Source organism: Mercurialis annua, linkage group LG4 (genome assembly GCF_937616625.2).
Source record: "Mercurialis annua linkage group LG4, ddMerAnnu1.2, whole genome shotgun sequence".
In the NCBI taxonomy this organism is placed as follows: Eukaryota; Viridiplantae; Streptophyta; class Magnoliopsida; order Malpighiales; family Euphorbiaceae; genus Mercurialis; species Mercurialis annua.
Window position 1 is genome coordinate 38,117,600 of NC_065573.1, and position 58,447 is coordinate 38,176,046.

At 32.8% G+C, this 58,447-nt stretch overlaps 5 protein-coding genes, 2 long non-coding RNA genes, 1 other non-coding gene and 1 pseudogene across 8 annotated transcripts; 3 read left to right on the top strand and 6 right to left on the bottom strand.

The window, feature by feature from the left end:
- Positions 1–6,780: 6,780 nt before the first annotated feature.
- Positions 6,781–14,052, bottom strand: LOC126676488 (pentatricopeptide repeat-containing protein At4g22760-like; annotated as a pseudogene).
- Positions 14,053–14,327: 275 nt separating this feature from the next.
- On the top strand, positions 14,328–15,184 carry LOC126676498 (uncharacterized). The gene is made up of 4 exons (XR_007640306.2): positions 14,328–14,420; positions 14,504–14,690; positions 14,771–14,806; positions 14,892–15,184. It is a non-coding gene; the product is annotated as an uncharacterized LOC126676498 (long non-coding RNA).
- A 7,008-nt stretch (positions 15,185–22,192) lies between these two features.
- Positions 22,193–22,276, bottom strand: LOC126679615 (small nucleolar RNA Z196/R39/R59 family). Its single transcript, XR_007640906.1, has one exon. It is a non-coding gene; the product is annotated as a small nucleolar RNA Z196/R39/R59 family (small nucleolar RNA).
- Positions 22,277–27,373: 5,097 nt separating this feature from the next.
- LOC126676494 (uncharacterized) lies at positions 27,374–30,117 on the bottom strand. Its single transcript, XM_050370711.2, has 4 exons — positions 29,749–30,117; positions 29,442–29,520; positions 28,718–28,786; positions 27,374–27,929 (listed from the first exon to the last, which is right to left on the bottom strand). Exons 1-4 carry the CDS (start codon positions 30,030–30,032, stop codon positions 27,822–27,824), a joined length of 540 nt encoding a protein of 179 aa, XP_050226668.1. The 5' UTR covers positions 30,033–30,117; the 3' UTR covers positions 27,374–27,821.
- A 96-nt stretch (positions 30,118–30,213) lies between these two features.
- On the bottom strand, positions 30,214–33,555 carry LOC126676491 (probable sodium/metabolite cotransporter BASS6, chloroplastic). The gene is made up of 9 exons (XM_050370708.2): positions 33,262–33,555; positions 33,114–33,161; positions 32,918–33,021; positions 32,377–32,504; positions 31,652–31,845; positions 31,328–31,580; positions 30,994–31,247; positions 30,836–30,918; positions 30,214–30,638 (listed from the first exon to the last, which is right to left on the bottom strand). The coding sequence occupies exons 1-9, from the start codon at positions 33,371–33,373 to the stop codon at positions 30,570–30,572; spliced, it is 1,245 nt and encodes a 414-aa protein (XP_050226665.1). The 5' UTR covers positions 33,374–33,555; the 3' UTR covers positions 30,214–30,569.
- Positions 33,556–34,684: 1,129 nt separating this feature from the next.
- Positions 34,685–37,676, top strand: LOC126676492 (uncharacterized). The gene is made up of 4 exons (XM_050370709.2): positions 34,685–35,226; positions 36,229–36,465; positions 36,557–36,774; positions 37,054–37,676. Exons 1-4 carry the CDS (start codon positions 34,921–34,923, stop codon positions 37,226–37,228), a joined length of 936 nt encoding a protein of 311 aa, XP_050226666.1. The 5' UTR covers positions 34,685–34,920; the 3' UTR covers positions 37,229–37,676.
- A 4,527-nt stretch (positions 37,677–42,203) lies between these two features.
- On the top strand, positions 42,204–45,765 carry LOC126676487 (probable LRR receptor-like serine/threonine-protein kinase At1g12460). The gene is made up of 2 exons (XM_056105448.1): positions 42,204–44,054; positions 44,145–45,765. Exons 1-2 carry the CDS (start codon positions 42,895–42,897, stop codon positions 45,628–45,630), a joined length of 2,646 nt encoding a protein of 881 aa, XP_055961423.1. The 5' UTR covers positions 42,204–42,894; the 3' UTR covers positions 45,631–45,765.
- A 150-nt stretch (positions 45,766–45,915) lies between these two features.
- On the bottom strand, positions 45,916–48,485 carry LOC126676489 (probable aminotransferase ACS10). Its single transcript, XM_050370707.1, has 4 exons — positions 47,786–48,485; positions 47,539–47,685; positions 46,994–47,154; positions 45,916–46,909 (listed from the first exon to the last, which is right to left on the bottom strand). The coding sequence occupies exons 1-4, from the start codon at positions 48,284–48,286 to the stop codon at positions 46,054–46,056; spliced, it is 1,665 nt and encodes a 554-aa protein (XP_050226664.1). The 5' UTR covers positions 48,287–48,485; the 3' UTR covers positions 45,916–46,053.
- Positions 48,486–54,891: 6,406 nt separating this feature from the next.
- LOC126679084 (uncharacterized) lies at positions 54,892–56,092 on the bottom strand. Its single transcript, XR_007640797.2, has 2 exons — positions 55,431–56,092; positions 54,892–55,329 (listed from the first exon to the last, which is right to left on the bottom strand). It is a non-coding gene; the product is annotated as an uncharacterized LOC126679084 (long non-coding RNA).
- Between the last annotated feature and the right edge of the window lie 2,355 nt (positions 56,093–58,447).

A 58,447-nucleotide genomic window follows, 5' to 3' on the forward strand; every position in this document is an offset into this window, starting at 1 on the left:
CCACCCTCACCCGTGCTTTTATATATAGTATAGATTTTTTAAAAATTAAAAATTCTAAAAACACCCGAAAATTAGGCTTAAAAAAATTTCACTTCATAAAAATAAGAGATTTTTAGACAAATACCCTTAAAATGGTAAAATAATCTCACACATACTGATTGACCAGATGTATTAAAAAAATACGGATTGACTGTTTTAAGTTGCAACATAAATTTTTAATTTATAAAAAATACGATTTATGCATTTAACCAAAAAAACTACTTCACTTGCCATTAAATCTATCACCACTGCTTTTGTTTTACCGTGGTTCTCAATTTCCAATTTTGATCTTCCAAAATTCAAAAATTGAGCTTGATTCAACCATATCATCTTAGTAACTCATTGTTGCAAAATTCGTTTTGTATTTCGACTAAGTATGATTAGTGTTAATTGAGATTAAAGCACTATAATTTTGTTTAATTAGGAAAGAAGCACAACTGGAAACAAGAAACGTACGTCATGGTCCAATTCGATAAAAAAAAAAATTAATCAAAATAATTTAAAAGTTTATCATAGTCTGTATATGTTTATTGGCTTAAATTTGATAGTTTGAATTAGGTTCAACTAAATTTTGAACAAAGGGTCAACGCGCCCTCTGAACTTGTGACATGGGGTCATCTAACCCAGTTTATATTTTTTTGAGCAACTAACCCCAACACTCTTCATTTTTGGATCAAATAACCCAATAATTTATATTTTTATTTCAAAAAAATGAATATAGAATAATTATATCGCAACAATTAGGGAAGTATCTAATTATATTTTTGTATCTCTCACTTCCGATTTGTATTTTACGCATTTTAAAAATACAATTATGGATTATTTGACCCAAAAATAAAGAGTTTTGGGGTTTATTGCTCAAAAAAGTATAAATTGGGTTAGATGACCCTGTGTCACAAGTTCAGGGGGTGCGTTGACCCTTTGTTTACATTCTAAAATACTATGTTTAAATTCGGAGAAATTTTTAGATATACTCAATCTACCATGCCATCTGTGTGGACTAAACCTATCTCATTATGACACGTCATTAAAATAACGGCTCTATCGTAATATTACTATTCAAAAGTGTAATAAAATAAAAAACAAAATTACGATAGTACCACTATTTTAATGACGTGAACATCGCATTCCCATGATGTTTTGCCATCTGACTAACAAAATTAAACAACAGTTTATTTTATGAAATTTTACTCATTTATTATTAACCAAATTAGACTTAGCTAAAAAACTTACTTAATTTAAAAATTAAATTAATTAATTAAATTAATCAATTAACCTAAATTATAAAATCAACGCTAATTAATTGCACTTATATATAATTAAATTTATCTTAAAAATGATTAAATTAACCTAAATTGTTTAACAAATTCACCAAATTTACCCCCAAATTATTTAATTACCCTAAACTAGTTATGTAAACAATTTAACAAAACTAATTATATAAACACTTTAACAAACCTAATTCAAATTATCTAAATTTACATAAACGGCATAAATTAACCTAAACTAGTTAACAATCTAATTTAACAACTAAATTATTTAATTTGTGAAAATTTGAATTTTAAAATGAATATAATAAAACTGAACATTGGAAAATAAAAAAAAATCACGATATTAAGAGTTTGTTAAAAAAAATCAAAGCTGGGCATTTTAAAAGACAATTAAAATTGGCGCCTAGAGAAGATCTGGTGTTAACCAGGTGCAAGTGATCCTACCGCTATTTCGATGATTTTGCTGAATCCAACGGTTATAAATTGAAGAAAACGGTTACTAACCGACTTTAACAATCTATAAATATACCCAGGCTTCGATCAACTCTGTGAAGCTTCTTCACAAAGCAAAAATCTCAGACGTGAAATTGAAAACCAGAGAAGCTTCAGTTTGGTCTTCGCAAAATATTAGTAATGGTAATTCTGATCGATTAAACTAGTAATTTTATTTTTATTTTGCATTGAATGTAATTGATTGAGTGTTTGATCAAGGAATCTTTTGGGCATTTCTGAGGAAGTATAAACGTACTAGTTTCTTGTTAGGAAGTATAAGACCGTACGAGTTTCTAGTTTTAATTCTTCATTTTTGATTGAGTATTTGAGCGAATCTTTTGAGGATTCTACGTGATTGAAAGTATCAAGATTCAAGAACGTGTCTTTTCCTGATAAATTTGGGATTTTATTATCGTTGATTGAATGAATCTTTAGGCATTTTCTGCGATTAAAGTATCAAGAACTGCTTCTCTTTTCGTGTTCTGATTTTGTATATAATGATCGTTAATTGGTTCTCTTTTCTAGGATAAGTATGTACTCTCTTGAGTCTTGATTGATTAACTAATTGCTTTCCAGTTAGATAATTAGTGGTGTTTTTTGATTTAGGAGGATGACGAGAACTCTAACGGTGTTAAGGAAGAGGACGTCGTGACCCAGCCGGATCACAGAGGGGATTTTGAGGTAAGTTCAATCAAATATTTTCTTTGAATATCTACTGGGTTTTGTGCAAATTGGTTTGTATTTAAAGATCGTTTATTAATTGCTTTCCAGTTAGATAATTAGTGGTGTTTTTTGATTTAGGAGGATGACGAGAACGCTAACGGTACTGTTGAGGAGGAGGACGCCATGAATCAGGAGGATCCCAGAGGGCATTATGAGGTAAGGCAAAAAAAAACTCTAAGCTTGTCTTTGAATGCATATTCGGTTTTGTGCAAAAAATTTATTGAGTTAAGTGGTTGGATATTAGATATATCGAAGGGCACCACTACCAGAAAACCTGCAAGGCAGGCCGGCGCGGCCGGGGAGGGAACTCGCGGGGAGATACACCGGTCCAGCAAACTTCATCTTCTACGTGTCATCTTTTGATACCACGCAGAACCGGTTCGATGATGCGCCACCCACTGTCACTGATACAAATCCCCGCCGCCATTTCACCATCGAGACTACCCCCGGTGACTTCCCGGTGTTCCGCACCAGACGGGCAAGAAAGGAATATTTCAGAAAGATTATCCGAAGCCATGTCCATTGAGGACACGTGGCAAAGCTGCAAGTGAACAAGAGACATAGATTTTGTTTTTGTCATGTAAATTTTAGTTTTCTTTTACTAAAAGCTGGATTTCTAATTTGGGGAGTGGAGACTGGGAATTGAGGATTGGAAACAGAGATACTTGAAATGGGTATGTGGGTTTAGTGAGCTGCAGGGTTTAAATGAGTTAGATATTAAGGATTTAGAGTTTACTTTTTGAAAATTAAGGGATTTTGTATTGATTTTGGGTTGTGTTTTCCATGGAAGATTGGTTTGGGAATGAGCTGCCATTTTTGAGAGAGCTGTTCCATTTTGTTTCTTGAATATGAAGTTACTGCGAAAATGTAGATTGGGAAAGATACGCAACGCTGTCGTTTGATAGTTCGTGGAACAAGATAGTGAAGATGGTTTTCGTTTTTTTGCAACAATTATAAGCGGGCCGTATAAGAGAGAATAATTAGGCTTTTGGTGGTGCTGGGCCTAATTTCCTCTAAAAATAAAGTTTAGTATTAATTAGGATAAGTTTTCCAAATCCTAAAAGAATTTTATAAACCAAAAGTTACCCTAAATAACTTATGCGTATATAAATATTTACACCAGCCGCTAGTTTCATACAGAAACATTGTCGCAGATGAGAATGGGTGATAATAATAGTTTTGAAGGTTGGAGAGAAGTGCCAGTCGCAATAGTTTGGTTGATAATGGAAAAATTACACTTGATCGACAATATTCGACTAGCCGCGGTCTGCAAGGATTTCAAACATGCTTTCACGAGTCTTCCCACCAAGCTCAACCACTGTAAGGACGTAGTACCCTGGGTTTTAATGATGAACAGAAGCGGCGATGATCATCTGGATTTTCTTCGAGTTTCGACTCAAACGACGATCAAGATGCGTATTGGTCGAAATCTATTCGATTACCAATCCCATGCCCCTTTATGCTCCAGGAATGGGTGGTTATTGGCTGCCACGGACTCTAATTTTGATGAGAAAACGAGGATGTTTTTGCTTAACCCGATTACCAGGGAGAAAATATGGATGCCCAAGACCGACACCTACATCGTCAAGTATGCTATTTCAGATTCAGTTGAGGATGGCAAGCCCGAGTTTGTAGTACTTGCTAATCTGCTCAAACTAGATGAAATTATAACAGTTGTTCTGCGTATAAGTCGTCCGGGAGATTCTACTTGGACAGACGTTGCCAAATTTGAAACCAGTCTCCTCTTCAGGGAACGTATCTCGTGTCTGTGCGTTGCCAGAGGAAAAATCTACTGCGTTGACGAAAGAAACTGGGTGATAATTTACGACGTGAAGATCCGTGAATGGAAAAAAAGGGCTATGGAAATACCATCCTATTCCTACGATGAAAGCATTGAGACAAAAATTGCAGAAAAGGGTGATGAGATTCGTCGAGTGGACATCGGCTATAAGTCTATGCGGAAGAACAAAAACAAACAAAGGTATAAATTTGACTTGACATCTTACAGATTAAACGAGGAGAAGATGGAGTGGGAGATACTGTCTGAAAGGGATATCAAGGATACATCATGGTTCGTAGGAAATGAGACTTCCTATTTGGCTAAAGGGAAACCTCGCATCTACCTTATATCCGGTGAAGGTTATTTAGTTCTTTCCGATATTAATAAGCCCGTTCAGAAGGGTACTGATTATCGACACTTATTCACTCGCCGCAACAACCCTATCCCTCATTATCCAGACAGAAACAAGCTCTTTTGGTTTGACATGGACTGATTTTGTATTAGTTTGACATGGACTGATTAAAAATAGAAACTATTTGATGCTTTTAATTTTTTTATTTTTTCTTTGGGGATTTCGTTGTAATGTGTGCATTAGTGAATTGAACGTCAATGAAATCAACTTTAGGCTATGCATTGTCCAGGTTGTTTGAATTACTCAGAATGTTCTATTATTTCCAGCGAAATCTTTCTCATTCTTATTTCGTATCAACCAAATTAGGTACCTCTGCTTGGTACTGTAAAATTGTCTAATACATTTTTGTGCTAAAGCTATCGCTTTTGTTCTGGCTTATCACTATTTCAATAGTAGTACATGTCTGTACATTATCTGCAATAATACTACTGCTTTGTGGCTGGTTGCCATCAAAAGAAACTAATTTGGCCCTGAATACTTATAATTGACCAAAAATTGAGCTTTTACTTTTGACATAGCTATACAGAGTGTTTTAGACTGATGGAACCTAATAGCAACCTGTTTTTTCGCTCACTTCGGTAAACAAACTTTTTCTGTTGATGTGCTTGCGTGCAGTCCACAGAGTGCACGAGGAATCTCCACCTTTTTGTAAATTTCATGCTACATAAAAGAAGTTCATACTTCAAGAAATACCTTTAAATTACCCTGAAACCTGATTAACATCAAAGGCACTTATTTTGTACTGTGCATAATTGCAAGTACAGTTGTGCTAGACTCTACGCTATTTCTTGGACCTTCCTAAATTTGACTCCGAAATCTCTAAAAATTTCATATTGAGTTGTAGGTATTAGTGGCTCTTCAAGCAGCACTGACGGTAGTTGGGAATGCCACCATGTGCATTGCTGCATTCCTATATACAAGTCCGAAGAATCTGTGAGTGTTTCCAAGTCTGCAAGCCATTTTATGAGGCTGAGTCTAAGCCTGTTTCTCTTATTGATAAATCAATTATGCGGTAAGGCTGCTGAAATATTGAATATTGACTTCTAACCTCTCTACTTGCTGAAATATTTAGATTAGTAACATGCAAGTAGTCAACAATTGAACTCCAGACCTTTCGAACTCTGAGGTTATAATTTCATATTGAATGAACCGCTAAATCCAAAAGTTTAAACTATCACGTAAGATTTCAACAATGATTATATCATCTCTAACAGAAAGACATCACCGCCACTGTCAACTAAGTCTCAAAGCTGATTTCTTTCAATATTATCATTTTACTAAAATGATTCATATTTGAGTATAATTGCTTCTTGAGTAGACCATATGAACCTGAAGCTTGCATGATTACTAAAAGATTGCGGCGGAGATTGTTCCGACTTGCCATTATGAGCTATTTTGACATAATAAAAAGGATGATTACTAAGGAAAACAAGAAAGAAGTAGCTATTAGGTTGTTACTGATTTGTAAACTTGGGAGGCTGAAAAAGGTGTAGTAGCATTATTAAATGTTAATCAAGTATAAATATGAACTTATTAAGCGTGCTGTATCTTTGAATACCATTCTATGGAGATAAATGTTGCTTAACGTTTTTGTTTCTTCTTGTGTTCTTTGCCTTTTCTGCTTTAAGATAATTTGATAATAGCAGTTGAAAACTGCATTAAACATTATCAAGGATACATCATGGTTCGTAGGAAATGACACTTCCTATTTGGCTAAAGGGAAACCTCACATCTACCTTATATCCGGTGAAGGTTATTTAGTTCTTTCCGATATTAATAAGCCCGTTCAGAAGGGTACTGATTATCGACACTTATTTACTCGCCGCAACAATCCTATCCCTAATTACCCAAACAAGAAGCTCTTCTGGTTTGACATGGACTGATTTTGTATTAGTTTGTCATAGTTGCATATCTTATGTCTTCGGGATATCTTATTTATTTTATATAACCAACGTTTAGTTTTTCTTTATCAATCGATCATTTGAACTTATTGAGCTCAAATTATGATGCGAATTTCAATAAGAATCAATCGGTGCAGACAGAGTGCCTCGTACAATTAAAGATGAAAAAAAGGCAACTTTTTTCATTTTTAAAAATCAACAGACAAATTCATTATTTTCATACAACAGGGATTTGAAACTCCGTGCCCTTTTGCTCATTCTCGAGCACATTGGCCTATCACCTATACAATTCTGCAGTATTATCACTACTAATCTACAAAACAAAGAATGAGGAAAATTACAGAAAGAAGGCGACCTAATGCTGCCGGGCGAGCTGGTTCACGGTCACCATCTCTGCCTTTGCGATCCCAAATGGGAGTGGTATCAAAAAGCTCGAGGGACAAGTCTTCTCTCCTGCTTAGTGAGCTATGCACTCTTAGCTTGGCAATCTCGGCCTCTTCTTCATGTGTTATCTCCCTCAATACTATTGTCGGACGACACTCGGTTTTACCATAACTCCAAATCTTCCCTTTGCACGCTAAGACACTCTTTTTAAACAATCCCTTTCCGACAATAGCCTCAGCTGCACAAAAAGAGGAAATTTAGGATAAGAAGTAGTTGCAATAAAGGTCGACAAAACTCTTTTTCGTCAACTCTAGCTGAATGGATAACCTGCGGGAGACACAAATTTTAATATTCTTAATTTTTAATTCGGGCCTCGATCAAACTGACAACAGCATACCAAGCTTTCTTATCAGAAGTTTACGAGAAGCTAACAACATCTGAGGGTTAGATATGATTCAAGAGATGGTAATTGTAATTTTGGATGAGCATGCCCCAAATAAAGCAAAAAGGGTTTTTACTACCCGACATGCATCAGGAAGCATAACTTAATCTTTGCAGTGGCTTTTCTTACTTGCATATAGGTTATCTAAGTTAGATGAATCTATCAAAATTAATGCCATAATTGGAGTGAATGACGAGATGCAAAAAAGATGTCTAACCTGGTAGACAGTTTTTGCAGCTCGCTTTATTGTCACTTACAGCTGCAACTACGAGTCTTCAACACACGTATCATGAATTAAAGCAGCAAGCAAATTGACCTTCTTAGGACTCTGAAAGCAGCAAGCTAAAACTAATCAAACAGTAAGGATACACCCTGTCCAAATGATTATCTTTAGTGTAGACATCTAATTCTCAATCAAAAGTATCACAATCCAATCACATTTTAAATTGAGAGATCAAAAAAGAAAACTTATCCAAGGTTATAAAGTCTTATATAAGAACCAGCAATAATGTTTTCACCCAAACAAACTGTTAGTGCATCCTTATATAAAATGTGAAGGTGATTTTTTGGAAACAAACAGTTTAGCCAAAAAAAATTGAGACATCTTGATCATAGTAAAAAAAGATTACTAAAATAAGAAAACACAATGAAATACATTGAAGGATGAGTTAACTGCTACCTTAACCACTTGAACAGAGTTGCAACTGCATCACCAAGTTCATTTTCATCTCGAATCTCGGCAAGACTATGTATTTAAGGAGTGCAACTAATTCAAATTTTGTCAACTATATTACATTGACAAACCCCTGGTAGCATTCTTCGAAGTAAAGTAATAGAGCAGCAAGATAGGTTCAAATCCTTTATGTGTCTAATAGCACTTAATCTTGTAGATATACAAAAGACAGTAAGATGCATGTCTGAATCACACTGATCATGAAGCTTCAATCAGGAACTGGAACAAATACAATGGCGAGGACCTTTTGGTTTGCGCTTGATTAGGTATGCATACAACAAATAGATTATAAACATGGAATGCACCAAAAATTAAGGTCGTGAACGTACACATATATCGGTCTCAACAATGCTAGACCTAAATACACCCCATAAACTAAGGCCATGACTGTGAAGACGCATCATCTTCAACAATATAATAATTTTATAGGCTAAGAAAACAAAGGATCTTCATAGAAGTTCAATTTTAAAAAGTGGAGCGTTCTATCACATATATAAGGTTGAAACAGCTTATCGTGATCAGCCAAAAACACTTCAAATGCTTAATTTGTTTTGGCAATAACTGCCATTAGTATAATGCACAACAATCACTCACTCACATTAGCACAAAAAGAGATTTAAAGAAAGCTAAACGGGAATATTATGATGCACAATAAAAATGCAGTTTTGCGTACTTGTATTAAATTTTAAATAATGCTTGAACTTTTTCCGCTTAGAGGCTGTCTTCTGTTGTTCAGCTTTTTCTCTGCTTAGTGGAGTTAATTGAGTCAAAGGTTATCGAACGGGAGTTTGCTCAGAAGAATCTGCTAGTAAATTTCCTTGAACTGGAGATGCCCTATAACCAAGAAAGAAAAAATAAATTATTTTTATGAAACTTTAATAGTGAGCATTGAAATATAAGCTCCAAGTCATTACATATTGCAACTCAATAGCCTAATTTCAGTGAGCAATTCCAGATAAAAAATAAAGAATAAGTTGTGCATCCCCAATCATGACTCGATACAAATAGCTATTTAAACGAGTCATCTCAATAAGCTATTGCAGAAAAAAAAATCAAAAAAATAGAACAAAAGGTAAAAACCATAACAAAAACAGCAAGAAAATCAGTGGAAACAAGAAAAATAAGCATATTAGATAGTAAACACAATAATATTTTTTTTTTTAAATATAATTGGAGTCGAGAAATCAGACGCACCCGAGCATCTCAACTAGGTTGACACCCACTTAGCGTATACATCAATTTTTTTTCGCTACCATAGATTAATAATCAAAAGAAAAAGTTCAATTACAAATCTGATAAAAAAAACAAAAAGCTTAGATAAGTCTAAGCAAAATAAACTACTGATTTACTACTAAATCAGCACAAAAGACCTTAGGCATGACAATTGCTTAAAATTGCCCTGACTTAAAGACCATCAATTCCAAACTTCAAAATACTCAATCCCTTAAAACTTCAGCAGCAAGAATCTCTACCTTCTTGAAGACCAACGACTCCAACTTGAGCAATGCAACCTCAGATATTTGCCCTCAATTCAGCTACACAAGTAATCACGAACAACCACAAGAACTTCAATGCAGCAGAAATAGAGATGTAACACAAACATAAATGCAGCAGAGACGCAGCAAAAAATCAGCAGCAGAGACGCAGCAAAAAATCAGCAGCAGAAATGCAGCAAAAAATCAGCAGCAGTAACAACATACGCGAAGAAGCAGACCGGAAAATCGCAGCAGCAAAAATGCAGAAACAACGACAACAAAGAAAGCTCAGGCAAACAAAATGCCAACAACTCATATCAACATCATAGTCGAACATAATAAAAAATCCAGCAGATTAACAAAATCCGAATTTTTCTTTAAATGAAAAATTCTCATAGAAACTGATGTTATAGAAATCTGGAAATTGATGCCACCAAGTGCGTCCATTATGCAAAGCTCCATGTCTAGCGAGAGAATCCGCAACGGCATTTCCTTCTCTGAAGATGTGAGAAACAACAAAATTGATACTCTTAATGAAATTCAAACAATTTATCCATTTTGTTCTAAGTCTCCAAGGAATTTGCATATGTTTTTGCTTAAAAAGATTGGCAACAAAAGTGAAATCACATTCGAGCCAAACATGAGAATAGTTAAGATCTTTCGCCTTAGAGATTGCAAATAACCCAGCTTCTAATTCAGCAAGAAATGCAAATGAGTTGCCTAAATGAAAAGCAAAACATCCACAACTGAAGCCCCTTGCATTTCTGAAAATCCCTCCTGCCCCCAAAGGACCTGGTTGACCCAAAGAAGAACCATCAGTGTTAATTTTAATCCACGGAGGAGGCGGCGGTTGCCAAATTACTGAAATACAATTCTGAATTTTCCTAGCAACCCCTTTAACATGAAGAGCATTTAAAATTTGCCAATCTGAAATTAAATTATAACATGGACCTAGCTTCAACAAATCACATTCCTTCACTAATCAAAAAATCTGTCTTAAAACAGCATGTAAATTTGGCTCTTGATGCTAAAAAATAACATGATTTCTATGTCTCCATAATGCCCAAGCTGCAGTAACAATAGCAACAGACCATAATGAGAAAACCAAAGCAGACAATTATCCAATTATTCATAATCACATAGACTAACCATGAATTGTAGATGAACCCACGCAGGAAGAAGAAGAAAGTTAAAATTTAGCTACCCAAAATGAACAGACCACCTCTCTAAGACCCTAACTTCTTCTATTCAGAAGCAATTTCATTTTCACAGTTTAAAACCTTAACCATTGTGTTTTTTTTTTTGAGGATCCCTAACCATTGTATTTGATATCTCCTTTATTAATATTATTTTTCCTTGACTCCAGTCTATATCCATTCTTCAGCCAAGAATCGTTTTTTTTTCGCTTTTCACTCTGTTTTCTATTTGTTGGTCCCCAACTACACATTCATGTTTTTAAATAATTAAGACAAAAGCTTTTAATTAAATAATTATTATTTAGAATTTTTTAAAATTTAATTATTTGTTAAATTACACTACTTAAATTTTCTAAAAGAATTACTTACCCATGATGACATGACGTCCGTCGTCAGGTACAGCAAAAAAACAAGGGAACAACGATATCGATATCCATTCGTACTGCGTGTTGTGGACTCTTAGACAGAACTAAACATGTTGATATGCTTGTGCAATACGAGCAAGGTCTGCCTGAGAAATAAAGAAAAAGCGTAGCACAAGGGCCAGCAACATGGTGCAGGGGACCGAAAAAAAATCCATTAGGCTTTCCTGTGGCATGAACTAAAAAGACATGACAACATGACACCATAGTCATCCATGATGAACCAATTTTGTCTGTGCATTGACAGAAAGGTTTCTGAGCTCTTGATTACTCCTGAAGCCCAGATATGAAAGGCTTCTAAGTTGATTCTGTCCAACTACAGCCTGGCAATTTGACCAGTTTCTTCTTTTTCACCGCCTTCCTCAGTCTCTTGGCATCATCCCACCTCCCCGCCTGAGGCATAAACATTGGCAAGAAGAGAATAATAGCCACTCGTAGCAGGTTACAACTCAAAGCAACGTCGAGCTGCAAGCTCTTCAAACTCGGCATTACTATGTACCTCACAGGCAAGCAGTAAAGCGCCCCAAACGTCAGCATGAGGCTGCATAGGCATACTTTTTATCAGCTCATATGCTTCTTGAAGTTTTCCTGCTCTACCTAAGAGATCAACCATGATTGCATAGTGATCGCTCAAAGGCACAAGTTGGTGGCTCCTCATGGATTAAAAGCATCAGTAGGCCTCTTCAATCAAACCAGCATGGTTATATGCAGTTAACAATCCGGTAAATGTGACTAAGTTTGGTTTTATGTGAGCATTCATCATTTCCCCAAACAATTTTACAGCATTGGCAACCTTCCCATTAATACCACATCCAAATATTATTGCACTATAAGCAACCACGTCCTTTTTCTTCAGGCAATGAAATAAGTCATACGCCTTGTCAATATTCCCATACTTTGCATGAAGGTCAGTAAAAGCAGTGACCAAATGATCGGCAAATTCTATCCCAGAATTCTTTTTATATGATTCAATCCATGATCCACGTCTCAAATCACCCAATTGTGAACAAGCTGATAAAATACTTACTATAGTCATTTTATCTGGTTGAACATCATTATCAGATTTACGCATCTCATTGAACAGCTTAAGGGCCTCGTTAGGCTGGTTATTTTGTGCAAAACAAGATATCATGGCATTATATGAGAGATGATCTTTCTTAAGCATCCGGTTATATAGTTTCCATGCAGACTCAACATCTCCGTATTTCGAGTACCCAGTAATCAAAGTAATCCAGGAAATGTTATTTCTTTGGGGTATTGCATCAAAGAGACTCTGTGCTGATTCTATGCTACCACAATCCACATACCCGCTAATCATTGCATTCCATGAAGCATAATTTCTCTCTGGCATCTGCTGAAATAAAAGGCAAGCCTGGTTCATATCTCCAATACTTGCATACAACGATACCATCGAATTCCATGATACAATATCTTTCATTGGTATTTGATCAAACAAGCTCTGAGCCTGCTCTAAATTCCTAGATTTTAAATATCCAGATAAAATTGAATTCCATGAAACCACATTTTTCTCCACTGTGTCATCAAAAACCTTCAATGCACTGTTCATATCGCCCACTTTTGAGTACAAATCAACAAGGGCAGTTTGCGCATAAACACAACCACAAAATCCAAACTTATAACACTGAGCATGAATTGAAATTCCTCCAATCTTGTATAGAATTCTAGCGCACGCCCTTAAAGAAGATGAGATAGCGTATGTGCTTGGACGAAGTCCTTGTCTAACCATCTCATTGTATAGAGATAAGGCTTTCTCGAATTGGCCCTGCTGAGAGAAATATCTAACTGTGCAACCCCATGAGAAGGTATCTGGATTCCGTAGATGGAAAAGAATATTCTCGACATACTGAGAAACACTTGTAGTGCAACAGCGAGAAGCGAGAAGGATTTGACGGACTAAGAGAGGCTCAAGTTTATTAAGACTGTTGACAACAAGCTGTACATGGATCTGTTTTGCCTGGTTAGTAGTTGGGCAGTTATTCAATATGGTTGTCAGTCTATCAAGTAACATTCCAAACAAAAGTTTGAAAGATTTAGACAATCTTTGCACTAAATCAAGGATGAATCCTCTTTTTATATATGTTAACATGCGTTCTATCCGAAAAGAACTTGAATTCATACCTTTTGCTCTCAATGAAACCACAATGATCCGAGTCGCTCCTCGATAGAAGTTGGAATGCAAGAATATAGCCAGAAAGATCAACGAGCATAATAATCCTGCAAAAGATTGATAAAATTAAAAGAAAATTATGATAAATAGAAGAAAAATGATGAAAAAAAACACACTTCTGGCAATTCACATTGTCACAGTTATACATAATTACTCAATGTAACTAAGTGAAAGCAATCAAGTGGCTAGTATAATTACAAACTGAAGCTCCATCATTAAGCCTTAATTAGCAGAACAAATCACACAGCAACCACTGAAACTAAGCCAGAATTCATAAGCTAAGTTCAATTAAACCCCAAGAATGATATACCCAATTAAGTTTTAACCCTAAACTCGTATGTAACTGAAAATTGAAAAAACAAGTAACCAAGAGAATCATTTGTGTAATCAATTCGAAATTTAAAATAGATTAATTAGAAACAGAATATGGGTTTTCAAGCAAAGGAAACAACATATCCACGTACGAGAAAAAGAACTCAGCTTTACAAAATCTAATGGCATACCTTAATCATTTCCTCCTTTATTACTTCATAAGCTTCCTGTCTCTTTATCATCATTTTAGAAGAAAAAGAACTAAAAGGTTTGGAAATTGTGGAAATTAGACCCAGCACCTCAAAAAGTATAAACATTCTCACAGCTACCACGATGCCCACCTTCTTCTTTTTTTACGATTCTCGTCTTCTGTTTTTCAGATTTCTTGTTTTTGTTTTCCTTTTTTTACGATTATCATGAAAGGCTATTGAAACATGTGTTCGGCGACTCATTAGAAAGCGACGTCGACAACGAACAGCAACAACTACCACCCTGCAATTCACAAGTAAACGGCGATGAATCTCATTCAACCATCAATCAAGCTACAAACGCTACATGGCAACCAATTAAGTAAATCAACGGCCTGTGGCTTTGCGGAGACTTTCTATCTTCCCAACAACAGTCTACTCTGCTTTCCCATATTCAAAACGGTTGAGTTTCACTTCATTTTCCCATTCTTCTTTCTTTTCCGTTCTTAAATTGTCAATTTTGAATTAATTTTTGGTACATACAGAGGGATGTTCACCAAGTCCACAAACAATCAGGTATAGCAGTAGTCAGTAAACAAACGTCAATCCAGCTACTCGAAGCACAGCAAGTTCCTTTTTCTTGTTCCTGTTCAGTCATGTTTCATGGAGACAATCAGAGTAACTTCGCTTCAGTTTTCACCTACTGTGACTATATTTAACGGAACTGACAAGGTAAGAAGAGAAATCTCGCGACTATACTATTTACGCTTACATTTTAGCTGATTATTTATGTGGTCTTTTTCTTTGGTCAGGGTTATTATCGGTATCAGAAGAAAGTACTCAAGAAGGTAAAAAAAAAGATCATTCTTCTCTTGTTCAGTATCAAATTAGTTTTTGTTTCTGATAAAAGTTCTGTGCTCTTAATTAATTCAGTTGAAAGAGGAAATGGAAAATGATGGCGGGCAGAACGGATACAATGTTCCTACGCAAGATCTCAAATCCGACTAGCTGCTGAACTGGGGAACTGTTGTTAAATCCAATGTGCTTAGGGGTACATCTCTCGGAAATTTTCAATTTGAAGCTGACATCAATATGTTATTAGCCTGGTTAATTTATAAATCTTAGTATGGGAGGTTAACTGTGATTTGTGTAGCATTAGCGTACGTAGATTTTTCTGTATTAAGTGTTGGGGGGTTTTGTTGAATTAATTTTAATATAAAAATATTAAAAATAATCAAATTTGGTTTTAACCGAACTGAACCAAAATTTTCGAATGAGTTTTCAATAGTTTGCGGTTTCCGAAATGAAAAACACAAAAATATTTATGTATCCGTACTTTCTAGACCGCAATTTATAGTTCCAAAGTAATACTTTTTGACAAATCAAATTTAAAATCGGAACTCAATAACTTGAAACAGACGTAACCAATAGTTACCGACAAATACTTAACTAAAATAATTTAAGAACTATATTATAATTAAGCTAAATCGGCACGCCAATCCAATATTTTAATAAATCGTAATTACCCAAGTAATTATACGAATATAGGTGAAAATATAATTATCGTTTTTCAATTAAATAATCAAAAATAATTTTAAATTATAATTGAATCAAAATTATTTTAATTTATGAAATAATAATAATAAATAGCAATTTAGAATTCAAAACGATATGAACAAAACCAAATGAACAAAACCAAATGAATAATTTTAAATGCCAAAATAATCCAGAAACAAAACAAATCAATGACCACACATTTGAACCATTTCAATTTCCCGCCAACCTTTAAGGAAATCAAAATCATGAAACCCATAAGAACAAAACCAAATGAATAGACCACGTGAAGGAAGCGTTTTCCAGTGGTTTATTTTGCCAGCGACATCGGCTGCATTTTTCAGCCCTATCGGCATCCTTATATGGCTACAATGTCAATCGACGTATAAAAGAGAACCTTTTGACAGTAGCACTAGGGCCTAATCACTCAAAAACCCCTCACCTTTAAATTTTTTTTCAATTCCACCCCGACGTTGAAAATTTGTCAATTTTACCCACTTTTGAATTTTCCGTTTTCAATTGTACCCCAATATTTTAATTTTTGTTAATTTTTTTACTTAAATGATGAAATCATTCAATTAATTTTTTTACTTTTGAATTTTCCGTTTTCAATAAGTCCTTTATTTTTAAAAACTAACTAAAAACCATAATTAAATTAACACTAATTTAAATTCTTAATTAATTTAACTAAATTTAAATAAATTTTAAAAAAATACAATTAATATATGCGAGACATGGAGAATGTTTTAAACAAACTTCCAAACGCAAAAGACGTTAATTTAATTTTTCAGGGTACAATTGAAACACAAAAATGCAAAATAGGGTAAAATTGACAAATTTTCAACGTCAGGGTATGATTGAAAAATGGCTAAAAGGTCGGTGTTTTTTAAGACATTAGGCCTAACACTAGAATCGATGTTTTCTTATGAACTTTTGGCAGCATTTTCTGGCCAACTTTTCCTGGACAATTCCTAGGCACTAGCATCATATCAGTGTCTTTTGGAGTAGGATTTTTATAACAATAGATTTGTTCATTTACTTATGAATTTTTGGTTTGTTAAGGTTTGCAGGAACACTATCGGTTCCTCTATATACTCTTTCTTCGGCTATATTGAAACAACAGTCAACAACTGTTATCTATTCTTGGTATCATAATTGGTGTTTCGTCAACGACTACAAATAATGTTGATAACCAGTAAAGAGTGCTAGATATAGAAGAGCACGTCCATTACATTTTGAAATTGTGCGAGAAATTTGGATATAACAGGTTAGTGATTTTTCATTGTGAATTTGATAATTTCTTTTTCCAAATTGAATCACTTATTGGCACTTCTCCTATAAAAGGATGAAGGTTATGTATATTTTGGCTACGGCATTGTGTTCTTGAATTCTTTTAACCATGGCGAGTTCTTCCTCAATGAACCGATCTCCAATACACAATCTACTACAACACTAGCGTTAGAAGATGGTGATTTTTTGATAACCGCTGAACAAGTCAGTTATATTTTTTTCAATCTGCAATGGCAACAACATGGTGTGTTGTTTCTCTGTTTAGGATTGCCTCAATGGTCTGAGTTTTATTTTTCAGTTTTGTAAATTGTATTAATCTTTGATTGCTTGTTAATGTGTTTGCTTCAGAAATTAAAATTCTAACACATGCTAAACAGGAGTTGATATTATTGTTGGATTTAATATTAAACAACCTAATTTGTAAACTTTTAGCTATATATTTCTAGTTGGCTCTTTTGAATACCATTTTGACTCATAATTTTACAAGTTCCTATGCTAAATAGCACAAACGTTACGTGCACAAAAAATATTTTTCAATTGCCATGACTCATGGCCAGTAGCCAATTCTGTTTACAAAGTTTTTCACGACTTCTCCTATGGTTACTTTGTTTATTCTATTTTATCAATTTTATTATTGGATGAATTATAATAATTCATCCAATAATAATAAGTGGATAATATATGAATTTTAAAAATAAAGTTTTCATAGCTTTGTTCTTGATGGCAAAATATTTTAACTTAATTTGGTAGGATTTGGCTTTTTCAACTACGTCGGTGACACCGAAAATTTAGGTTTGTACAAAAGTGTTATTCAAGCAAATCTCCATTTCATCCTTAAAAAAGACACTTTTCCTTTAGCCTAATTTTCAGAGTTGAAAATTTTAATTTTAATTTATACACTATAAGTGTATATGGTGATCCATGTAGTGGTCAAAAAATTCTAATAGATGACTCCTGACAGTATCATCATTATATCTTTAAACGATTGGCTCATTATTGATGAGAAATTGTTCATTTGTATATACTTATCTTCTCATACTTCACATATTAAAGTTTGCCTCTGACAAAAAAAAAGAATAGACCACGTGAAACCATAATCAAATCATGAAAACCGTATTAACAGAACCTAAAACCATTCTTAAATAACACATGAAATTTGAGTATGAATAGCCAACTGAGCAAACCAATTTCTCGAGTCACAAACTTGAGGAATGAACTCAGTATAACAACATTTAACACTGGAAATTTATCAAAACAGATTATGAATAGGAGCAGTGGTAGCCATGCTGGTTTCTGTCGACGGGACCGAATCACACAAGCATGAACAGCAAAAATAATCTCGACCTAATCGTAAATCAATAAACAAACAATCTCACATCTAATAATAGCCTTAGAAAAAGACAAATGACATAATCAAATATCAAAAGAATCGGCAGAAACATTAATAAGAACATTCGCAGCCAAGAATCAAGAAAAACGATGAATCGACGACGGCTTAAACAGATAGAATAACGTACCAATTCACGATCTCAAAGTTTAAAATTGAAGAGGATGATGTCTACTTCCGTTGTGACGAGACGCCCAATCCGATGCTGAAACAAAGAATAACGGATCAATGAACGGAAGTATTGATTTTTAAGCCAAAACTGAAAACAGCTTTAGCATCAAGAAAACGGTGAAACTTAAATCGAATTTATTAAACTTAAATCGAATTTAAGAGCCATTATTTTAATTACGTGTCATAACGTGATAGGTTTATTACATGGATGACGTGGTAGACTGAGTTTATCTAAAAAATTCTCCGAATTTAAACATAGTATTTTAGAATGTCAAATTTAGTTGAACCTAATTCGAACTATCAAATTTAAGCCAATAAACATATACGACTATGACGATTAGGGGTGTGCAAAATCAAATCGAAACCAAAAAACCGAACCAAACCGACAAATTCGGTTCGGTTGAAAAGTGTACATAAATTTCGGTTGGTCAGTACTGAACCGAAATAATCGAACCGAACTGAAATAACCGACCGTACCAACCGGTTCGGTTCCATTTGAAACATTTTCCTTCTCTAAAATTTTGGTTCAGTTTGATTTTTAAAAAACCAAAATTCGGTTCGGTTCGGTTCAAATCAAATACACACTTCTAGACTTTTAAATTATTTTGATTAAATTTTGTGAGTCATGCTCACAATATTCTGTTGTTTTTTTTATCGTGATTTGAGCGTTTAACACTTCTTTTACCGAATCATGATCACTTCAGTCATTTATGAAAATAAATTCTGTACAATTTAAAGTGAAAATTAGAGATTTTATTGTATAAATTTAGATAATATAATTTGGGGAGAGAGAAAAAAGAATTAATCGGTGATTGGGTAGTTGTTGTCTCTTCGAGACTAGAGGAAATTAGGCCCAACACCACCAAAAGCCTAATTATTCTCTCTTATACGGCCCGCTTATAATTGTTGCAAAAAAACGAAAACCATCTTCCCTCTTCTATATTTACGATTTCTATTGTGAATTTTACTTTTTCTTTTCCCATTAAAACTGTTCAATTTATGCGATAATTTAGATCTCTTTGCATGTGGTTTTCATTTTGAATTTCTTATCTCTCTTTCTTCAACCGCTCTATTTTCTATCTTAAAAGGATTCGAAGGGATTCTTGCCCTTCTTCGGCGGCGCTGTTTCCTCCGCTTCTGTCGCGGCAGCTCCCGCTGTTTCTTCGCCATTTAACTTCAGATAAAAGAGCATAGGCTAAGGCTTTTTTTGGTATTGCCAGTGCCATTTGCGGGGAATACACTATCGGCGGTAAAGAAATGGTTTGTCTTGGAACAAATCCAGCTGAAAAGGAAACAATCTCAAATTTGAAATGGGTTTTAGTAGATTTAGCTGGTTGTTGTGGTGGTTGTTTTTGTGATGGGGTGATTCTTACTTTCTAATGGTTGTGGCGGTGACGGTGGCTGTTTTGATGATAGCTTTTTTTCCAACAGATGGAGCTGGGAATTAAAAATGTTGTACTTGGGTTAATAACATCTTCAATAGTTTTAGTCTTACATTGCAGTGATTTCATCTATCCGCTGATTGAAAATGACCATATATTTGAATTGCTTGAACCAGGTGGATGTGCACTGTCTGTTTATTGTTTGTCTACTTTGGGTTTGGGTTCTACTTTCATTTTGTGGATTTGTTCTCTTTTTTATTATGTAATCATTTTTCAGTGAGTACGAGCAAAGAAGAAAAGCCACTCTTTTTTATTATAATGATTACTATTATTATTATTATTGTGTTATCTATTGGTAACCATTTGATAACTATTTCATAAGCTTTTGGTTACCATTTATGAATTCATTTTACTTTTTAAATCTTTTTAATTTTTAATAATAATAATATTGATAAACTTTTAGGTAAACTATTAAAATATTTGATTTTGGATAAAATAAGTTTTATTGGTCAAATTTAGATATGAATGTGTTTTTATTATTTGTGGATTATTTATTTAGTTACCAATGGGTGACCATTTAGTAAATTATAGTAAATCTATTATCAAATTTATTGTGAAAGTATATATAACCTATTGGTATATCATTAGTAACTCTTTAATATGTCATTAGTAAGCTTAGTGTCCTGAAATTCAATTATCAATACATGCTCATCTTGGTTAAATCAGGATAAATTGAAATAAAAAGGTTACTAGAGGTTTACTAAATATTTACTAATAGATTATCCAATGGTTAGTAAATTTCACGAATAAGTAATATAATATGTGTCATTATACTATTATTTCATATTTACTATTAAACTAATAAAAGTTTTTAAAAAAATTTACTAATAGATTTTTTAACATTCACCAATAGTAAAATCAAATTGTGTAAGAATATTTTTACTATTTTTTAAATAAATTTTTTAAGTATTTACTAACAAGTTATCAAGTGAAAACTAATATATATATCAAGATTCACCAATAATAACACTTTGTATCATTATATTATAAAAATATGTGTACTATTAAAATACCCAAGGTTTCCAAAAAAAGTTTACTAATAGGTTTCCTAATATTTACTGATAATAAAATAATTTAAATCTTGATAGTAATAATTTACATTTGTTAATAGATTACTAAAAGTTTACTAAATGGTGACCAAATACTTGTATTGATAGGTCACACTTTCAACTATTAGGTAACCCAAAAATAACCAATAAATATCCATAAAGTTTTCTAATAGATTTCTAAAAGTTAACCAATGAACTTTCTTAGTATATCGATAGTTAACTATTAGTAAACCGATTATTACATAATAATGAATTTTTTTTGTATATCGATAGTAAATTGATGGTTAATTATTGGTAAACTATTAGAATACCGATATAAACTAATAATGAACTTTTTTATAAACCGATAGTTATTCCCTCCTTCCCAAATTGATTGGCAGTTTAGGACAAATACAAGTATTAAGAAATTTAGTAAACCTATGCAAAATGAGTGATTCTATAAAAACATACCACACTTACCCCTATTTAATGCAATGTTGATTTTGTTTGTTAGTGGATTTTTCTCTTTTTATTGTAATTTATTACAATTAATGAAGGCATATATGCCATTTAAACATTTAAGCAATAAAATACTGCCTATAATTTGGGACAAAAAATTCAAAATACTGCCTATTTATTTCGGACGAAGGGAGTAATTATTAGTAAACTATTGGTAAAACAATACTAAACTATTAGCAAACTATTAGTAAACCGATTATAAACTGCAAGTGGGTGCCATAAAACACTTGCAAGTATACAACGCACAATTAAACTAATTTTTTTAAGTAAATTAGTAATAAACGGGTAATTAACCGAAACTAAACCGATATTGTTGGAATTATTTTTCTATAATGACAATTGTATTTATTTAATCTAATTGGAATTGAAGTTGCTCTTGAATTTAAGGAGTTTTATTAATTAATTAATAATTGCTTACTTGAAGTTCGCTTGTCGAAATAAACCGAAAGTAAATCAAATTTTGCACATGTTTATAATACTGGTAGTAAGCCGTTAGTAAACCAATAGTAGACTTATCTTCTAATGAACCGAGAGTAAAACTGATGTTGCATATATTTATAGTACTGAGTAAATTACTATTAAACTAGTAATAGACCTATCTTTTAGTAAACCGAAAAATAATCTAATTTTGTAACACATTCATCTAATGTGAAAAAATTTATATCACTGACAGTGAAACAAATTTTGCATATATTTATACTACTTTACTGTTAGTAAACTGATAGTAACTTTAAACTAATGTGATGAACACAATTAAAACCGGTGATAAACTAGTAGTACTAAACTGAAGCAAAAACATGTAAAATAACTGAAAAGAGTTAAAATAACACATTCATCAATATTTGCAATCTCAGCCGAAAGATGGTGATTAATTGTGTTCATTCACATTAAATCAAAACAAATTATTAGCTTGCATCACTGATTACAGTAAGAAAACTGACAATCAACCTATATATTTCTACAAAACTAAAACTAAGTTCAATTTTTAAATAAAAAAGGAATATAAACAATACTATAATAGAGATCAGATGCTATATGTATCTTCATAGGTTGAAGACAAGTTTGGCCATGCATACTTTATATCAGTTTGTAACAAATATGCGAGAAAGACGAAATTGCATTAAGTAATTAGTTTAGTGCTTTGAAATAGAAGATCAACACTAAAATCACAAAAGCCAATTCTCTGTTTCTGATTTTATTATACCTAGAAAGCTTATATAGACAATGAAAGCCAAAAACCTGTTCAAAATTGAAGTTTGGAACCCAAATGGGAAATACAGAGTTGTTAGCACTAAACCTATTCCCAGAAGTCGTTGGATTAATCTCTTAATCGAGCAAGATTGCAGGGTCAATTACAAAACATATATAAATAAAAATCTATTGATTGAAGCATATAAACAAACAATTTGAAAGCAATAAGTTTTATATCTAAAATTAATAAAACAAATCAATTACAAAACAGTTTATGACATATTAGCAAACAAAACCAAACAAGTAAGCAATCAACCACTTCAAGACATCGTCTCCGATCAAGTCGTCCAAAGAGGTATCCGTTCCAGAGGCGGGGAAAGAGCGGTAATGGTGACCCACTCCATCTGCGGTTCCCGAGTTCTCATCTTGGTTCAGGTCATTCTCGCATGTTTATTCATCGCCGACCTTTGAGTTTATTCGTCGCCCTCCTATTAGGAATCTCAGGTCGCGTTATGATTCAGATTTTGCAACAATGAGTTACTAAGATGATATGGTTGAATCAAGCTCAATTTTTGAATTTTGGAAGATCAAAATGAATCTGTCAATTTGGAAATTGAGAGCCACGGTAAAACAAAAGCAGTGGTGATAGATTTAATGGCAAGTGAAGTAGTTTTTTTGGTTAAATGCATAAATCGTATTTTTTATAAATTAAAAATTTATGTTGCAACTTAAAACAGTCAATCCATATTTTTTAATACATCTGGTCAATCAGTATGTGTGAGATTATTTTACCATTTTAAGGGTATTTGTCTAAAAATCTTTCGAGACTAAGCAGTATATGGACCTGGACTTGAACTAAATTGGGCCCAACTCTGTCACTATCTTGTTCCACGAACTATCAAACGACAGCGTTGCGTATCTTTCCCAATCTACATTTTCGCAGTAACTTCATATTCAAGAAACAAAATGGAACAGCTCTCTCAAAAATGGCAGCTCATTCCCAAACCAATCTTCCATGGAAAACACAACCCAAAATCAATACAAAATCCCTTAATTTTCAAAAAGTAAACTCTAAATCCTTAATATCTAACTCATTTAAACCCTGCAGCTCACTAAACCCACATACCCATTTCAAGTATCTCTGTTTCCAATCCTCAATTCCCAGTCTCCACTCCCCAAATTAGAAATCCAGCTTTTAGTAAAAGAAAACTAAAATTTACATGACAAAAACAAAATCTATGTCTCTTGTTCACTTGCAGCTTTGCCACGTGTCCTCAATGGACATGGCTTCGGATAATCTTTCTGAAATATTCCTTTCTTGCCCGTCTGGTGCGGAACACCGGGAAGTCACCGGGGGTAGTCTCGATGGTGAAATGGCGGCGGGGATTTGTATCAGTGACAGTGGGTGGCGCATCATCGAACCGGTTCTGCGTGGTATCAAAAGATGACACGTAGAAGATGAAGTTTGCTGGACCGGTGTATCTCCCCGCGAGTTCCCTCCCCGGCCGCGCCGGCCTGCCTTGCAGGTTTTCTGGTAGTGGTGCCCTTCGATATATCTAATATCCAACCACTTAACTCAATAAATTTTTTGCACAAAACCGAATATGCATTCAAAGACAAGCTTAGAGTTTTTTTTTGCCTTACCTCATAATGCCCTCTGGGATCCTCCTGATTCATGGCGTCCTCCTCCTCAACAGTACCGTTAGCGTTCTCGTCATCCTCCTAAATCAAAAAACACCACTAATTATCTAACTGGAAAGCAATTAATAAACGATCTTTAAATACAAACCAATTTGCACAAAACCCAGTAGATATTCAAAGAAAATATTTGATTGAACTTACCTCAAAATCCCCTCTGTGATCCGGCTGGGTCACGACGTCCTCTTCCTTAACACCGTTAGAGTTCTCGTCATCCTCCTAAATCAAAAAACACCACTAATTATCTAACTGGAAAGCAATTAGTTAATCAATCAAGACTCAAGAGAGTACATACTTATCCTAGAAAAGAGAACCAATTAACGATCATTATATACAAAATCAGAACACGAAAAGAGAAGCAGTTCTTGATACTTTAATCGCAGAAAATGCCTAAAGATTCATTCAATCAACGATAATAAAATCCCAAATTTATCAGGAAAAGACACGTTCTTGAATCTTGATACTTTCAATCACGTAGAATCCTCAAAAGATTCGCTCAAATACTCAATCAAAAATGAAGAATTAAAACTAGAAACTCGTACGGTCTTATACTTCCTAACAAGAAACTAGTACGTTTATACTTCCTCAGAAATGCCCAAAAGATTCCTTGATCAAACACTCAATCAATTACATTCAATGCAAAATAAAAATAAAATTACTAGTTTAATCGATCAGAATTACCATTACTAATATTTTGCGAAGACCAAACTGAAGCTTCTCTGGTTTTCAATTTCACGTCTGAGATTTTTGCTTTGTGAAGAAGCTTCACAGAGTTGATCGAAGCCTGGGTATATTTATAGATTGTTAAAGTCGGTTAGTAACCGTTTTCTTCAATTTATAACCGTTGGATTCAGCAAAATCATCGAAATAGCGGTAGGATCACTTGCACCTGGTTAACACCAGATCTTCTCTAGGCGCCAATTTTAATTGTCTTTTAAAATGCCCAGCTTTGATTTTTTTTAACAAACTCTTAATATCGTGATTTTTTTTTATTTTCCAATGTTCAGTTTTATTATATTCATTTTAAAATTCAAATTTTCACAAATTAAATAATTTAGTTGTTAAATTAGATTGTTAACTAGTTTAGGTTAATTTATGCCGTTTATGTAAATTTAGATAATTTGAATTAGGTTTGTTAAAGTGTTTATATAATTAGTTTTGTTAAATTGTTTACATAACTAGTTTAGGGTAATTAAATAATTTGGGGGTAAATTTGGTGAATTTGTTAAACAATTTAGGTTAATTTAATCATTTTTAAGATAAATTTAATTATATATAAGTGCAATTAATTAGCGTTGATTTTATAATTTAGGTTAATTGATTAATTTAATTAATTAATTTAATTTTTAAATTAAGTAAGTTTTTTAGCTAAGTCTAATTTGGTTAATAATAAATGAGTAAAATTTCATAAAATAAACTGTTGTTTAATTTTGTTAGTCAGATGGCAAAACATCATGGGAATGCGATGTTCACGTCATTAAAATAGTGGTACTATCGTAATTTTGTTTTTTATTTTATTACACTTTTGAATAGTAATATTACGATAGAGCCGTTATTTTAATGACGTGTCATAATGAGATAGGTTTAGTCCACACAGATGGCATGGTAGATTGAGTATATCTAAGAATTTCTCCGAATTTAAACATAGTATTTTAGAATGTAAACAAAGGGTCAACGCACCCCCTGAACTTGTGACACAGGGTCATCTAATCCAATTTATACTTTTTTGAGCAATAAACCCCAAAACTCTTTATTTTTGGGTCAAATAATCCATAATTGTATTTTTAAAATGCGTAAAATACAAATCGGAAGTGAGAGATACAAAAATATAATTAGATACTTCCCTAATTGTTGCGATATAATTATTCTAAATTCATTTTTTTGAAATAAAAATATAAATTATTGGGTTATTTGACCCAAAAATGAAGAGTTTTGGGGTTAGTTGCTTAAAAAAATATAAACTGGGTTAGATGATCCCATGTCAAAAGTTCAGAGGGCGCGTTGACCCTTTGTTTAAAATTTAGTTGAACCTAATTCAAACTATCAAATTTAAGCCAATAAACATATACAGACTATGATAAACTTTTAAATTATTTTGATTAATTTTTTTTTTTTATCGAATTGGACCATGACGTACGTTTCTTGTTTCCAGTTGTGCTTCTTTCCTAATTAAACAAAATTATAGTGCTTTAATCTCAATTAACACTAATCATACTTAGTCGAAATACAAAACGAATTTTGCAACAATGAGTTACTAAGATGATATGGTTGAATCAAGCTCAATTTTTGAATTTTGGAAGATCAAAATTGGAAATTGAGAACCACGGTAAAACAAAAGCAGTGGTGATAGATTTAATGGCAAGTGAAGTAGTTTTTTTGGTTAAATGCATAAATCGTATTTTTTATAAATTAAAAATTTATGTTGCAACTTAAAACAGTCAATCCGTATTTTTTTTAATACATCTGGTCAATCAGTATGTGTGAGATTATTTTACCATTTTAAGGGTATTTGTCTAAAAATCTCTTATTTTTATGAAGTGAAATTTTTTTAAGCCTAATTTTCGGGTGTTTTTAGAATTTTTAATTTTTAAAAAATCTATACTATATATAAAAGCACGGGTGAGGGTGGGAACAGGCAAATTTACGTTAATGTCCTTAATACTATTTAAATTATTAATGAATAACAAATATTCTACCTAAATATTATTTTATAGAATTTTATACCATATCTATCACTAGAAGCTTTTGAGTAATTAAATTTTTTTCTAAATTCTATTTTTACAATTTAAATAATATTAAATAAATTGAATATTGGCAATAGTATCAAATCTCAGCAGTGCCGTCTCATTACTTCTAAATATCTATCTATGTTAGGCAACAATACAAGAACATATTCTTACCTGTTAAATTACTAATCCCATGGCTTATGTGTTTGAGAAATTTTTAAATATTATAATTAGCTGATGTATTTTCTACAAGTAAATCATCCAACAATTTTGATTAAACAAAAAAATGGAAGTGTGAAAGAATTTTGATTTTAAAAATGTCAATATATACAACCATAAACCAGTAGCATAATGTTTAATGCAGTTTTCAACTGCTAATATCAAATTATCTTAAGAAGAAACAAAAACGTTAAGCAACATTTATCTCCATAGAATGGTATTCAAAAGATACAGCACGCTTAATAAGTTCATATTTATACTTGATTAACATTTAATAATGTTCTCTCAAAAAAAAAAAAAACATTTAATAATGCTACTACACCTTTTTCAGCCTCCCAAGTTTACATATCAGTAACAACCCAATAGCTTCTTCTTTCTTGTTTGCCTTAGCAGTATGTCAAAATAGCTCATAATGGCAAGTCGGAACGATCTCCAACGAAATCTTTTATAATCATGGAGGCTTCAGGTTCATATGGTCTACTCATGATACACCAGCTGATAAGCAGCAGCGTTTCAGTCAAAATAACAGCGTTTCACTATTTCAGCATGCAAAGCCGCCTTACCGCATAATTGATTCATCAATAAGAAAAACAGGCTTTCACTCAGGCGCATATAATGGCATGCAGACTTGGAAACACTCACAGATTCTTCGGCCGCTCCTCCACTGACTTGTATATACGGAATGCAGCGATGCACATGGTGGCATTACCCACTACCGTTAGTGCTGCTTGAAGAGCCACCAATACCTGCAACTCGTCATGAATTTTTTTAGAGATGGCAAGATCAAATTTAGAAAGGTCCAATCCAAGAAATAGCGTAGAGTCTAGCACAACTGTTCTTGCAATTATGCACAGTACAAAATAAATACATCTAATGTTAATCAGGTTTCAGCATCATTTAACGGTATTTCTGAAGTATGAACTTTTCTGTAGCATGAAATATACAAAAAGGTGGAGATTCCCCGTGCACGGACTGCACGCAAGCACATCAACAGAAAAAGTTTGTTGAACGAGGAAGTATCAAGTGAGTGAAAGAACAGGTCATCGTTAGGCTTCATCAGTCTAAAACGCTCTGTATAGCCATAGATGTCAAAAGTAGAAGCTAAATTTTTGGTCAATTGTAAGCATTCAGGGCCAAATTAGTTTTCTTTTTTATGTCAACCAGCCACAAAGCATTAGTATTATTGCAGATAATGTAAAGACATGCATACTACTTTCAAAATAGTGATTAGCCAGAACAAGAGCGAAAGTTGTAACATAACAATATACTACACAATTTTACTCTACAAATTTTATTCGGATGCAGTTATCAGACTGTACAAGAACAACCACAATTTTCCAGATCCCAAAATCTCATTTCTGAGTATGATTCAAGTCAGCCAATGTTGCATCATTTAACCAAGTTCAATTTGATTATATCATGTAGTTGTCCTTTCCTGTATTTCAATCAATTAGTTTCATTTCTAACATTTAGAAGGTTGTTAGGTGTAAGCAAGAAAGGGTACCAACATTATAAGTGATCCGGCCATTCTTACCTCTAGAGACTCAGAATTGTAGAAGAAATGCCATGTGCAGGCGCAAAATGCTCCACCAAGCAGAGGTACCTAAATTGGTTGATATGAAATAAGAATGAGAAAGATTTTGCTGGAAATAATAGAACACACTGACTAATTCAAATCAATTGGACAGTGCATAACCCAAGCGGACTTCAGGAGTCGTTAATTAAAACTGTATGGAAATCAAGAGGTTCTTCCCACTATTGCACAGGACTTCCTACTAATTTTAACGTCTATCTTCTTCCCAGGAAAGCCAGCAAACCCATGCTAATGGGGGAGAGTTACACTAACATTCAGGTAGCAGATAGAGTCAAGTCAAAGAAACAATTTATATTGTTACAAGTTCATGTTTCCATAACCCTTTAGCATTTCCATAACCCTTTAATTAGCGTTTCCATTTCTGTGTGACATAGGTGTCCATAGTCTCAAAATTGCAGAGTTTATAGACTTTGAATCATTCTACTATTTAACTAAATGCCTCAAAGTAGAAACTTATTATATAGTAGCAATGCACAGACTGTACTTAGTAAATTGAAACAACATCAGCAGAAATTTATCATATAGTGACTGCACGAATAGCTTTGGAAAATTAAATAAGAATGATCAGAAACTAAATTTTCTCACCAAGTCTTAATTATCAGAAAATTGTAACTATCTAAACAACAGAATTGAACTCACAATAATAGCAAATAGAAAAACTCACCATCCCCCAAGAGAGTCCCTTCCAAGATTCAAACCCAGATTTCTCCCCATATTGCCACACCAAAGCCATAGCAGTTATCCTGTTTCCAGTCCCCAAAGAAAAAACAAAAAATTTAAAAGCATCAAATTAGTTTCTATTTTTAATGTTTTTCACAAGCCAAAATAAACATTAACAAGATCAACTAATCAACTAAAAACTAGCCCAAGTTTTCAAATTTCAATTAGACTAGAAATTAGCATAAATTATGCCACTTTAACAAAAATCAAACTCAAAGAAAACAAATAAGAACAGGTGAACACGAACTCACCACTCAACAACACTGGAAACATGAATGGCCCAGGTGGGCAAAGACAGTGCATTAGAGGGTTCATTGAGTTGACCCAGGAACGGTAAAACGGCAGCTGAGGCGGGAGCCACTGCAGTTAAGGCCAAACCAGCCCCGAGAAGAGGAACAAAACCAGATAGTTTTAGCATCAAGGGGGGAATTTGAGGAGCAGAGAGAGTGCGGGAAGGAGATAGAGTGTGTGTTGACTTCTGAGAGCTTTCAAGTTTCGAAGATAAGAATGATAAGGTCGTCATTGCCGTAGCCATTTTGTTGCTCACTCTCCAAAGCTCGACCGTTTCCGTTTCCTATTCGGAAGTGGGTTTGCTTCTGTTGTAATGTAATGGAAGGCCCTGCCTGCTACATTGGATTAAGCGTTTAAGTAGTTTTTTTACCATGAAAATTAATTTATTAAATATATTTTATATATAGCTGTTTGTTTTTCAAATATCCCAAAATATTTATGTCTTTTTGGTCATAACATAGCCATAAAGTTGATGTTTCAATAGTATATACATTCACCATTATTTTGTCAAATCAGGAGCTACAAAATGCCAACTAAAAAAAAATACTTCTATTGTAAAACTGATTTCCTCGAATCTCATCCAGAATATGTGGCAAAAAAAAAAATCCTATCACAAGCTGTTCGATCGGTACAGGAATGCTCCAGGAGAGAACTCTCCTACAGCAAGCATTAACAGGGAGCCGCGGATTGTGGCTTGAAGGACTTAAACGCTGGGACAAGTGGTATCGGAGTCTAAAAAGACACGAGCTACTCTATTTTCTGAGTTTTCACTGGCTAAGTTTTAATATACTTCTTTCTTCTTACTCCAAATCATCACCAGAGTGAACCCCATCAAAGACATCATTACAGTCTGCACATTATAGAAATCGGAGTTCTAAAATCTTTTGAAGACTTCAACAAAACTTTGATAATCAAATAAAGCAGATGAACAACAGAAGATATGTGTGACATGCGATAATCTGAAGCGACAATGGACGCCAATTTTATTTTATATTAAGAAAAAACAAATAGAATAAAACAGTTTAGAAAATCAAATATTTAACTTACAGAGATGGCTGGGGGCACGGCTACAAGCGGATCTTGAAAAAACTTATTTGCAAGCGCAAGGGCCAGAAGACTGCTTTGCATTCCTGCAAAGAGCAATCTTTTCAGCTAGACTGATACAACCTTATCAAATTTTAAAGGAACGGTACTGAAGATCATACCCGTCTCAAACGAAATTGTTCTTTGAAGTGCTTTTAGGTCAGGTGCTTTAGGAAACACAAGACCAGTAAAAACATATCCAGCAACAAATGCCACGAGATGAAATGAAATAATGAGTGCCAATATGGTTGCTCCAAAAGGGGATACAACAGACTCGACATTAATAGCGAGTGGTGCTCCAACGCAACAGGCTGTTACGAGTACTGAGAGAGGAGGCAAAAATGGCCGAATACCATTAGAAATACCGGGAAGGAACCTGTAGGAGAAAACAGAAAAGGCGGTAAAAGCGTCTTCAGGCAATTATCACTTAACAGTTATTTGGACGGAGTGTATCACCTATTTAGAAGCAATCCTGCAGCAATCGGGGAAACCACTATTTGCAGAATACTAGATACCATTCCTTTAACATCAACAGGTAGTCTCTTTCCAATAAGCAAGAGTGATAACGAAGGGGTAACAAACACAGCGGTGGCAGTAGACAGTGAGGTCATGACAATACTTAAAGGAGCCATAGCTGGATCAGTAAGAAAAGTAGCATAATTCGAAAGCTGGGCCCCACTTACACATGATACTAACATAATCCCAGCACCTGAACCAAAGATTCACAACATGTTAGCATTAGCTCCACCAATTGTAGTGGTCTGGTAGATAGATCCTCACCTATAGGAGTTGGGAGACCAAACACTGATACAGCACTTATGCCAAAGATGTACCCAAGGATAGGCTTTACAACAAATTGGCCAACATAGCCAGCTACCAGAGCTGCTGGTTTCTTGAATGCTTCTACAAAATCCTTTTCGCTGGAATTGACCCCGACTGCAAACATCAAAAACCCTAACGCAGGGGCATAGTACCTAAAATAGATTAAAAGTAACATCATAACTTCTGACCTTCTCAGAAATTAATTGCATTTTATTACATCCTTGACATTAGTTGTTCACTTGTTCTAGCTCTCATAAGCTACAACCTAAAACTCTGCATTCCATGCGATAGAAAAAGGCTGCTTTCAAATTTTAGAAATAAAAAGTAATAGAAAACTAAGAGTTTTGAGAAATATATTTTTTTTGTACAAAGAGCTTTGAGAAATATTTAAGTGAACAGAGGTGTTACATTTTCTCATAACTATTCTGGAATTGTTAAAAAATTTAGCATGTCAAAATTGTAGTATAAAAGGATAATCAAGAAGTCTAAAGGCATAGCTCCCCATTCAGCATTTGAAGATAAGAAGACTAAGGAACAAACTAGACAGCACAAACCATCAATTTTCTTCCAGATGAACAATCTCTGGCATCAAGCAGAATATGTAAAATGCATGATTATGTAATGGAGCAACGACTATCAAAAACATGGAAAATTTTCTATTTCTTTTAAAACATTTCAACAACCTGGTGGTAAACCATGTGAAAGAGGGAGGATAAAAGAGAGCCAACAGCGTACTGGCAAGTACCACATGAGGCAGTAGGGAATTTGCTTGCTTCAGGATATTAACAATAGAAAACTCCTGCACAACAATCTGAAAAAAGAAATGCAGCACATAGCATAAATACATGCCTCTGAATCATAAAACTAACATCATGAGCAAGTCAATTGGCAGAAACAAGTGGAGTAACTTCTAATGGAGCATGGACATTCAAGTCTAATCATAACTCCAACAGTTATAACTAAAATCAGGTATCAGGAACTGGATATAATCAAACTATTTCTTCTTTAGCTGATCATACAACATGAATGTGTTTACAAAAGTTATAGTGTTCATCCTTCAAAAAGACAAGACAGTGTTTAACTTGATTGAATTATAGATTTCCTCTACACTTCACCAAGGTTTTCTTCTACCAATTTCAGGACCAAAAAATGAAACTATTAACCTGCCTGACATTATTGTAATGGCAATATATTAGTGCTTGAGAAAGAAAAAAAGACTATTACCTTATTGTGTTGGTTTGCAGTATTTGGACTCAAATCCTGATCAAAAGAATCCGATAAATTCTCTGATAAGCATCTGTTCACCAAAAATCTTGAACACCCAACCACTACAAATCAACATAAACACGCATTTAACAAAGAAATTAACTTTCGCTATACCCAGAAACTGCATTGATTACACAAAAGAAAAGGAACTCACATTGAGAATTGGGTTTAAATTGAAGTGAAATACCCACATAACGAAATTCTGAAAAAATAAAATATTCTGCAACAGTCAGTAACGATCACATACAGCAAGAAAGGTGACAAGAAAGATTATATTTAGAAAGAAAAAGAAAATTTCAAACCTGAAGGGTTTAAAGAACAATTTCGATTAAAGAACTGAGATTTTGAAACATGGGATTTGGTCTGGTGATGAAATTGAGAGAGCTGCCATTGCTTAGTACTGTTGACATTCATTTTGTGCTCCGATCACCACTGCTTTGCACTCGCCACTTTTTGTTTTGTATTTTTGACTAAGTATGATTAGTGTTAATTGAGATTAAAGCACTATAATTTTGTTTAATTAGGAAATAAGTAAAACTGGAAACCAGAAACGTACGTCATGCTCCAATTCATATTCTTGGGAAGAATGAATAAAAAGGCAGCAGCAAATCCCTGCAACTAGTATTTAGCCAGTCTAACAGGCTGCCACGTCGGTACCCTTTTATTATTTTTGAAATCTGAAAAAAAAAAACAGTTAGAACTGGTTAATAACCAAATTAGTACTTAGTTAATTGACAATTTTATTTGATCGGGTTAAAATTTGAACCATTATGATTGTTAATTTAATTATTGTTGTTTTTGAGTGAGTCATGATAGAATAGGGACGAGTTGCACAAATTTTATTATTTCTTTTTATATTATCACATCATTTTTTTAACTTAATTTACCAATTTCACTTGATTTCTCACTTTTTTTTTTTAAGATTAAGAGTGCATTCTTAATTTCTTATGTTCCTAAAGCTAGGGGCCACTGAAACTTGTATTCCTTTTTTAAAATTGTATACTAATTAGTCTCTACTGATTCTTATTAACACCTAACCTAGAGCAATTCTATTTTGATAAAAAAAATCAATCAAAAATTAATCCATTTGAAATTTAATATAATATATCAATTTTAACTGATTTAAATTTGAATCAAGTAATCAACACCACCCATCTACTTTTGGGAGATTATTTAAAAACCGTAATCAACATTTTCTTAAAAACCCTTTTATTATTTGAAAATATCATTCGCTATTTCCCTTTTTCAGCATATTATTTTGGAATATTTAAATATACGTTGTTGCACTTAAGAGAAGCCAGCTCAATTTCAAAAGTACACGTTTCATATCCTAGTGGCTTCATAGGACAGATATTCTCAAACAAACGCACCAAACAAGGCACACTCCACAAAAAGCTAGCCCACTGGCTAATCTTCGGCCCAATGAGACCCGACCCATCCTAACTCGTCGACATAAAATACTAACAGTGACGGCGAAGTCACGAATCCATAAAATATCCACCTCCACGTCACAATCGCAAGAACACCCAAGAACGACACGTATGCAACAGAACCCTTAAACGACAGCGTTTTTACCAGAAAAGAACAGAAATAACAAAATGTTTGTACCAACCGTGTTTGTAGTTTATTTGATACGCACCGTCATGTTGTCGTTTCTTATAGCAAAAAAATAATTAAATTAATTACAATAATTTCAAGAAACAGAATCAAAAATTAATTTTCTTTCTCTTCTATTAATTGCTCTTTGTTCATTTTCTACCAGTCATTTCTTCTTTTTAATTAACTGTGTTCTTGTAATTTACAAGCTTTATTTCCTTTGCCCTGAAATTTTTAGGGTTTGTTGTGTGAAATTTGGTTTCTTGGTTACTGAAACGATGTTGATCTTTTGAATCAAATTATCTTAAATTTTAATTGTTTTCCCTGGATTAAATACAGGGTTGTGTGTTTTTTTAATAAAGATTATGACGTTTGTTAACGATGAGAGTAGGGTGCCACATCTGCGGTTGAGAATGGAGGGTGGTGGTGTTCATGATGATGATGGTGATGATCATAGTAAAGGGGATTATGTGAAATTGAGAAATTGTGAGGTGGAGGTCACGGAGGAAGAAAGATTAGTGAATGGTGTGACAGAAGGGTCTAGTTTTTGTTTATGGGGATGGAGAGGCTCTGTTGTTTGGTATTGGGTTAAGTTGGTTTTGTTGCTTGCTTGTCTTGGATTGTTGGCTGCTGTTTGTCTTAAATGGGTTGGTCCTTTTTTCATGGACAAGGTTAGTGTTTATGGTTTGGTTTTTGTAGGTTTATTTGATGCTAGTTGTGATTTTTGAGCTCAATGATTGTGATTTTCTGGGATTTTGTATGCTAAATTGGCTGGCTGGATGGATCTTATTGATTGTTTGTTGTGACTGCAATTTGTGGTTTATGTCTATTAATTAGGATTTCTGAGAATGCTCTTGGTAATATGTTTAAATGGTGTTCTTGTGTTCATTATAAGGGACAAATTTTGCATACTGATTTTGCAATTTGATTGCAGTTCTGTGTGTATTATGTGGACTTTGCGAGCTTTTGATTGTGAGCTCTGCTAGATTGTTTTAAGAATGGAAATGTTGTCTTTCCCCTAAAAAAATCCAGATATATGGTGTTTCCTTTTCATAGGCTTTTTTGTTTATTGTTCTGGATTTCATTTGTATTCTCTTCCCTTATGGTTGTGATGCTGGTATGTTTCTGTCGAAACAGACTGCTGCTTGCGTAGAGCAAGGGAAGCTTGGATTACAGCTTTAATGGGCATTCATGGCTATCAAAGTTATAGGTTTTTCGCCGTTCTCTTCCATTTTTTACGTAGAGATACTTAAGGCTAGTGTTGGCCCTCCAACCATGAATATTGTTTTAAATGCTTTACAGAACAGAAGTGTATGTGTATGTTTTCCCGTTGGAGATGATGAGTTTGTTTATGCATCGTAAGGATTCAAATCATTGCAACACTTGAAATGTTTATTATAGCTTGTGCAATACATGTTTTTTTGTTTCCAAATACTTATAGTTAGTTTTAGAATTGTAGTTCAAATGCTCAACTTGTTTTAGAGGAGTTTGAAATTTGCTCTAGTTAAGTTCATGTTCTTAGACTTTTTTCTGGTGCTTCACTAATGAAATTGCGACTGCATGTTAAATTGCCCTTTCTAACTAGCATCTATTTAAGGATGGAAGATTTGTATCATTTATTCGCTAATGATGCATATTTAAATCTGGTTTTTATCTGAATAATAATGTCTCAGGAGATTATTCCTATCATCAATTGGGAGACAACAACTTTTAGCACTCCAGTGTTGGCTGTCCTAATATTTGCTTCTGTGGCAATATTCCCTTCCCTATTATTACCATCATCGCCTTCTATGTGGGTAGCTGGGTTGACATTTGGTTATGGCTATGGGTTTCTATTAATCATATCTGCAGCAGCTGTGGGTGTGTCACTTCCCTTTTTCATTGGCTCGTTGTTCCTTCACAAAATTCAAGTATGAACCTAGCTTTGGGACTTTGTGTTTAATGGTTTTACATTGTTCTGAATCTTTAGTTCCTAATGTAGTTCCACCATTCTTCATGCAGGAGTGGTTAGAAAGATATCCAAAGAAAGCTGCCATTTTGAGAGCAGCTGGAGAAGGAAACTGGTTTCATCAGTTTCGAGCCGTAGCATTTATAAGGATATCTCCATTTCCGTATATTTTGTACAATTACTGTGCTGTGGCTACAAGTGTCAAGTATGGTCCTTACATTTTAGGGTCATTAATTGGTATGGTGCCAGAGACTTTTACTGCAATCTACACGTAAGACCTCCTGAGTCCTGACTATCTCAGATGCCATTTCGGCAGAACACTCTAAATTTGTCTTATATGATGTGATTTTCAGGACAGAAGTTTCTATTTCATAGTGTAAAATGTCTCTTTCATGTGCTTATTTGATGTTTGTAACATACAATTCCTTTCTCCTTTTTAACTTTTAGAAGGAATTTTACTATATGCTCCATAATTGCGGCATTCTATTAGATTCAACTAGACCACTTCTTTGATTTGTTTCTGAATATACGGACTTTCGATTTATTGCAGTGGGATACTTATAGGAACCCTGGCAGATGCTTCAACTGATCGGCGTTCGCTTTCAGCTCCACAAATTGTCTTCAATGTCATTGGTTTCTGTTTAACAGTGGTTGGCACGATTGTCTTCACCGCATATGCAAAAACGAAGCTGAAGGTATTGCAAGATGATCCACAGTTAGTATAGCATCTGAATACAGTTCTGATACGCTGCTGGGGAATTTATCACCCTATGCTATGCTAGCTACCAAAAAAAGGGGACTCGGTTCTCCAGAAGATGCTTCACCGATCTATACAGTTTGGTTAAAGTGCTTTTCCTCTAGAGTACGCTTGTTTACCGGATATTATGTCTCTCAATGATTGAAGCGGATGAGGTTTTATTTTATCGGACAACTTCATCCAGAGAAGGTGTTATTTTGGAAGAGAATGTAAATGGCGCTATACAATGCGGGACGGAACAAACATCTAACTTAGTATAAGAATATAGAGACTTATCTTTCTCTTTTCAGGGTCTCCATTTCTTTCAACTGGTATTTGTATATGATTGACATTCTGCTTGAAAAGCTTAAATTGGAATTGAGAAATACGCTGCTTGTAAATGAAAATATATGAATGAAGTGTTGTTGACTTGTGTAGTGAAGTGTAATTATTTGATTATTCTCAAGTCTACCATTATTGGTGAAAGCAAAGTCTGGTTGTATTACAGCCTCATTCTATATCTGTATATTGATTGAAGTCGGCGTATATTTTTTTTTTTTTTTTTTTTTTTTTTTTAACAGAGATATACAAAGAAACATACTACACTACTACACTATTACAATATAAACTATACATATACTGCCATTTATACTTGTATGCAAATCCGCCATGCACGTCATCCACACCGTGTTACGTTGAATGCATCGCCTTAACGGGCTCGCTAACTTGACGGAACGATGCCGCATCCGCTGCTTCTGACGCTTCTGACGCTGCTCCAATACCTTAAATAATTCTTCAAATGTGTGCTCCCTCTTGTCCACATGAGGGATAGAACCCAAGACCTCTTGGTCTTATGCCTCACTCCTTAGCCAATTGTGTTAGGAGGTCATTGGCGCGTATATTTAGTATGGTTGTGTTGTGTGGATTGCAAAACTTGATTAGATGTTGGCCGACAAGAAAACGTAGGATCAGCAATAATATATTGGGATGTAGGGTATGGCTAATTGGCTATGCATTGCTTTGCTTGGCAGCAAGTACACATCTGTCGTTGGATTGAAGCAATTCAGATGGGAGTCGTGTGGATTCAGTGCATGCAGTACATTTTTATGTGTAGCGTTCAGTATATGATTGCTTTGAAGATTACTTGGGTTACCGCGTGTGCTTCACTTATAGAAGTAACCTCACCTGAGCTAAGTTTCAAACATAAAACCGTACAATCTCTCCACAACTCAATAATCCTTAACCTGATTATCTATAACGGTTTTCATTAGTTTTTGTGAAAGCTTTGAATTAAACAAAATTTCTCATAATAATATGGCCAAAGCTTACTACAAACTTGACTCGAGATAAATTTTGAACCCGACTCTTGAATAGGTTTTGAACAATAAAAAAAGAAATTTAATTCATTTTAAAAACACTCGACTCGAGATAAATTTGACTGATCCGAACTCATTCAAATTCGGTCCAGGAATACATCTACTGATAGCCAACCATATCGTATCCTCCCATTATATTCTCATACGAAGGAACAAATAATTTTCCATGTGAAAATGTTAAATTGCCTAGAAGAAAATTTTCAATATGAAGGAGTATAATTTAATTTTCCAAATTTGACAATCTAGAATTAAAAGCATCCATATTGTTACACACGTACACATTGACATTGTATAGTATTCTTTCTACTTGTTCTTATTTCTTGTCTTACCTTATAATCACCGGCATAAGTTATCATTTCAGACCACAACAAATGTGCATAGGCCAAAGCTTACTACAAACTCTGATCGAGATTGAGAAGGCCTCAAGATATTGACATCTCTGCCCTCACTAATATAGCTACTCCCTCCATTTTTTTAGTTGTCACTTTAGTCAAATGTAATTTTTCATCAATAGTTGTCCATTTAGAGATTTAAGATGATTTTAATTTTAATTTTCCAAATTTACCCATGGCTAATAAATAACTCTATATTTTACTTTAGAAAGCATTTATTAACTAGTGATGTTATATTAGTATTTTTTTTGTAACTAGTTTCGCGTTACGTACTACGTACGTGGCTCGTAACGTAACTCGTCAAATACTTCAATTTATTAATTTATTAATTTTTAAAATTAATTGATCTTAATAATATTTACATATATTAATTATAATTAAATAATATATGCTATTTATAATCAATATTCAAATTAGTTAGGATTTTCGTAGGATTAAAAAATATGATGTGAATCAGATTAAAATTATTATATTAATTTAATTTATTATAAATAAATTGTGTTTTATTAATAATCTACACTATATATAAAATTTATATGTTTCGAAAAACGAATGCAATTTAAAAAATAGAGCTTTATCACCCTTAAGAGCTATACAAACTACAAAATAAACTATACAATCCTAAATCACCAACTAATGGCCTTATTTGTCTGTCAATATAAATTAATAACATCGACTTACAAAGGTTAATTTCAGCTTGCTAGTGTTGTGTTTTGAAAGTCTTCCTATTGCGTTGGCTTTCTTCGTTAGTGGATTAGAAAATATAGCTATTTTTTAGTAATATAGGCTATATTTTGTATCCTAATTACATTATAACTCTAATGCTAATTAAATATCTAATTTAATTATAGTCAATTAGTAAATTACTAAAACATCCAATTAACTAATAAATTAAAAAGGGCTATTAGGTAAAAGTGTCTGTCCCCCCCCCATCCGTTCTTTTATATATAGTATAGATATAGATATAGATATAGATATAGATTTAAGACAAAATGAGCATTGTCTTGGTATGTGTAATTTTTTCTAAATGGACAACTAAAAAAATGGAGGGAGTACCAGACTCATTGGACTGAGTGCTATCCGTCAATTAATTAAAAATATCTATTTAAACAAAAAAAGAACTAAAATTCTAAGTAACAGATATAGATATTCATTGTGTCTAAGATGTCTCTTTGTACACGTAAGAATATTGTTTTTGGTTGGTCCGGTTTTTAAAATTAAAATTGAAGTGAAAATCAAATATTAAATTTCTATGTTGAAAGAAATCGTATTAAATTGTTTTAACTAAAAAACTGAATTCATATTAAAATTTTAGTTCAGTTCACTTTGATTTTTCTATTCAGTTTGAATTTTATTTTTGCACATCCCTATCATCTAATTCATCACGATTAATAATACAGGTTAATCCCGTTACTAACTAATTATAGTAGTAATAAATGTGGATAATTTCCAGTGTATCGCATGCAGTTGCGCATAAAGGTGCAAGACAATTGATACGGCAATTTAGAGGAGAATCGGACGGCTCTGATTCGTTTGATGGGACCACCAAAGAAATTTGCCAACGAAGCACATTAATGGACCCAATCAAGCACGGCATAGAGAAGGGACCACCGTGATAAGTTCAGATGATCAGTCGTTATACAATGATCAAACGGTCATTAATGCTTTGAGAGGGACTAGTGTAGGACCACTTTCATTCTATTTAAGACCCCTTAGCTTCCTTCTTTTTGTACTTGGCTAACAAATTTACTTTTTATGGTAGTATATTGCTAAAAGCACATTATGAATGGAAATTTAATGAAATTGACTATAAGTAAGCAAAATTCATAATTGCATCCTTTATAAATACTTGAAAAAAGGTTGTAATTTTGCCTCTTTTGATCAAAGTAAAACCATTTAGCAAGAATGGTACATTAATTTTATTCTTGTGTTAAATTTGCTTAATAATTAATACTATTACCAATTATAGTTTAAAGAAATAATAGACTTGATAAAATACATCAATGGGGCTATGCTAACATAGCTAAGGGTAAAGTACCTTGGCTCTAATTACATTATGTTATTATCCAATATAATGATTCTGATAGGCCAATATATTTTCCCTATTTTAAATAAAAGGTGAAACTTATCTATAGACTATACACAAAAAGTGTGTTTTATATTGACGTTATTCATCTATTATATAAATAGTTACTTGTAATTTGCAAAATAATAATCGCTCCGTCCTAAAATAACAATCTATTTTTTTTGTCCCAAATAGCTGTCCATGTTTCTAGTAAATCACAATTTAATCAATAACTCTTAAAAATAAAATTAATTACACAGTACACTCTTATGTTTCAAACATGTTACGCCAATTTTAATATGTCTATATTTAATATTTTTACGGGTGTTAATAAAATACAAGAGTGAATATGGTTGAATTTATTATTGGCTAAATTATCAAGATGAATCAAATATAAGTCATAGGGGCATGATTCATAGGATAAATAACCCGAATAACCCTATACTCAAAACAAAATTACTTGACAAAATTACAGCAGAAATGAATTACAGTGAAACGGTCATCTCCATGTTCCATACCCAACTAGCAATATGTAACACAGAGGTGGGTTACACTACTCTGCTTTGCTTTTCAGAAGTGGAGACGATTCCAATTCCAGCTGGGAATCACAAATTCAAATTCCCTTCATTTTCTTTTCTTTTTCTATCATACTTTAAAATAGGAAAAATAATTATTTATGTCTCTAAAATTTGTATACATGATCAAGTGACTTCCTAAAATTTAGAAAAATTCAAATAATGCCCTAACGTCTTAAAAAATAAACAATCAAATCTCAATTTTAACTCATAAACGAGGTGTTGGGGGTCTGATTGTCAAAATTAGAAGGTTTGATTGTTCAATTATAAAACATTGAGGACAAATTTTTTGAATTTTTCCGGACGTCAAAGGCTTACTAGATCCTCGAATTACACATTAGGAATATAAATAACTCTGTTCCTTTTAAAATATTTAGATAATAAACATGAAGTCTAATAAATGTTTTACTATTACTACAAAAAAATAAAAAGAAGTAAAAAGAAAGAAAAATAAACAACAAAATGTCCTCTCAAAACAGATAACAAAGAAGAAACTTCAAACATTAGTACATTACTACATAAATAAAAGCAAGAACAAGAACAAGAACATCAACCTTTTTCACAAAAGAACTCGTCAACATATCAGACAAAAACTAACCCACAACAGAGTCAGAAAAACAGAAAAAAAAAAAACTTAAATTGCATTGCAATTATAATAAAGTAATTGGTAGGTGAGAGAGAATAAATGCATTTCTATATTACACAGCAACACAGCTTCATAATCACATTAGTTTCACTTCTTTTATATGAAAAGAGATTGCATTTTTGTTATGTTCAAATGGACATGCACGTGGTTTCATCTTCTCTTCCTGCCAATCAATAATCAATACATATACAAAATATTCAGCACTCCATTAAATTGGCTCACCTGCTTTCTTTCCTTTCCAGCCAAGCTAACCGGTACTCATTTTGCTCATCACTCCACCATTTTCATCTCAAGAATTGCCCATCTTTAATTTTCAGTTCTTCACTCGAAACCCACAAATTAGAAAACCCTGTAGATCTTTATTTTTGTGCCCATTTAGAAATGTGTTCTCAAGTCAAGAGCTTTCTTTAATTTCAGTGAAAGTTTGGAAAATGCTGCTGCTTAATTGTTATGATCATGGTTGTGGTTTTGTGTTTCTTGCTCAAGAATTACTTAGCTGCAAGTTCAAATGGGATCCAGTTGTCAATGATGCCAAACGGATAGATCCAATTAATTCTAATTTGTAATAATTCTCAGCAGCATTCTATTTTGTACAGTGAGCATGACGAGATTTTGTGTCTCTCATGCTCTATTAATTTTAGTTTCTTGTTTTCTTGGACTCACCTCTACTGTCTCACCAGCTACTGAGAAGGAGATCTTGCTTCAATTCAAGTCAACTATTACTAATGACCCTTATAACAGCTTGGCCACCTGGGTTTCAACTGGCAATCCTTGTAACTACAGTGGTGTGTTCTGCAATTCATTTGGATTGGTTGAGAGGATTGTTTTGTGGAACAAGAATTTATCTGGGTCTTTGTCACCAGCATTATCAGGTTTGAGATCTTTAAGAATTTTGACATTGTTTGGCAATCAATTTACTGGTAACATTCCTCTAGAATATGCAGAGTTAAGCACATTGTGGAAGATTAATTTAAGTTCTAATGCCTTATCTGGGAAAATCCCGGACTTTATTGGTGATTTACAGAACATTAGGTTTCTTGATTTGTCAAGAAATGGTTATAGTGGGGAGATTTCATCTTCTTTGTTCAAGTTTTGTTATAAGACTAAGTTTGTTTCTTTTTCTCATAATAGTCTCTCTGGTCATATTCCTGTTTCAATTGTGAATTGTACTAAGCTTGAAGGGTTTGATTTCTCTTTCAATAATCTAAGTGGCGAATTGCCTTTTCGAATATGTGACATTCCTGTGTTAAAGTATATGTCTTTGAGGAGCAATGTGTTAACTGGCAGTGTTCAGGAGGAGATATCAAGATGTAGGGGATTAAGTTTTTTGGATCTTGGTAGCAATATGTTCTCCGGGTTGGCTCCATTTGGGGCTCTTGGATTTCAAAACATGAGCTATTTCAATGCTTCATATAATATGTTCCATGGGGAAATTCCTCAGATGGGAACTTGCAATGAGGGGCTGGAATTTTTCGATGCTTCGGGCAATAATTTCGATGGAGAGATCCCATTGAGCATTACTAGTTGTATTAACCTTAAAGTTCTTAACTTGGGGTTTAACAGGCTAAATGGGAGTATACCAGCTCAGATTGTAGATTTGAAAAATCTTAGGGTGCTGAACTTGGGGAATAATTTGATTGATGGAACAATCCCTGTCGGATTTGGAGGCATTGAGCTACTTTTGGTATTGGATTTGCACAATCTCCGTCTCAATGGCGAATTTCCGAGGGATATAAGCAATTCAATGACTCTTCGCGAGCTGTGAGTTTAGATACCATCTTGTTATTCTTTGTTTCTTATAGACATTCTTTTGATCTTAGTTTAAAACCTTTTCTGATGTTCTTGATGCAGGGATCTTTCTGGTAATGGTTTAAGTGGAGAAATTCCTAATACACTGTACAACATGACTTGGTTAGAAATTCTTGATCTTCATCAAAACCAATTCAGTGGTAGCATACCAGAGACTATAGGAAACCTAACAAACCTCCTAGTTCTTAACCTTTCACAAAATATTCTTTCCGGGGCAATCCCGTCTTCACTTGGAAATTTGCCAAACTTAACATTTTTCAATCTCTCCTCTAATAGCCTTTCAGGTCCCATCCCTCCAATGCCAAAATTCATGGCTTTTGGTGCATCTTCATTCGTGAACAATTCAGGTCTCTGCGGTCCTCCATTAGAGATTTCTTGCTCAGGTAATGGCGCGGTGCCAATGTCAAAGAAAAAGAAAGTGCTTGGAACTTCTGTAATTATAGCAATTGTCGCTGCTGCATTGATCCTTACTGGGGTTTGTGTGGTATCAATCATGAATATTAGAGCACACAGTAGAAAAAGAGAGGACGAGACTATGGTCGTTGAGAGTACACCATTGGGTTCGACGAGTTCTGGTGTTATAATCGGTAAGCTGGTTCTGTTCAGCAAGAGTTTACCCTCAAAATATGAAGATTGGGAAGCTGGGACAAAAGCGTTGCTCGACAAGGAATGTTTAATCGGTGGCGGGTCAATCGGAACAGTCTATCGTACGAATTTCGAAGGAGGAATCTCAATCGCGGTGAAGAAGCTTGAGACTTTAGGTAGAATCAGAAGCCAAGAAGAGTTTGAGCAAGATATCGGACGACTAGGTAACCTTCGGCATCCGAATTTAGTTGCATTTCAAGGTTATTATTGGTCATCAAACATGCAGTTACTTTTATCTGAATTTGCTCCAAATGGTAATCTATATGATAATCTACATGGACTTGATTATCCAAGCACCAGTACTGGTGTTGGAAATAGAGAATTATACTGGTCTAGGAGGTTTCAGATTGCTCTAGGAACAGCAAAAGCACTTTCTTACCTTCATCATGATTGTAAACCTCAGATTCTCCATCTTAACATCAAGTCTACTAATATACTCTTAGATGAAAATTATGAGGCTAAGTTGTCTGATTATGGCTTAGGGAGGCTACTACCTATTTTAGACAATTATGGTTTAACCAAATTCCATAATGCAGTAGGGTATGTTGCACCAGAATTGGCTCAAAGTCTAAGATTGAGTGAGAAATGTGATGTGTATAGCTTCGGAGTCGTTCTGTTAGAGCTAGTCACCGGGAGGAAACCGGTAGAAAGCCCGTCAACAAATGAGGTAGTGATTTTGTGTGAATATGTTCGTAGCTTATTGGAGAGTGGTTCTTCTTCAGATTGCTTTGATAGAAGTTTAAGAGGGTTTTCAGAGAATGAGCTGATTCAGGTAATGAAATTGGGGTTAATTTGTACATCTGAGGATCCTTCAAGAAGACCAAGTATGGCAGAGGTTGTTCAGGTTCTTGAGTCTATAAGATCAGAAGGGGAATCCTCATAGAAAATGGATTTCATATTTAGGGTGAAACATAGTAGAAAATCATTCTTTTCTATTCATTTTCGGATCTTTCCGCAATAAAACGATTCATTTCTGTATCTCATGGGCGATTTAGCAAATTATAGCGTTTTTACAAAACTGTTACCGAATTTCAAAGCAGTAGCTAGCATACATGTAATTCCAGTTCATGGTTGCACAGGAGAAGCAAAAGAATTTCAGTTATATATACTTTTTACAATTTGCAAATATTTGATATGATACATTGAAAGAATTATTCAAAGCAAAAAGGAAAAAAAATGATGAGCCTATGTGGCTATTTATGGCATCAATAATTAAAACACCATTATTACAAATACAACTGCAAGAAACTATTTCTACCTAAAATTTTCTGTATGCAATCTATTTCTTTTGAATGACCAGAACATATCAACTGCGAGATTTACATGTCTCGGCAATTTTCCGAATTCGGTTCATAACTACAGGAATATCACCTTCAGTTAAGGTAGCGAAACAGAATCCAAACCATCCTGGTTCGATACAATGACAACAAGATCCAGGAATTGCATTGAGCTTAGCAGAATTCAATAATTTGTCCCAAAGCTCGAGTTCTCCTTTCTCACTATACGAGCTGATTAAGTCGCTCATGTCAGCCCAACAGCAGAAACCCCCACTTCCTTTTATGCATCTAATGCCTAATTGCTTCAATCCTGCTGCAAATGTAACATGCAGCTTTTGCAGTCTATCCCTGTAAGTCTGAATGAAAGTCCGAACAAATTTGGCATCCGAAAGCATGGAGATGAGTACACGCTGTGTTGGAGCTGAAACGGGTGAGAATCTTGTAAGCTTCTTCGTAGCAGCTAGAACACTCGCATTGGAGGAGTAGATTGCACCTGCTCTAAAACCCGGCAGAGACAGATCTTTCGATAAATCATACACTATATGCACTCTGTCCCGATCTGAATCCTCTTTATCGATGAATTCTGTTAGGCTCACAAACTCTTCATTTCCATAAGTGAAGCCAGCAAATATTTCGTGACATATGATATGTATATTCTTTTCCCTGGCGAAGTCTAGAAGGCTATACAGCGTCTCTTGATTAAGCAGATTACCTACAGGATATGAGGGGTTTGAAATAATCATCCCACGAATTTTGATCCCGCGTTTCTTTGCCTGGTTGAATGCTCGATCAAGTGCTGTTACGCTTAAATTGAAGTTGTCAGCACTACGACAGGGAACAGGTATTATATCCACCCCCGTTCGCCATTTTATATCCCTATCCAATCTGCATATCGCTTTTGAACTTCAGTTTCTTTGGAAGGAACCTGAATACTTGAATGACTATAGAAATACACAGATCAAATATTACCTCGGGCAATATGGCGTCGGAACAAGAAATGCATTTCCAGCATCTGCTAAACAGAAGCTAAGCATCTCAATTGCAGGAGTGGCACCTGCAGTCAACACTATCTGTGAGGGGTTGAAAGAGTAATCTCTTTTCATGATTTCAGACATAAAATCTGCCACAGCCTGGATAGAAAATTGCAATTAGACAAGAGAAGACTCCATGCCAATCTGTGCATTATAGCAATCAATATTCACAACCTTTTGGAGTAAAAACATCATATCTTGATATTTAGCAATACAAATCTAGAGGTCAGCTTACATAATGAGAAATACTTTCATACACTCTTTCTGTCACGTCATCTATGTACAGAGTCGATGCATTATAATTTATACATCATTAAAATGGTATTGCAAGTTATCGACTTGTTGATGCGGACACCAAGTGCTAATGTGGACGAGGTAAAGATGTACATAAGTTCCGCGACGGTTTTGTAAAAAATCTATACTTCTAGTACAGCATATAATGATTAATACAAAAAGAAAGAAATGAATTAGGTAATCAATTACCACTTTTAACTTCATTAATCCATCAAAAGGAAGATAAGTGGCAATCTCACTAACAGTCAACTCCTCTCCTTCACCACCACCACCACCACCAAGTAATGCTCTACTTGCATTCTCAACCAACCACTTCGTCACCAAATCCAAATTTAACTGCATACATAAAAAAAATAACTTTAACACTATCATTAAAACACTAAACTAAACCAACAATTAAAAATATAGTAATGCTAAAGATATATGCTGAACTCACCTTGTTCTCAGCTAGACCAACTTGAATAACACCATTCGGATTACCCGATTCATGATACGGATCCTCCACAGCTTTTCTAACTCCAGCATAATAAACAGACTCACCACTCTTCACTATCCCATTAGCCCGCCCTGAAACACAAGCGGGTCGACTCGGACTTCTAGGCGAAATGAGCGTCCGAGATAAAGACCGACGCAACCCAGAAAGCTCCGTAAGATGCCCGTCGGACTCAGACCGAGACGGCGTCGTCATTTCAGCCGGAGAATTCTGGTCGTCCGACGAAGAAGAGTCGGATTGTTCTTCATCATTACGATACCACCTGAAGTAAAGCTGGAGAAAACATAGAAGTGCACAAGGTATAACTGAGCCTAGAAAAACACCACCTCGTCCTTGAACTAGTCCTTGTAATGGAACTATAATTCTCATGCCTGTCGTTGGTGTGGTTTTTTTGCTTCTATCAGGTTCGGGCTTCCGGGTCTGATAGAACCGGCGGCGGGTCATTTCTGAATGAAGGGAAACATGGCAAACTTTGCTGCTTTAAGGGTTAAAACCTCCGTGTGAGGCGGTTGTTGCGGTGGTGGTGGTGGTGAAGTTTGATTGAGCTGAGAAATGTTGGAGCTGATTTTTTTGCCTGTGAGATTTTAATATTTTATTTAATTTTTGGGTTTATTATTTTAAATTTATAAATTCCGAGAGATTTTATAAACCGTTCCTTGTTTGAGGGCGGGATTGGGAAATATTTTGGATCTTCATTATTTTATTGTTGGGATCCTTTTCTATATGTATATTGATGATTTTTTTGACATTAATTAAGCCCTAATCTATGGAAATTGGCGCCAAATTAAAATTTATGGAAAGATTACTTTAGAAATTTTTCATTTAACGGTAATGTATTTTTTAGTATTACTATAATTTTATAACAATATATTTCTCCTGTTAATAAATTTTACTTTTTAAAAAGAATAAACAGCATTACAAGTATATTTAATAAAAAGTTTATTTATTAATCTAATTGTTTACACATAGAAGTGGTGTGCCAGTGCCACATAATATATGCACAATAATCATGTCAGAATATATAAATAATTAAATTGAAAATAATCTATTTTTTCTCATATATATGCATCATTTATTTTGATGAAAATAAAAATTTACTATTAAAATCTATTTTATTATTATACTTAAAATAAATTTTAATTGTGAATTTAGATAGACGTATAATAAAAACAAGGTTTAGATATTATAATATTAACTTTTTCAATTTTTATTTCCTTTGAAATGGAAATTGAACATTAAAGATTAAAGAAATCATAGACATGACAATTAAAATATACTAACATGAAGTTGATTGTGGAAATGTACTTGATTTAATTGTAGTAGGGTGGAGGAGTTATCTATACATTATTGCTTTGTTTTCCTTGCAATAATAATTCCAAAAAAAGAACTAAAATTATGGATTGAATGTCCAAACAATTGGCTATGGTTTTATTGAAACTTCAGCCACATTTTATAAGATTTCAATCACCAATGGGCATGGCTACCATTATTCTTGACCATGATAATATTTTTAGTCAATTGAAAATTTGTAGGAATCTCCAAAAACCAATAATAAATTAATAATCAATAGAATCTTCACATAAATGGCAGTAATGTTCCATCCCTTTCGCTGCCATTTATACAACCCAGATGTCCCAACCACAGCACCAGTGAACTGCAAAAAACCCATCAAGAGCTGCGATCAATGAAAATTATACTCCCTCCGTCCCAATAAATTTGTCAATTTTAAGAAATATTTTTGTAATAAAATTTTTGTCCATTTTCAAAAAATAACTAATTTTTACATTCAATTTTTCTTTATTAATCCTATTTAAAATCCACTAATGAATAAATTAAAAGTAAATTACAAGTGAACTCTATATTAAATAGGAATATGACAAAAAAAGTAAAAAAAATTACAAAATTCATAAACAATAATTACTTTTTTTAAATTGTGTGATAAAGATAAAGTGGACAACTCTATTGGGACGGAGGGAGTATAATATTTCAAATTGATAATTTAAATTTAGATATTGATTAAATCAGTTATATTCCAACTGTTACAAGTGACTCACTATTAAAGCAATTTACCATTACCCAGAATGGAAGTACACTAAAAAATACTCTCTCCGTTCCACAAAGATAGGCCACTTTTCTATTTTGGATGTCTCAAATTATATGCCACCTTCTATTTTTGGTTAATAATTTTAAACTTAAAAGTCTTACTTACCCCTAATAAATGTACATTGTTATCTTCAACTTAATTAATTGCTCCATATTCCAATATAGAATAAATGTCGTTTTTTAATATCAATGCAAAATACACCAATACAAAAATTAGTCATCAATACATTATTGATTTATTTAAAAAATTATTAAAGGCTAAAAATGGAAAAATATATAAATAAATTAATTTTAACTAATCTAACTATTTTTTTTTAATTTCCGTATTCATCCAAACGGTCTATTTTTATAAGCCGGAGGGAGTAAAATATGTTCATGGTATCGGGTGCAAATTTTTCAATTAAAGTGTATGCTTTTTGGCATCAGGGCCGGCACATGATTTACTCAAATTTTGTAATTTACGTGGGACTTTTTTGAGTGATCCAATTACAGACCAACACTTTAATGTTGCTTCACATAATTGCGTAGTGATTAGGTTTTATAGTTTGCACTTTGCAGCATCCGTACTCCTGTGATTAAAACAAAGTTATTTTCCTCTAAACAAAAATTGCTTCATCTACCAACAGTTAAGGGTGAGCAAAAACCGAACCAAACCATTAATCCGATCCAAACTAACTTAAAATTAATTTTGGTTTAGTTAAAATGGATTGGTTTGGTTTTAAATTATAAAAAAATATGGTTTTTAGTTTTGATTTGGTTTCAACTAGTGGTTAACCGAACAGACCGAAAAACCGAAATTTACAATAATATTATTTTTATTAATATTTATATATGTATAAATAAATATAAAACTTATTTATTGAAATATTTATATAAATATAATATGTGTATAGATACATATATGAAAATAAAATATAAACTAATACACACATATAAGTAAAAATTATTATGTATAATTTTAATTTTTACGTAAAATTTATTTATAATATTTATCTAAATCTATATTAACCAAACCGAACCGAAACCGATGCTAAAGTTTGGTTAACCGAACCGAAATTTTACGTAAATATTTGGCGTGGTTTGATTTTTATATTTTCCCTTAAAATATGGTTTGGTTTTGAAGTTTACTAAACCGAACCGAACCATGCCCACCCCCTACCAACAGTATAGATTAATATCATGAAACTGTTTATGATATTTTATACAAATAAAAATTGCTCTATCTATTAACATTCTGCTAAAATCGTGAGTTCAATTTCTCCCACAAACGCTTTTAATTTTTTAATTATAATTTATTTTTTTGAAAGAAACTATCAATATTTTGCTGATGAATAACATCAATTGCCAAGGAATCAGTCGGTAATTATTTAACGAACGAAAAAATATATCATTTGTTAGCTAATGATTTTCTAATAATTAACCGATATAGATTATTGACGAAAAAAATTCATATGTTATTATCTAGCAACAAACCCTTTTGTCTATTACAGTTTGCACATATATCTACAATAAATCCCGATGATATGGAATTAATGATTTGCAGAAAAATAAAAGTTATAAAATAAATTCCTGCATGCATAGAATTAACCTATGGTGTCCTTTGTAGGACTAGTTTAGATTTTTGTAGGAATGATGTATGTGGATACCAATAATTATGTTGGATTATAGAAGAAAATAAGCCACCAAAAAACTAAAAGTTGATAGCTTGAGGAGTTTTGATGATAGAGTTGATGGCTACAGAATTGGCTCTAACTTTGCATAATTCCAACTACCATAAGTGAAATTTGTAAGCTTTATATGTCTCACTTTTATCATTTCGTTTACCTTATCTTACTTGTCGTAGGGGATTGGTATTCTCCAATTCCACAAGGGTCGAAGATATGTGATATATGATCCAATAAAAATATATCAAATATTTAAAAATAGAGATCATTAATATTTATATTAATCAATTAGTTTATTCTAAAATTAAATTCTATTTTCATTATATATACTATAATATTTTTTACTACTTTAAATACATATTGATTAATTTTATTTATATTTAATTTAAAAGATATATTTATAAATAAATTATATTCATATTAATTATTCTGCCTAAGACTGGTATGAATTACTTTAACAATTACAGCTATTATTATACCGCCTTTCATATTGAGGTGTACAGTGGATCGATTTGTACCAAAAATAATCGGTCATTTTATTTATTAAAGATATTTTAAATAAATAAAATTATAATTTTTTTAGTTTTTATTTTATATGTTTTAAGTTTTGAGAAATAAGAATTGTTTTTGTATTTTGGTTAAACAACTAAAACAAATTAAATCACACTTTACCTTTTAGCTCCATTGATTTTTTTTTTTTCAAAAATCTAACGATTATAATATTTTTACTATTGAAATTAGGGGTGAGCAAAAATATGAATACATCAAATTAACCGATGTTTTCAGTTAGATTGGTTTTATTATAAATTTGGGTTCAGCCAGTTCGGATTTGATAAAAAAAATCAGTTTGAGATTTGGATTATTCAAATTAACCGAACAGACATAATAAATCAAAAATTTAAAAATTGTTATGATTTTTTTTGTTTCTTTGTTGGGTTTGGCCTAGTCGGCCGAATTATCGTCCTATTTGATTTGAATATATTGCTTTTTATTTGGTCGTTTCAATTTTAGGTAGCATTTCATATTCGTTCGCTTCGATTTAAACATTTTATCAATTAATTTGGTTTGAAGTTTTTTTATTCAATTTCAACATAACAGTCCAATTTTTCACCTTTTATTAGACATGTTCATGCCCGGCCCGAAGAGCGGGCTTGTTACTGAATTTTAGTTTCAAGTCTAGCCCGAGCGTGTAAAAATCGAGTGCAAAGTTCGAGTTTGGATAGTAAAATGAAGCCCGGTCAAGGTTCTGGTCAGGCTTGATCTTATTTAAAAGGGAAAATTAGGTATTTACCTAAAATAGTAAAATAATATGATATATTACCTCAGCATAGAAAAGATATAAAAAATACATCAAGATTTTACCTTTTTTATTTTTTTACTCTCAGCGTTTAGATATTTGTAATTTTACTCCACCGCATAACACATGCAATTTAAATGTCACTTTTTCTCTCACTCTCTTTCTCTTTCACGCGCATAAGACCTACACCCTGACAACTACCATCCCATAACTCTTGCTCATTTTGCTTTATGGGTGACAGCTCATTTTACTTTATGGTTGACAATAAATCAATTGAACAAATTAAATTTGTTTTGCTTTAATAGTGCATCAAGCATATGGTTAACAATAAATTAATTTAACAATATAAATTTGTTTTACTTTGCTTTAACAGTGTACAAGCAATAAAAAAAATTAAAACTATAATAAATAGTTTTTCTATAAATAAATTGTGATTTAATATCAATTTCAACTTAAAATTAATTTATTTCAGTTCCAAATATTAAAAATTGTGTTGTTGATATTATTCATTGAGACGACAACGTTTTTTGTGTTGTTGATATTATTCATTGAGCAAATGGTCATTGTAGTCTCTCAACTTATATATTAGACTCAAGTAGATCATAAATATTATCATAAACTCACCATACATATTATCACATTATCATAATATTATTATTATGTTATCATGTCATTATCAGTATCGTATGTAACAAACTATTATATATATGATAATGTGATGATACTGCTGAATAATATTAGAAAAAATCACAGTATCACATTATCATATGATTATCACTGTATCACCCTTATCATATGATTATCACAGCTTCACCTTATCATGTAATTATCAGTGTATAATATTGCATTGGCATCTTATTATCATTCCACAATCAGTATTGTAGCATATTGTTATCATCTTGTTATCAATAAGAACCTTATCATATTACTTTCTTCACATTATCATCTCGTTATCATATTATCATATTATTATTATAATTTTATTATTTAATTATCATCTGGTTATCATGCCACTATCATTGATAATATTATCTTATCTTAAATATTATCATAAGATTATCATAATATAATTATAGTCTTATCGTAATATTATCATAGTATTATCATAATTTTTGCATAAATTATTTTACATAATTTATGCTAAATTACATAACATAATCATAATAAAATCATAACTTTATCATAATATTATTGTAAATTTATTACGCAAAATTATTTTACGTACTTTATCATAATCTTAGCATATTTTTATTATAATATTATCATAACTTTATGATAATATTTTTATTATTTAATTATCATTTGATTATCATGCCACTATCATTGATAATATTATCTTATCTTAAATATTATCATAAGGTTATCATAATATAATTATAGTCTTATTGTAATATTATCATAGTATTATCATAATTTTTGCATAAATTATTTTACATAATTTATGCTAAATTACATAACATATTCATAATAAAATCATAACTTTATCATAATATTATTGTAAATTTATTACGCAAAATTATTTTACGTACTTTATCATAATCTTATTTTATGTTATAGAATTTATGCAGAATTAAATAATATTTCCATAACAATGTCATAATATTATCATATGCTTATCATAATATTATCATATACTTATCATGGTATTATCATAGTCATACCATAACATTATCATAAAATTATCATAGCCTGATCAATAATGTTATCATAGTCTTACTATAGTATTATCACAGTCTTATCCATAGATTTATCATAATATTATCATAGTGTTATCATAGTGTTATCATAGGTTTATCACGGTATTATCATAGTATTATCATAGATTTATCAAAATATTATCATGATAATCTTATTATAATTTTTACATAACCTTTCTCATAACTTTTTTGTATAAATTATTTTACGTAATTTACTATAAATTAGATAATATTTTCATAACGGTTTTTTAATTTTTTCACAAAGATTTATATAAGTCACAATTACAATAATAAAAAATAAAACAATAACATTTCTGGTACAACAATACTCTTTCTATACAAATATCTGAAATTGCCCTAAAACACACGCACTAATAAATCCAAATTCTTGCACTAAAATATACTTATAAAACTACCAAACCCATAATGTTTTCTTTGGCTGCTTAAGAATAATGCAAAGGCAAGTCTTGCATATCCTCTTTATGAATAGACTGAAATTTTAACTGCAATTAGTCCCTTTAAATGCAACTGAAAATTACATCCATCAAACTGAATTTGTACTTTTAAAATCAAGCTTTTACCAATTCTAGCAGCATGGTGATTAGCTGCATACTCATCTTTACTCAAATTCCTGGCATCAATAAGCGCAATAACGACCGTGTCACCAAGAACCATTTGAATAGAAGTAGAAGTTACAATAGCCAAATCAAGCGGACACAACTCTCTCTTCAAAGGGATATGCACATTTATAGCAACCAACATAGTATTGGTTTAAAAAAAATTAAAATCTCAATTGAAATAAAAAAAGAAATAAGGAAGAGTATTACAAATGAATTTGTGATGCACTGATGCTGCTCATGAACCTCTCAAATCCGCTTTGGCTTTAATATCCTCATCTCCGAAGGCAACATAAACGATGAACAATACAATTAGTAGTTAATCACTTTTACAATCATTTACAAAATTTACTAGATTTAAAATTTAAAGACGAGAGAAGTTAATTCATCACAAATTTAACAAATCAAGGCAAAAAACTTACATCTTTACATATAAAAATAACTAAAATAAAATCACTCTTTCATGAAAAAGAGACTTGACCTACTGTAATTATGATTACCAATTTTAAAAAACAAGAAGATGCAAATGTGATAAAATATTAACTTGGAGAAATATGAAAAGACTAACCTGCAAACCAATACCTATTCATTTTTTGGTCATTGAATCTCAAATTCCATTCTCCATCAATTTTACATGAAATTAATTGAAAACCACAAACCCACACAATAAAACCTAAAAAAGAATCCTACTGCCAACGTAACTGAATCTACCATCCATCCGCCGCTTCCCGTACCACTGCCGCCTCTGAAGATCGCCTCCGCCGCCGAAGATCGGACTAATGCTTCCAACGATTTGGCAACAGTGAGCCTCTCCTTCTCTTCGACATTAAAGCAAATAAAGAAGAAAGAGAGAGGAGATAAGTAAAACAGAAACAGAGTTTAACAGACACTAGGTATTTGTTTTTATTTAAAGAGGTAAATAAATAAATAAAATAAATATTAGAGTAGAAACATAAAACGTTAGAAAATGGAAAGTATTTTCTTTAACTTTTTCAGTGTGAGGTAAAATTTATAAATATTTTAAAAAATTTAAAAATTGGAGTATTTTTCCTAAATTTCTCTATTTAAAATGAAAATATCCGATAGGCCTGGCTCAAGCTCGGCCCATAAGCAGGGGGGCCTCACTGAAACCGAATTACCAGAGACCCGACTTTCCACTAATGTCATCACTCAATAGATGAAAACTTGAAATAAACAATTAAACATCAAAGAAACGCAACGGTCTGTGGCTGAACTCAAGTATCTGGGCTTGGGCCACAAACTAAAGCTACTAAACCATTCTGTTACTACATTGGACCGTTGTGACCGGGCCGTACTGACCTAATTTAGGTATCATATGTTCAACTTCAAACCCCATGAACCATTATCACATTTCTTTTGATTTACATAATTAAGATGGAAAAGAAGTGCAAACTTGAATGTCTTATGTAAATTGGGAGATGTGAGCTTCTTAAGTGTACATAAATTTTTCCTCAAAATGATAATGTACATAAACTTATAATTTGAAATTTTGAATGTTATTTATGTATGCAGGGAGAAATAATGCTTCTACTTAATGAGTGCAATGATTAAAAAAAACAAACAAACAATATCCATGTGAGTGGATGATTAAGGTAATACTATCATTAAGTTCTTAAATTTTGAGAGGCTGTTGCTATGATTAGGGTTGTGCGGGTTCTACCGTCGAATCAAATTATATGCAACCGAGTTTTTCCAATTTTTTCAATCAAACCGTAACCAATTTTTTTACAAAGTGAAGTAATTATTTGTTTCGGTCGGTTATTTCAATTAACCGAATAATTCAATTTTTCTTGATATCAATTATTAAAGAAATGAAAACTAAATAAAAAATAATTTAGTGCTAATTTTAAATTCTACAGGCAAAATTTAGTTCTATGTCCTATAAAACGTTATAAAATATTTTAAATTTCTAAATTTTACAAAAATAAAATTACATATAGAATACGGTTACCGGTCGGTTCAATTAGTTCAAAATTTTCATATAAAAATGGAACCGAATCTAATTATAATTAGTTAGAATTTTTAAAATTATTAATCATAAGAACCAAATTAACCAAAAATTAAACCAAATTCAGATTTTCTTAAAAACTCGATCAGTTAATTCAGTTATATCCGAGTAGTGCACCCTCTAATTGTGATAGTAGATACAAATTCCTATTCAAAATAAGAATATTTAAACATTTTACACCTAATGCAAATTAAGATCAAAATCCTCTCAAATTGATTTAATCTATTATGTTCAATTAATCTATATCATTCATTACAAAAAAAATGGTTGAGATTTAAAAATATAAAATATGCTAAATTAATTTACGTTATTTATAATGTAAACTGATTGAACATATGAAAGAATCCTAATCCCTAAATTATCATTATTTTATCATATAGAATGCATGCCTGATCATAAGAACGTGAAGAAAAACACCAATATTATAGCGCAAATGCCTTGTTTGGATGTTGAGTGAGCACACGATTTTGACAGTGCGAATTTCTTTTAATGGCCGATTGATTGGCAGTATTATGATGGACTGAGTTGAGAAAGGTATCCAATGTGGATCCATTGAACATCCAATTCAATTCTGACCTACTTTTATACGTTTCGTTCTGTTGCTATATATATATTGTCTTGTTCAATGCCCTTCAAATCTCCCTCTACCGACCCGTCATTTTTCAGCTTTGACAGATTTTACAGCTGGGAAATTCCCAAAGTAAAAAAGCTTTTAGAAGTTTTGGTGAGAGATTATAAACGTTTCCAAGTCATCTAGTGATAAAAATTTGCTAAAATGATAATTTCATTCAACAAACACTAAAAAGAAACACTTCTTCACAAAATTACTAAGAAAGAGGAAAAAAACTATCATAGAAAGACATTTTTGTTATCATATGTCAATATATATGATGAGTAATAGCCGAATGCAAATTCATACTCCTTCCGTCCTACAAATATATTTTTTCCCGGAAAAATAAAATCTTCATTAAAAATCGACTATAAAAGTCTCGTTTCTAGCCGTGACAATTAGGCAAGAGTATTGTTACAAAAAACCGAATCTCTAAGGGCTTTTTTGTCAACTTCCTATTATACCCTTAATTTAATAATTTAAATATTTTAAATTTTATTAATTATAATATTTTAGAAACAATAATGATTAGTATTAAAATTATAATATAATCTTGAAAAACTAAGTTTATTTAATTTTTGTATTGGA

Coding starts and splice junctions, on each gene's coding strand:
- LOC126676494 (XM_050370711.2), bottom strand. CDS start 30,032: ATGGCTACGGCAATGACGACCTTATCATTCTTATCTTCGAAACTTGAA. Junction 29,521..29,748: donor GTTTCCAGTGTTGTTGAGTG/GTGAGTTCGTGT, acceptor GACTGGAAACAG/GATAACTGCTATGGCTTTGG. Junction 27,930..28,717: donor ACAATTCTGAGTCTCTAGAG/GTAAGAATGGCC, acceptor GACGAGTTGCAG/GTATTGGTGGCTCTTCAAGC.
- LOC126676491 (XM_050370708.2), bottom strand. CDS start 33,373: ATGAATGTCAACAGTACTAAGCAATGGCAGCTCTCTCAATTTCATCAC. Junction 31,846..32,376: donor TTCACATGGTTTACCACCAG/GTTGTTGAAATG, acceptor AATCTATTTTAG/GTACTATGCCCCTGCGTTAG. Junction 30,919..30,993: donor AACAATTTCGTTTGAGACGG/GTATGATCTTCA, acceptor TGCTCTTTGCAG/GAATGCAAAGCAGTCTTCTG.
- LOC126676492 (XM_050370709.2), top strand. CDS start 34,921: ATGACGTTTGTTAACGATGAGAGTAGGGTGCCACATCTGCGGTTGAGA. Junction 35,227..36,228: donor GTCCTTTTTTCATGGACAAG/GTTAGTGTTTAT, acceptor ATAATGTCTCAG/GAGATTATTCCTATCATCAA. Junction 36,466..36,556: donor TGTTCCTTCACAAAATTCAA/GTATGAACCTAG, acceptor TTCTTCATGCAG/GAGTGGTTAGAAAGATATCC.
- LOC126676487 (XM_056105448.1), top strand. CDS start 42,895: ATGACGAGATTTTGTGTCTCTCATGCTCTATTAATTTTAGTTTCTTGT. Junction 44,055..44,144: donor TCAATGACTCTTCGCGAGCT/GTGAGTTTAGAT, acceptor TTCTTGATGCAG/GGATCTTTCTGGTAATGGTT.
- LOC126676489 (XM_050370707.1), bottom strand. CDS start 48,286: ATGACCCGCCGCCGGTTCTATCAGACCCGGAAGCCCGAACCTGATAGA. Junction 47,686..47,785: donor TTGGTCTAGCTGAGAACAAG/GTGAGTTCAGCA, acceptor TTATGTATGCAG/TTAAATTTGGATTTGGTGAC. Junction 46,910..46,993: donor CCGACGCCATATTGCCCGAG/GTAATATTTGAT, acceptor AGCGATATGCAG/ATTGGATAGGGATATAAAAT.